At 40.3% G+C, this 72,089-nt stretch overlaps 1 protein-coding gene across 1 annotated transcript; it reads left to right on the forward strand.

Annotated features, from left to right (window-relative positions):
• The first annotated feature begins 30,031 nt into the window (after positions 1–30,031).
• LYPD8 (LY6/PLAUR domain containing 8) lies at positions 30,032–40,756 on the forward strand. Its single transcript, XM_047774303.1, has 6 exons — positions 30,032–30,073; positions 32,900–33,002; positions 33,396–33,515; positions 35,045–35,206; positions 36,721–36,858; positions 39,749–40,756. Exons 2-6 carry the CDS (start codon positions 32,948–32,950, stop codon positions 39,982–39,984), a joined length of 711 nt encoding a protein of 236 aa, XP_047630259.1. The 5' UTR covers positions 30,032–30,073; positions 32,900–32,947; the 3' UTR covers positions 39,985–40,756.
• Positions 40,757–72,089: the final 31,333 nt, after the last annotated feature.

Raw genomic sequence — 72,089 nt, forward strand, 5'->3', positions numbered from 1 at the left:
AAAGACTGTGCGTTCTTACCCTTTGGACTCCCTAAGTGAGTTCTAAATGAGATGGAAAATTTCATAATTTATGTACTCCTACCCCTAGATATCTGGAATTGGAAGGGTGATTGGGGTAATTGGGACAATGACTTCATTTTGTAGATGAGGAGAGTGAAGTCCAAAGGGGATAACAGTGGTGGGTCCAAGGCCACAATGTGAGTCAGAACCTGAGTCTGGGGGAAAATGGCCTTCTAACATTTTCCGTAGTGCCCACAAATTACTGGAGGGTGGGCCACTGTGGGCCTTTGAGTGGAATCTAGATTGTGCAATATGGTGGAGTACAGGAAACCAGGGTTTCCTGGTTTCACTGAAGCCAGTCAGGATGTCATCTTGGCTTTCTGGGACCATGGCTGCTAGCTCCAACCCAGTACTGCCCAGATCTCCCCACTATAGCCTCCACACCTGCCCAGCTTTCTTGCCCTTTGAACTCAGAAGATGCCCTGGGAAGAATACAAATTTATAAAGTTGCTGAGTGGGAACTAGAGTTAGGGGCAAGAAGGAGGGACAGCACCTGGGACCTGTGAACTTCTCCCCACCTGCTCTGCCTAGAGAGAGAAACATAATCCATCCATCTGCCTACCCTACCTCAGGGAAGGACTGATCCTAGTTCTGGGGCTCTCCTCCACCCAGTCACCATTGCCTGGGTGTGGGGCTAAGCACAGATAAGCCTTACACTCTTCCTTTCCCCAACAGAGCTCTGGAAATTACCTTCCTCCCAGCCTCTCTTTTCCCAAGAAGGGAAAAGTAAAGTGCATCACACCTTACCCCTCCTCGAGTTTGTCAGCAGAGAGGATTCTGCTGATGCCCATGTCACTAATCTTATGCTATCAACTATCTCTTCTTCTTCTCCTTCTTCTTTTTAAAGGCCACATCAGTGGCTAGGGGTCAAATCAGAGCTGCAGCTGCCATCTTACACCATAGCCACAGCAGCACCAGATGCGAGACATGTCTGTGAACTACACTGCAGCTCACAGCAATGCTGGATCCTTAACCCACTGAGCAGGCCCAGGGATCAAACCCACATCCATATGGATACTAGTTGGGTTCATTATGGCTGAGCAACAATGGGAACCTCCAGCCTTTTTTTTTTTTTTTTGAACATAGCAAAAAATCAGCATTCATCTAAATGTCTGCACTTGGGTTTAACAACTTATTTCCCTGAATACATAAGCATTAATTGTGAAATGAACAAAACATGTCTATATAATGAATTAGGGTCACAAGCTGATGTGTCAGCTTCTTGTGAAATATTTTAATCCTTTTAGTGTGCTGAGAAGGTAGGCACAGCTGGAATTCCCCTGTGACTCACATCATGACTACTTGACACTGTTTCTGCAGTGGCTCTGGTTCAATCCCTAGCCTGGGAACTTCTATATGCTGCAGGTGCAACCACATGTTTGAAATAAAAGAAAAAAAAGAAAAAGCAACACTTCTTCAGTGTTGGCAAGAAGGTAAATTGGTACAGCCTCTATGGAAAACAGTATGGAGGTACCTCAGAAAACTAAATGTAGAACTACCATATGATCCAGGAATCTCAATCATATATCTGGGCATATATTTGGACAAAACTTTAATTCAAAATGATACTTGCATCCCTGTGTTCATTGCAGCACTATTCACAATAGCCAACACATGAATACAACATAAAAGTCCATCCACAGATGAATGGATTAAGAAGATATGGTACACATACACAAAGGAATACAACTCAGCCATAAAAAGGAAAAACTAAGGCCATTTGCAGCAACATAGATGGAACTAGATTCTTTTTTTAAAATTTTTTTTTTGTCTTTTTTGCTATTTCTTTGGGCCGCTCCCATGGCATATGGAGGTTCCCAGGCTAGGGGTCGAATTGGAGCTGTAGCCACCAGCCTACACCACACCCACAGCAACGCGGGATCTGAGCCGAGTCTGCAACCTACACCACAGCTCACGGCAATGCCGGATCGTTAACCCACTGAGCAAGGGCAGGGACCGAACCTGCAACCTCATGGTTCCTAGTCGGATTCGTTAACCACTGCGCCACTGACGGGAACTCCGGAACTAGATTCTCATACCAGTGAGGTAAGTCAGAAAGAGAAAGGCAAATACCAGATGATATAATTTCTATGTGGAATCTAAAATATGGCACAAATGAACCTATCTACATAACAGAAACAAAGTCATGGACATGCAGAACAAACTTGTGGTTGCCAAGGGGGAGGGAAAGGGAGTGGATGGACTGGCAGTTTGGGGTTAGTAGATGCAAACTCTTTCATTTGGAGAGGACAAGCCATGAGGTTTTGCTGTATAGCACAGGGAACTATATCCAATTCCTTGTGATGGAATAAGATGGAAGATAATAAGAGAAAAAGAATGTGTGTATATATAACTATAACTAACTATAACTGTAACTAACTATAACTGTATCACTTCACTGTACAGCAGAAATTGATAGAACATTGTAAATCAAGTATAATTAAAAAGTTAAAAGAAAGAAGATAGGCACCATTTATAGGATTACAAAGTCTATCAGGATGGGGATACCAGCACTGCTTCTAACCGTTCTAATACCAGGAATTGACTGATAATTGTTTACCTTCCCTTGTCTTCCTTTTAGTCCTACTATTTAATTAATTAACTGATTAATTAATTTTACTTATTAAATTTTTTTTGGCCATGCCCGAGGCAAATGGAAGTTCTTTGGCCAAAGATTTAACCCTCACTGCAGCAGTATCCCAAGCCACTGCAACAACAACACCAGATCTTTAAGCTGTCCTACTCTTAGAATTTGCCTCCCTCAGTTCTCAGGAATACCACTATTCCTACTGCTACCTGTCATGCTATAATCTTACCAGAACTTTTAAAGAAGAAATGATATCCTAACAACCAAGGGAGCAGGTAGCTCTTGTTGGGTCCTGATATAAGTATGTGGTCCCAGGTGATTTTAAGCTGCCCCTTGCTCCCTTTTCGTAGGTGATCACCATTAAACATGCCAGTAAGATTTTAAAGTCCACATTGTTCTCATAAATTTTTTTTGTTTAGTTTTACATAGGCTTTCCCCAGTTGTGTTTCTTGGTGTTGACTTGGTCAGCACTATGTATCCAAGAGCCTGCTCAACACCATATGGAGACTTGACCTGCTAGCAAGGAACATCCTAGAACTTTTCTTAGGATTTTGTTACCATCAGTGAGGGCCCTGGAAGATCCAATTTCCAGGGTATAGGGGTGTCAAAGATAAAGAAATCTGGATACTAAAGTGGTATGGGCAGATTTTTTAATCAGTAATATACAATTGCAAGAGGGAAAAGTCTAGCACAAATTGAACTCAAGTTTGATTTGTATGGAGGTGGCAGGATGTTTTAAAAAGATAATGAGAGAATAGAGAGGGAAAATTGAGAGGTGGGAGGCTTGAGCAGAAGATAGGGAAGTGAAATCCCCAAAAAAAAAATAGTAAAGAGGGAGCTGGTGCATGTGAAGCCCATTTGGGTTTGATAACTGGTGATTATAGCCATTAGGCTCCTACCCTCCTACACAGTTTTGGGTACAGGGAACTTATTTCCAGGTGCTTGCTGAACAGTCGATGCTTTGACAGCCTTGAGTTTTTTTAGGCAGGCATTTTAAGTTTAGGTCATTCTAGGGATGCGATACTGAGATTTTAGACACTATGTTGGTGTTTTGTACAAGTTATGGGCCAAGGTTGAGGTCCACTGGAGAAGAGGAGCCTGGTCAAAATTTGGTCAGGGCATTGTCAGGGACTGAGTCCAAGGGATGAGCTTTCCTTTCAGGTCTTGACTCCTTCCTCCTTGTGGAACACATCTTGAACCCCTTCCTGCCTCATCTTTTTTTATCTGCTTCTGTTTAGCATTAGATCCTACTCTTTTCTCCTCCTGCTTACAAAGAAGATACGTGCATGTAAGTTCCAATAAACTGACTATAAGCAGAAAATGCATTTAATACATCTGACCTACCAAATGTCATAGCTTAGCCTAATTTATATTAAAGGTGCTCAGAACACTGACATTAGCCTAAAATTGGGCATAATCAACTAGTACAAGACCTTTTACAATAAAAAGCTGAATATCTCATGTAATTTATTAAATATGGTACTGAAGTGAAAAACAGAATGGTTGTATGGGTACAGAATGGTTCTAAGTATATTGGTTGTCTACCTTTGTGATTGCCTGGCTGACTGGGAGTTGTGGCTTGCTGCCCTTGCCCAGCATCATGAGAAAGTACACTACCACATATTTCTAGCCCAAGAGAAGATTAAAATTCAAAATTAGAAGTTTGTTTTTCTACTGCGTGTATATTGCTTTTGCATCATTGTAAAATTGAAAAATCATAAGTCAAACCATTGTTAAGTCTATACTTAGCAGAAGTATCAAAAATCCATTTTCTATGAACACTTCCTGGCATCAGCTTTCTGTGACTGCTCTAACAAATTACCATAGACTTGTGTCTAAAGACAATATGGATTTATTCCTTCACAGTTCTGGGGGCCATCAGCCTAGAAATCAGTTTCACTGGGCTGAAATCAAAGTTTTTGCAGCCAACTCCCACTACCCCACCCCCTGAGACCCTGGGGAGAATCTGCTTCCTGCCTCTTTGTCTTTCTTGTGGCTGCTTGTATCCCTTGGCTTGTGGCTGCATTCCTCCAATACCTGCCTCCAGCCACATAGCCTTCTCTTCTCTGTCAAATCTCTTCCTGCCTGTATCTCATCAGGATGTTTGTGACAATTAGGGCCCACCCACATAATCCAGGATCCATAACTTGATCACATTTGCAAAGTCTTTGCTACCTAAATCAACATTCACAGGTTCCAGAGATTAAGAACTATCTTGGGGGGACATTATTCAGGCTAATACATTTCTCTACTTGGTAAAATTGATAGAAATTAAACATATTACCTTCCCACTGTCTGAACATTTTTCTTTTGAGTGTCACTGTGAACTCATGGTCTTTTGGAGTCTTGCTTATGTATTATGTATTAGTATTTGCTGCTCAGATTGTCACCTTATGGCCAGTGGGTCCTTGTAAATTGGCTCCTTAATCCTTTGTATGTGACAGTGACATTTGTGAGAAAATCCATGCTTTCTGGATGACAGAAATTATCCCAGGGCCATTGGGAACATTCCCCCTAACTCACAGAATGGCTGCCCTCCTTGGACTCCTGCTTCCCCTGGGTTGAGCCAACATTAGATTCCAATGCCTGAGCACTGGGGAGGGAGTCTGAATTGAGAGTGTGCCTGGTGCTGCTGCTGAGGTTTCAGGCCTGTCAAAGATGGAAAAGAAGTGACTTTTTAAGGTTCTGTATTCCTACTGGCGCATGCAATGTCACTAATGCCTTACTTTTCTCACAGTGTGAGCCTTCATCAACACCATGACTGGAGTTTCTGCTGTGGCACAATGGGATTACATCTCTGCAGTGCCAATGGCATAGGTTCAATCCCTGGCCTGGCACAGTGGGTTAAATGAAGGCCATGGCATAGGTCAAAACCGCAGCTCAGATCTGATTCCTGCCTTAGTGACTCCATATGCCAGAGGGTGGCCAAAAGAGAAAAAAAGAAAGAAAAAACCCACTACTGCTGATGTTCTCTGATGTCAGCAGTGATTCTTGGCAGCAGCCCCTGTAGAGTGGCTCTCTTTGGCCTCAGGCCATTGTAGTGATAATTAGCACCTCTATCATGCTACATAATTTTCTTTTAAATAGTTGGAATAAATAAGTTCTAGTCCTAGCAAGTTTGATGATTATAATACAATACTGTTGTTTATATTCACTGTATTGTGCATTATATCTCTAGAGCTTATTTACTACTCATAAGTTTGTATCCTTAAACATTTGTCCTGTCTCCTCATCCCCACCCCCTGTGCCATATATGAGTGATATCATACACTACTTGTCTTTCTCTGTCTGACTTCTTTCACTTAACACAATGAGCTCAAGGTCTAGCATGTTGTCATTGTAAATGGCCAGATATCCTCCTTTCTCATGGCTGAATTATATTCCATTATGTATATACAATATCCATTACATATACTATTCCATTATATATAAAATACCCATTTAAATTATATAAATACATATATATATAAATATGTGAAAAGAAGATGTTCTATGTATTATCTGATTATGCATTCATCTTGATAGGTATTTAGGTTTTTTCCATATCTTAGCTTTTGTGACTAATGCTGCAATAAACATGGGGATATAGATATATATTTGACATCTTATTTTCATTTCCTTTGGGTATACATCCAGAATTGGAATTGCTGATCACTTACGGTAGATCTATTTTTAATTTTTTGAAGACCCTTCATATTTTCCATAGTGATTAAACTAATCTGCATTCCTACCAACAGCGTATAAGTTTCCCCTTTTTTTCCCAAACCTGCAACAGCATGTCTCTTTATCTTCTAGCCGTTCTAACAGATACAAGCTGATATCTCATTGTGGTTTTGATTTGCATTTCCCTGATGATCAGTGATGTTGAGCATCTTTTCATGTACTTGTTGGCCATTTGGATATGGAACCACAAAAATTATATTGGTTATGGAACCAGGAAAATTATATGTTTAGTTCTTCTGCCCATTTTTTAATTGGATTTTATTTTTGATTCTGAGTTGTATGAGTTCTTTATGTACCTTGGATATTAACCCCTTATCCAATATATGGTTTGCAAAATTTTTCTCCCATCTGTCAGTTGTCTTTTCATTTTGTTAATTTTTTTTTTTGCTTTGCAAAAGATTTTGTTTGTTGTAATTGTAATTGCTGATTTTTGCTTTTTTTGTGCTTTTGGTGTCATATCCAGAAAAACCATTGCATTGCAAAAACCACTATCTGGGAGCTTCTTCCCTACATTTATTTCTAGGAGTTTTATAGTATCAAGTTGATTTTTAGATTTTGGATCCATTTTGAGTTAATTATTTTGAGTGGTATAAAATAGGGGTCTAATTTCATTGTTTTGTAGGTATTTATCTTGTTTCCCCAACAGCACTTTTTTTTTTTAAATTTATTTATTTATTTTTTTTGTCTTTTTGCTATTTCTTTGGGCTGCTCCCACGGCATATGGAGGTTCCCAGGCTAGGGGTGGAATCGGAGCTGTAGCCACCGGCCTACACCACACCCACAGCAACGGAATCTGAGCCGCATCTGCAACCTACACCACAGCTCACGGCAACGCCAGATCCTTAACCCAGTGAGCAAGGGCAGGGACTGAACCCTCAACCTCATGGTTCCTAGTTGGATTCGTTAACCACTGTGCCACGACGGGAACTCCTGGTTTTTAACATTTGCTAATATGGTATATGCATTGATTGATTCGCATATGTTGAATCATCATTTTGAACTTGGGATGAATCCCACTTGGTCCTGGGGTATGATCTTTTTTATGCATTGTTGAATTTGGTTGGATAAAATTTTGTTGAAGATTGTTGAGTCTTTATTCACCAGGGATATTGGCCTATAATTTTCTTTTTTTGTAGTATTTTTGATTTTGGTATTAGGGTGATGATGACTTCCTAGAATGTCTTTGTGGGTGTTCCCTCTTCTTCAAACTTTTGGAAAATTTTAAGAAGGATGGGTATAACTTCTTCTTTCTGTGTTTGGTAGACTTCACCTGTGATGCCATCTGGTTCTGGACTTTTATTTGTAGGGAGTGTTTTTATTACATATTCAATTTCATTTCTAGTGATCAGTTTGTTCAACTGATCTATTTCTCCTTGATTCAGTTTTGGTGGGCTATATGTCTCTAGAGAGTTGTCCATTTCCTTTAGGTTGTCAAATTTGTTGGCATATAATTGTTTGTAGTGTTCTTTTATGTTTTTATGTATTTATCTGCAGTATCCTTTGAGATTTCTCCTTTTTCATTTCTTATTTTGTTTATTTGGGCTCTTCCTCTCTCTTCTTGGTGAGGTTGACCAGAGGTTTATCAATTTTGTTTACCATTTCAGAAAACCAACTCTTGATTTTATTTTTTTTCTATTGTTTTTTGGATCTCTATTTTATTGATTTCCTCTCTGATCTTTATGATTTCCTTCATTCTGCTAACTTTAGGTTTTGTTTGTTCTTGTTTTTTTTTGTCTTTTGTCTTTTTTGTTGTTGTTGTTGTTGCTATTTCTTGGGCCGCACTCGCGGCATGTGGAGGTTCCCAGGCTAGGGGTTGAATCGGAGCTGTAGCCACCGGCCTACGCCAGAGCCACCGCAACACGGGATCCGAGCCACGTCTGCAACCTACACCATAGCTCACGGCAACGCCGGATTGTTAACCCACTGAACAAGGGCAGGGACCGAACCTGCAACCTCATGGTTCCTAGTCGGATTCGTTAACCACTGCGCCATGACGGGAACTCCTGTTCTTCTTTTTCTAATACCTTTAGGTGGTAGATTATGTTGTTGATTTGAAACTTTTCTTCTTTTTAGAGGAAGGCTTGTATCTCCATGAACTTCCCTCTAACTACTGCTTTTGCAGCATCCCATAGATTTTGAATAGTTGTATTTTCATCATCATTTGTCTGAAGGTATTTTTAATTTCCCTTTGACACATTGGTTTTTTAGTAACATGTTTAGTCTTCATGCAGTCAGTTTTTTCTCATTTCTTTTCCTGTGGTTGACTTGTAGTATTATGCCATATTGGTCAGGGAAGATGCTTGAAATAATTCCTATACTCTTAAATTTGTTGAGGTTGGTTTTGTGCCCTAGTGTATGTTCAATCCTTGAGAATGTTCCATGTGCACTTGAAAAGAATGTATATTCTGATTTTTTTTGGAGGTAATGTCTTGAAAAAATCAATTAAGTCTAACTTTTCTGTTGTGTCATTTAGGATCTCTATTGCCTACTGATTTCCTCTCTAAAGGATATTTCATAGCTTTGAGTGGGGTGTCAAAATCTACTATTTTTGTGTTCCCATCAATTTCTCCTTTTATTTCCGGTAGTATTTGTTGTATGTACCTGGGTGCTCCTATATTATGGGCATGTATATTGACAATTATAAAATCCTCTTCTTGAATGTATCCTTTTTTTTTTGTTAAAAAGTGTCTTTCTTTGTCTTTCTTTATGGCCTTTGCTTTAAAGTCTATTTTGTCTGATAATGAGTACTGCAACTCCTGCTCTCTTGCCTTTCTATTTGCATGAAATATCTTTTTCCATCCTGTCACATTCTTTTTCTCTCTCTCTCTTTTTTTGACTTTTTAGGGCCAAACCTGCAGCATATGGAGGTTCCCAGGCTAGGGGTTGAATCAGAGCTGTAGCTCCTGGCCTATATCACAGTCACAGCATTGTGGGATCCAAGCCTTGTCTGTAAACTACACCACAGCTCACAGCAATGACAGATACTTAATCCCCTGAATGATGCCAGAGATCAAACCTGGGTCTTCATGGATGCTAGTCAGATTCATTTCCAATGAGTCAGGATGGGAACTCCCCATCACTTTCATATTTATATATGTCCTTTGACGTAAGGTGAGTCTATTGTAGGCACCATATTTTAGGCTCCTTTTTTTTTTATCCAGTCTGACAGTCTACATCTTTTGATTGGAGCATTCAGTCCATTGGCATTTAAGAAAATTATTGATGAATGTGTATTTAGAGCCATTTTAAACCTTGTTTTCCAGTTAATTGTACGTTTCTCCTTTGTTCCTTTCTTCTTTTGGTTGGTTGATTTCCTTTTATTTTATGCTTGTGTCCTCTTTTTTATTTCTTTTGAATGTATTGTTTGATTTTGATTTGTGGTTTCCCTGTTTTTCAAGTATGTTAATGCTTTCCTATATCTGCTTGTTTTAGCCTGATAGTCATATAAACTCAAACATATTCTAAAAAAAGAAAAAAGAGTCTAGATTTTCTTACTTTCCTTCCCCACATTTTATGATTTTCATTTCCTTGTTTTACATCTTCATGTTTATCCTTTTGCTGTTGCTTATTGTTTTTGTCACTTTTACAAATAGGTTTTTTTTTTTTTTTGGTCTTTTGTCTTTTTAGGGCCACACATGTGTCATATGGAAGTTCCCAGTCTAGGGGTGGAATTGGAGCTTCAGCTACTGGCCACCTCAACCACAGAAACTCAGGATCCGAACTGCATCTGAGACCCACACCACAGCTCACAGCAGTGCTGGACCCTTAACCCACTGATCAAGGCCAGGGATTGAACCCACCTCCTCAGGTACACTAGCCAAGTTTATTCACCACTAAGCCACTTGGGAATGCCACAAATTGTCTTTTTTATTATTGTTGTTCCCTTTTAAATCTGTATACTGGCTTATTTAAGTGATTACTTTCCAATTGTGATTTCTTCCATCTCCTATCTTCTTACTCCTTTCCCATTTATTTATTTACTTAGGTATTTATTTATTTTTAGGACCACACCCAGGCATATGGAGGTTTCCGGGCTAGGGTTTGAATTGGAGCTGTAGCTGCTGGCCTATGTCATAGCTACAGCAATGTGGGATCTCAACCAGCTCATGGCAACCCCTGATCCTCAACCCATTGAGCAAGGCCAGGGATCAAACCCATGTCTTCATGGATACTAGTTGGGTTCATTAAGCACTGAGCCATGATCAGAACTCTTCCTTTCCCATTTAGAGGAGATCTTTCTGTATTTCTTTTAGGATGGGTTTAGTATTCCTATATTCTATTAGTATTTGTTTGTTAGAGAAATTATTTATTTCTCCTTCTATTTTAAATGATAATCTTGCTAAGTAGAGTATTCTGGGCTGTGAATCTTTCCCTTTTAGAACTTTGAATATATCTTGCTACTCTCTTCTGAACTATACTGTTTCCATAGAGAAATCAGCTGATAGTCTTATGGAGATTCCCTATAATTCACACACTGTTCTTCTCTTGCTGCCTTTAGAATCCTCTTCTTATCTTTAACTTTTGCCATTTATATTATAATATATCTTGTTGTGGGCCTGTTTGGGTTCAATTTGTTTGGGGCCCTTTATGCTTCCTGTATCTTGATATCTGTTTTCTTTAGATTAGGAAAGTTTTCAGCCACAATTTTTCTTTTCTTTTCTTTTCCTTTCTTCTTTTCTTTTCTTTTTTGTCTTTTTGCCATTTCTTGGGCCACTCCCACAGCATATGGAGGTTCCCAGGCTAGGGGTCCAATCAGAGCTGTAGTCACTGGCCTACGCCAGAGCCACAGAAACTTGGAATCTGAGCCGCGTCTGCAGTCTACACCACAGCTCACGGCAATGCTGGATCCCCAACCCACTGAACAAGGCCAGGGATGGAACCTGCCACCTCATGGTTCCTAGTCAGATTTGCTAACCACTGAGCCACGACAGGAACTCCATCAGCCACAATTTCTTTAAATATAATTTGAATCCCCTTTTCTTTTTCTTCACCTTCTGGAATCCCCATTATGTGTACATTGGCCTGCTTTATATTATCCCATAGATCTCTTATATTGTTTTCATTTTTTTCCATTTGGTTTTCTCTCTGCTGTTCTGATTGGGTAATTTCCATTATTCTATCTTCCAAGTTGGTTATTCCTTACTATGCATTATTCATTCTCCTCTTTAATGTCTTTAACTCAGCTTGTGTCTCTGCAAATGAATTTTCTATTTTTTCTTGGCTCCTCCTTATATTTTCCAGTTCCTTTCTAAAGTAATCTGCATTACTGTTCATATCTGCTCTTAATTCCTTCATATTCACTCTCAATTTCACTGTCTTCTTTTTGATCTTTGTGTCTGCAGAAATCTATTTCATTGTTTATGCCTTCAGGTGAATTCTCCTTTTATTTTAACTGGGTATTGTTTCTGAGCTTCCTAATTTTGCTTATACTTGTCTTATTCTGTGAGTTATGGAAGACAACAGTTGTAATCTTAGAAGGCTATTTATATGCAAGAGTGCCCCTGGGTAGTTTGTGAGCCCTTACTTTTTTTTTGAATGGGAGCTGTTTTTGGTTTGGATGTTTCCTGTCTCTTTCCTCAGTGTGTGCCAGTTGTTATCCCCTTGATAGGTGGTGTGCCAGTATATGGCTTACACTTGTTTCCAGGATGATGGAGGCAATGGGAAGGGCTAGTAGCCAGTTCATTGTTGCTGGGCCCTTGAAACTGTCTAGTATCTGTGAGGAGGTGGTGCATGCTGCTCCTGGTTGCAGGGCCCTGGGAAGTGGCAGTAGCCCTTAGGAAGGTATAGGTGGTGCCCAGAGCCTTTGGTAGTGGCAACAGCAGTGCGGGTGCATTTCCAGGGTAGTGAGGATAATGAGTGGCACTTGATTGCAGGGCTTCTCTTCAGCAGTGACCCTAAGGTGACTAGGACTGAAGGTGGTGCCTGTTCATGGACTCCTAGTGGTGGCAGGCCATGCCCACCTCTTGAGTCTGAGGTACCTCTGGAAATTTGTCCCCCTACTGCCCATAGCCTGTGCAAAAGGAGCCCCACCACCCGAGAGTCCACACACGTGCAGAGAAAATATTCCTGTGGTAGTCCCACCTCTCCTCATCTTGCCCTCCCCATCAATGCTTCCTTGCTTCTTCTGGGGGTCCAAGCCTCTTCCTGTAGTCCCATGGCTGTGGCACTCTGCTTCTCAGCCCTAGGAGCACTGCTCCGTAGCCTGACAGGCTGACTTCTCACAACCAACCATAATCCTCTCCCTGGAATTGACCTCCAAAGCCTGAGTCTCATTAGCCAGCCTGAACCAGACACGCATCTGCCTGAGTGTCTCATGCTGTGGTGTCTGAGGGTGGTGGTATGGACAGTCTTTACCACTGTCTTTCTGCTTTGCCATCCTAAGTCCAGCTCTTGCACTTTTCTCTGAGTCCTTGAGGTTCACTCTCTGGGACTGTGGCCTCCTAGGGTGTGGGGTCCTTCTCTATTTTATAGCTTCCTCTCAGGAATGCTGGTCACATTATAATCCCCCCCTTCTCATCTCTCTCCTTCTTTTTCTTTTTTTCCCCTTTTTTCTACCCAATTATTTGGAGCAATTCTTGCCCTTTTTGGAGGTTTAAGTTCTTTTGCCAGTGTTCAAAAGGTGTTCTGTGCCAATACTTCTACATGTAGTTTTGCTTGTTATTTTTGGGCGTGTTTGTGGGAGAAGGTGAGCACCATGCCTTACTCCTCTGCTATATTGATCCCAGCCCCAATGTGCACCATCTTTTTCTATCTTTTGGATGAGTTTCAGAAGGATTGATATTAATTCTTCTGTAAACATTTGGTGAAATTTGCCAGTGAAGCCATTTTGTCTTTTGTTTTTCTGTGTTAGAAATTTTTTTTTATTGGCCCAATTGCTTTCTTTGTTATAGATCTATTTATATTTTCTATTTCTTCTTTCATCAATTTTGGTAGTTTGTGTTTCTAGGAACTTATACTTTTTATTTCAGTCAACAAATTTATTGACATACATTTTTTCATAGTAATCGCTCTCTGAGAGAAATTTTGAGAGAGAGAGAGAAAGAGTGAGAAAGGGAGAGGAAGAGAGAGAGACTTTTAAAGAAATTGGGTTACACAATTGTGGAAGCTTTCAAGTCCAAAATTGGGTGGGTCAGCATGATGGAGACCCAGGGAAGATTAAATGCTCAAATCCAAAGGCATTCTAGTGGCAGAGTTCCCTTGTCTTCAGGAGATAAGTCTTTTTCTAGGTCTCCAACTGATTGGATGAGACCCGCCCATATTATGGAGGGTAGTCTGCCTTACTAAAAGTCTGCTGATGTAAATATTAATTTCACCTAAAAATACTTTCACATAAACATCTAGAATAATGTTAAGCTAAATTCTGGTACCATGGCCTAGCCCAGTTGTCACATAAGATAATCCATGGATATTTAGAATTATATTGTTGAAATTTCTCACATGTATTAGTGTCCCACATTTCTTTGTTATTGATTTCTAAATTCTTTCCTTTGTTTTTGGAAAACACACTTTATATATTTCTAGCATTTAAAAGTTATTGAGACTTGTTTTTTGTCCATATACTCTCTCAGAGAATATTCTGTGTGCACTTAAGCAGAACATACATTCTGCTGTTTTTTGGTGGAGTGTCCATAGATGTCTAGTTGGCCTCCAGCATTAAGTCTTCTGTTTCCTTATTGATCTTATGTCTAGTTTTTCTTTGTTATTTCCACACCTGCAGCATATGGTATTTTCCAGGCTAGGGGTCAAACTGGAGCTGCAGCTGCCAGCTTATGCCACAGCCACAGCAATGCAGGATCCAAGGTGCATCTGTGAACTTTGTGGCACCTTGCAGCAATGCCAGATCCTTAACTTACTGAGTGAGGCCGGGGATTGAATCCACATCCTCATAGACACTTTGTCCTGTTCTTAACCAGCTGAGCAGCAATGGGAACTCCTAGTTTTTCTACCCATTATTGAAAGTGGGATGTTGGAGTTTTAAACTATTATTACTGAATTGTTATTTCTCTCTTTATTTTGTCAGTTTTTGCTTCATGTATTTTTTGAGATAGTGCTCTCTATTTTTTAATTGCCATAGAGTGTTTTTCATATAGTTTAAAAAGCAGATTTTTTAAATTACAGATAATTTATATATGCATTTTGACAAATCATATTTGAGGGAGATAAAGGGGAAAATTTACTAATTCCCAAGATCTATCTTTCTTTCATATATTGTTTATGGATTTTAATTTTTTTTTCTTTTTTTAGGGCCACACCCATGACATATGGAAGTTTCTAGGCTAGGCGTTGAATTGGACCTACAGCTGCCAACCTGCACCACAGCCACAGCAATCAGGGCAATGCCAGATCCCCAACCCACTGAGTGAAGCCAGGGTCAAACCCACATGCTCATGGATACTACTCGGATTCATTTCTGCTGTGCCACAATAGGAACTCCCCATCTTAATTCATTTTATTTAGGAATAAAAACTCTAATATTTTAAATATGCTTATATTATACTTGGTATTTTTATAAATATATGTTAAGTCTTTAGCCTTTTAAAGTTGAAAGTTTTCCCTAGGATTTTTATATAAAATATTATGCATGAATTGTTGCCACATTTAAAGTTAGTAGTAATCTTGGAAGCTTACATAGAATATTGAATGATAACTGTGTGTTCTGTTGTCTTCAGACAACTGGGTGCTTTTTGCTTGAGGTTGACACTGAAGATTCCCGTTCCCCTCCATTTTAGTAGCAGGAGATGCACTCTTTCATGTTTTTGCAGACGGTAAAGAAACAGAAAGAGCTTCAATCCAGATTAAATTGTTATCTACTCTGAATGAATTCCAGCCAGTCTTTAAAATGAAGTCATGTAGTATTTTATTTAGAAATGCTGAAGTCTCAGCATTCTATGGGAGAAGTGTGTGTGTGTAGTTCCCTCCATGCAATCTCAGTGATTTATTTGGAATTTCATCCCCAGTTCTATGCAGATGTTTGGTGGCTGAGTCAAGGCTGTTACCTTTCTTGTTGAATCATTATGACTTGAGCTGACTTGTCAACAGTTCCTCTTTCTATAGCATTTTAGTATTGTTAACAATGCTTATGTGTAAATACTACAACATAGGCTGCAAAGCACTTTCATACATACATGTTATATTTATTGTCTTTTATTTATTTTTAAAATGATTTTTTCTATTATAGTTGATTTACAATATTCTGTCAATTTCCTACTATACAGCAAATTGACCCAGTCACACACACACACACAGACACACACATATAATCTTTTTCTCACATTATCCTCCATCATGCTCCATCACAAGTGGCTAGATATAGTTCCCAGTGCAATACAGCAGGATCTCATTGCTTATCCATTCCAAAAGCAATAGTTTACATCTATTAACCCCAGGTTCCCTGTCCATCTCATTCCCTTTTCCTCCCCCTTGGCAACCACAAGTCTGTTCTCCATGTCCATGAGTTTCTTTTCTGCAGAAGGGTTCATATGTGAAGTATACTAGATTCCAGAAATAAGTGATATAAAATGGTATTTGTCTTTCTCTTTCTGACTTATTTCACTTAGTATGAGAGTCTCTAGTTCCATCCATGTAGCAGAAAATAGCATTATTTTGTTCTTTTTTATGATTGACTGGTATTCCAATGTGTGTGTGTGTATATATATACACATATACCACTTCTTTTTTTAAAATTTAATTTTATTTTTTTTAATTACTTCCTCAATACAATTTTTTTTCTATAGTACAGCATGGTGACCCAGTTACACATACATGTATACATTCTATTTTCTCATATTATCATGCTCCATCGTAAGTGATTAGACATAGTTCCCAATGCTATACAGCAGAATCTCATTGCTAATCCATTACAAAGGCAATAGTTTGCATCCATTAACCCCAAGCTACCAATCCACCCCATTCCCTCCCCCTTCCCCGTGGCAATCACAAGTCTCTTCTCCAAATCCATGATTTTCTTTTCTGTAGAAAGTTTCATTTGTGCCCTATGTTAGACTCCAGATATAAGTGGTATCATATGGTATTTGTCTTTCTCTTTCTGACTTACTTCACTCAGGATGAGAGTCTCTAGTTCCATCCATGTTGCTGCAGATGGCATTATGCCATTTTTTTATGGCTGAGTAGTATTCCATTGTGTATATATACACCACATCTTCCTAATCCAATCATCTGTTGATGGACATTTGGGTTGTTTCCATGTCTTGGCTATTGTGAATAGTGCTGCAATGAACATCAGCTGCATGTGTTTTTTAAGTAGAGTATTGTCTGGATATATGCTCAAGAGTGGGACTGCTGGGTCATATGGTATTTCTATGTACAGTTTTCTAAGATATCCTCCATACTGATCTCCATAGTGGTTGTACCAGCTTACATTCCCACCAACAGTGCAGGAGGGTTCTTTTTTCTCCACACCTCCTCCAGCACTTGTTATTTGTGGACTTATTAATGATGGCCATTTTGACTGTTGTGAGCTGGTATCTCGTGGTAGTTTTGATTTGCATTTTTCTAATAATTAGGGATGTTGAGCATTTTTTCATGTTCTTGTTGGCCATCTGTATATCTTTCTTGGAGAAATGTCTATTCAGGTCTTTGCCCATTTTTCTATTGGGTTATTGGCTTTTTTGCTGTTGAGTTGTATAGCCTAGAGATTAAGCCCTTGTCAGTTGCATCATTTGAAACTATTTTCTCCCATTCCTGTAAGTTGTCTTTTTGGTTTCTTTTGGGTTTCCTTTGCTGTGCAAAAGCTTGTCAGTTTGATTAGGTCCCAGTGGTTTATTTTGGCTTTTCTTTCTGTTGCTTTGGGAGACTGACCTGAGCAAACATTTGTAAGGTTGATGTCAGAGAATGTTTTGCCTATGTTCTCTTCCAGGAGTTTGATGGTTCTTGTCTTATATTTAACTGTTTCAGCCATGTTGAGTTTATTTTTGTGCATGGTATGAAGGTGTGTTCTAGTTTTATTGATTTGCATGCAGCTGTCCAGGTTTCCCTGAAAAGACTGTCTTTTCCCCATTTTATGTTCTTGCCTCCTTTGTCAAAGATTAATTGACCATAGGTGTCTGGGTTTATTTCTGGGTTCTCTATTCTGTTCCATTGGTCTGTCTGTCTGTTTTTGTACAAGTAGCACACTGTTTTGATGGCTGTGGCTTTGTAATATTGCCTGAAGTCTGGGAGAGTTGTGTCTCCTGCTTGGTTTTCATTCTTCAGGATTGCTTTGGCAATTCTGGGTCTTTTGTGGTTCCATATAAATTTTTGGATTGTTTGTTCTAGTTCTGTGAAAAATGTCCTGGGTAATTTGATAGGGATTGCATTGAATCTATAGATTGCTTTGGCCATTTTTACAATATTAATTTTTCCAACCCAGGAGCATGAAATATCTTTCCATTTATTTACATCTTCTTTAATTTCCTTGATTAATATTTTATAGTTCTCACCATATAAGTCCTTTACCTCCTTAGTCTGGTGTATTACCAGGTACTTGATATTTGTGGTGCAATTTTAAAAGGTATTATAATTCTGTATTCCTTTTCTACTATTTCATTTTTAGCATACAGAAAAGTGACTAATTTCTGAATGTTAATCTTATATCCTGCTACTTTGCTGAATTTGTTGATCAGTTCAAGTGGTTTTGGGTTTGAGTCCTTAGGGTTTTCTATGTATCGTATCATGTCATCTTCATACAGTGACAGTTTTACCTCTTCTCTTCCTATTTGGGTGCCTTTGATTTCTTTTGTTTGTCTAATTGTTGTGGCTAGGACTTCCAATACTATGTTGAATCATAGTGGTGAGAGTGGGCATCCCTGTCTTACTCCAGATTTTAGTGGGAGGGCTTTCAGCTTTTCTCCATTGAGTATTATATTTGCTGTGGACTGGTCATAAATCGCTTTTGTTATGTTAAGGAATGTTCCCTCTATACCCACTTTGGTGAGAGTTTTTATCATGAATGGATGTTGGACTTTGTCAAATGCTTTTTCAGCATATGTTGAGATGATCTTGTGGTTTTTGACTTTTCTTTTGTTAATGTGGTGTTTGATGTTGATTGATTTTCGTATGTTGAACCATCCATGTGAACCTGGGATGAATCCCACCTGGACGTGGTGGTGTATGATCTTTTTGATATATTTTTGGATTCAGTTGGCTAAAATTTTTTTGAGAATTTTTGTGTCTATACTCATCAAAGGTATTGGCTGATAGTTTTCTTTTTTGGTAGGTATCTTTGTCTGGTTTTGGTATGAGGGTGATGGTGGCATCATAAAATGTATTTTGGAGTGTTCTTTCCCCTTCAAACATTTGAAAAAGTTTAAGGGTGATGGGTCTAAGTTCCCCTTTGAATGTTTGGCAGATTTCAACTTGCGAAATCATCTGGTCCTGGATTTTTATTTGTAGGGAGTGTTTTTATGACATATTCAATTTCATTTCTATAGATTGGTTGTTCAGTTGGTTTATTTCTTCTTGATTCAGTTTTGGCAGGCTGTAAGTCTCTAGAAAGTTGTCCATTTCCTCTATGTTGTCAAATTTGTTGGCATATAGTTGTTGATAGTATTCTCATTTTTTTTTGTACTTCTGCAGTATCTGTTGTGATTTCTCCTTTTTCATCTTGTTTATTTGGATTTTTTCTCTCCTCTTCTTTGTGAGTCTAGCAAGAGGTCTGTCAGTTTTGTTTACCTTTTCAAAGAAACAGCTCTTGGTTTGATTTTTTTGGTCTATTTTTTAAATCTCTATTTTATTGATTTCCTCTTTGATCTTTATGATTTCCTTCCTTCTGCTGACTTTAGGTTTTGCTTGCTCTTCTTTTTCTAATTCATTTAGGTGGTGGGTTAAGTTGTCATTTTGAGATTTTTCTTCTTTTTTGAGGAAGGCCTGTATTGCTCTGAACTTCCCTCTGAGCACTACTTTTGCAGAGTCCCATAGATTTTGAGTGCTTGTGTCTTCATTATCATTTTCCTCAAGGTATTTTTTTAGTTCCTTCTTGATTTCCTCATTGACCCATTGGTTTTTTAGTAGCATGTTATTTAGTCTCCATGTAGAAAGTTTTTTCTCATTTCTCATTGGTTGATTTTTAGTTTCATGCCTTTGTGATCAGAGAAGGTACTTGAAATAATTTCTATACTGTTAAATTTTTGAGGTTAGCTTTGTGCCCCAATATGTGGTCAACCCTTGAGAATGTTCCATGTGCACTTGAGAATGTGTATTCTGATTTTTTTGGATATAATGTCCTGAAAATACCAATTAAGTCTAATTTTCTATTGTTTCCTTTACGATCTCTGTTGCTTTATTGATTTACTGTCTAGAGGAACTGTCCATTGATGTGAGTGGGGTGTTAAAGTCTCCTACTATGATTGTATTCCAATCAATTTCTCTTTTGTGTGTGTTAGTATTTGTTGGAGGTATGTGGGTGCTCCTATATTATGGGCATATATATTGATGATTGTAAAATCCTCTTCTTGTATGGATCTTTTAACCATTAAATAGTGTCCTTCTTTGTCTTTCTCTGTGACCTACATTTTCAAGTCTATTTTGTCTGCTATGAGTATTGCAACTCCTGCTTTCCTGTCTTGTCTGTTGGCATGAATTATCTTTCCCATCCCCTCACTTTCAATCAATATGTATCATTTGCCCTAAGGTGAGTTTCTTGTAGGCAGCAGATTGAAGTTTTTTGCTTTTTTATCCAATCTGCCACTCTTTTTTTTTTTTATTGGAACATTCAATCCATTGACATTTAAGGTGGTTATTGATAGATATTTATTTATTGCCATTTTAAACCTTGTTATCCAGTTGACTCTATGTTTCTCTTTTCTTCTTCTTCTTCTTTTTTTTTTTTGGTTGTATGGTTTCCTTTTATTTTGTACTTGAGTACTTTTCTTTTCAGTTTTTGTGAATGCAATGTTTGGCTTTGATTTGTGGTTGCCCTGCTTTTTTAAGTATGTTAACCCCTTCCTATATCTGCTTACTTTCACCTGATAATCACATAGGCTCAAACACATCATTAAGATTAAAAAAAAAAAAGAATCTATTTCTTCTTATTTTCCTTACCTTACATTGTATGATTTTGATGTCTTCTTCTTCTTTTTTTATTAACATCTTCATGTTTGGATCTGTATGTTGGCTTATTTGAGTGATTTCTTTCCAATTGTGGTTTCCACCATCACAGTTCTTAATTTTTTTTTTTAATTTAGAGAAGCCCTTTCAGTATTTTTTTTTTTTTAGAATGGGTTTTGTAATACTGTACTCTTTCAGCTTTTGTTTGTTGGTGAAATTCTTTATTTACTCTTCTGTTTTAAATGATATTCTTGCTGGATAGAGTATTCTAGATTGCAGATTTTTTCTTTTCAGTGTTTTAAATATATCTTGCCGCTCCCTTCTGGCCGGTAGTGTTTCTGTAGAGAAATTAGCTGATAGCCTTATTGGGATTCCCTTATAATTAACACTTTGCCTTTCTCTTGCTGACTTTAGAATTCTCTCTTTAACTTTTGCCATTTTTATTATAATATGTCTTGCTGTGGGCCTGTTTGGGTTCAGCTTGTTTGGGGCCCTCTGTGCTTCCTGTATCTTGATATCTGTGTCTTTTAGATTTGGAATGTTTTCAGCCATGATTTCTTCAAATATATTTTCAATCACCTTCTCTTTTTCTTCTCCTTCTGGCATTCCTATTATACATAGATTGGCCTGCTTTATGTTATCCCATAGGTCTCTTACATTGCTTTCATGTTTTTTTTTTCATTTGATTTTGTGTCTGCTGTCCTGTTTGGGTGATTTCCATTACTGTGTCTTCCATGTTACTAATTCATTAATCTGCGTTATTCATTCTGGTCTTTATTGCCTTTAGCTTGGTTTGTATCTCTGCAAATGAATTTTCTAGTTTTTCTTGGCTCCTCCTTATATTTTCTAGTTCCTTTCTGAGGAAATCTGCATTACTGTTCATATCCTCTCTTACTTGATATTCAGCCTTAATTCCTTCAGTATTTTCACTATCTCCCTTTTGAACTCAAAGTCTGTCAGATTGCAGAGGTCTGTTTCATTGTTGATTGCTTTAGGTGAATTCTCCTGTTGCTTTAACTGGGAATGGTTTCTGAGCTTCTTCATCATGCTTGTGTTTTTCTTTTTCTCTGTATTTGGGGAAGCCAAGCTGTAGTTTGGCACAGTCTAGGGTAGTCTGGGAGGACTGGCTCTGTGATAGCAGGGTGCAGGTGCCAACAGGGCCTTATCCACATGGGCTGGCTGTGGGCATCATGGGCATGCAAGGGTGCTGACATGACCAGGTCTGTGTGGGCAGGGTGCAGGCTCCAAGTGCACTTGAGGGTGCTGGCATGGCCAGATCCACACTGGCTGGGCACAGGTGCTATGACTGCATGAGGGTGCCAGCGGGGCAGGATCCATGCTGGCTGGGTGTGGGTGCCAGGAGCACATGAGGGTGCCAGCAGGGCTGGATCTGCATGGGTGAGGTGAAGGTGCTGGGAAGGAGAGCTCAAGCTCCCTGTAATCCAGTGGGCAAGCGTGCACACTGGGGCCCAAGGAATTTTCTATGGCAGCCTTCCTGTCCTTCTCTCCCCTTTCCAACAGTGGCACCTTGCCTCTCTTGTGGGTCCAGACCTTCTCCCAGTTTCCCACTGCTGCAGCTTTCCACTCCCAAGCACTTAGCATACCACTCCCCATGCCAGCAGTGCACTGCTCCCTAGTCCCTTAGGCTGTCTCCACACCACCAACCCCAGCCAGCTCCCTGGGAGCTCCTCCAGAGCCTAAATCTCAGTGCCCAGACCCCACTGAGCATCTAAGTCTGTGGTGTCTGTGCAAGTGGTTCAGATGATCTGTGCATATCTCACTCTGCTTTTTGGATCTCAGACCTGCTGCTGTGCTTTTCTTGGCTTCTTGGAGTTCCCTCTGACTCAGCTGATCTTTCTGTTGTTTAGGTGTCTTCTCAGGATGTAGGTTCCCGTTCTTCTTCACAGCTCCCTCACAGGAGTGTTAGACCCATCCTAATTCCTTTTCTCTCTCTTTTTTTCTTTTGTTCTATGCAGTTCTGTCAAGTTTCTTGCCCTTTTTGTAGGTTTAAGTATTTCTGCCAGCATTATGTGAGAATTGTTTTACATGTAGATTTTTTTTTTTGATGTGTTTGTGGGAGAGGGTGAGCATGTCCTCTTACTCTTCTGCCATCTTGCAAGCTCCCAATAACACTTCTTCTTAATTCATTCATCTGTTGATAGACATCTAGGTTTTTTATATGTCTTGGATCTTGTGAATAGTGCTGCAATGAACGTAAGGGTGCATGTGTCTTTTTCAATGAAAGTTTTGTCCAGATATATGTCCAAGAGTGGGACTGCTGGGTCATATGGTAGTTCTATATTTAGTTTTCTAAGGTAACTCCATACTGATTTCCATAGAGGTTGTACCAATTTACATTCGCCCCAATATTATATAGTTCATTGTAGGCTGATTTCATTGTTATGAATATTTACCTTTGGTGTTCTGAAGAAAAGGCCAATGGCCCTCAGGCTGGTCTGTAATGGAGAATGTAGCTACCTACATTTTCCCTTTTATTTATTTACTTACTGTTACATCAGATGCATCAAAGTTAATTTTGAGTCAAAAAATAATATCCAAAAAGTACTTTGGTATTTTGGGGAAAGAAATTTTAAAAACAGCCTTGAATCACATACCCATGAAATTTAAATTCAACATTCTCCTCTTATCTAAATCTCCATTTCATTTTGAGAAATTAAAATAGTTGAATTTTTGCTTTTATATTAAAAATATTTTAAAAATTAAAAAATAGTTGATATACAACATTATGTGTTACAGGTATACAATATAGTGATTTACAAATTTTAGATGTTATACTCCATTTATAGTTTTATAATATTTTGGCTATATTCCCTGTATTGTACAATATATTCTTGTAGGATTCATGTATTCCTAAGGTACAAATCTAAATAGTTCATAACTATTCATAATAGTTCATAATAGTTCATAACTCTTATATCTTCCTGATGGATTGATACTTATCATTATAAAAGTCCACATATATCTCTAGTAATATTTTTTATTTTAAAGGATTTTTGTCTGATATTAGTATAGCCACATAACAACTTACTTATGGTTGCTATTTGCATTTTATATATATTTCGTAGATTTTTGGTTGTATTTTTAATAATCCTTATCAGTATGCTTATCTCAATGGTGAGGGGGTCCTCCGAGCTCCTAATGTTGTCATTACTGAAGTGGAACCTACTTTTTACAATATGGGTTTTCTTTTGCCAAGGATTTTGTCTTTATTATTCCCTTAAAATCATTTTAAACACATTTTAAGCAATGAGATAGTTTTAAAAGGCTTTGAGTGGTGGGTTTGCACATGCATTAAGGTCAGGTGGCCCAACCTCAATAACCATGTTTGTACTCAGAAAAAAAACTTGAATTCTGAGGACTGAAGCATCAGAGCAATTGGTTCTGTTAAAATTATACACTTTAAACTATGAATTCTGGACTTATCAGTGTCTTTCCTTGAGTACAAAAGCAGGAAGGACTTTGGCCAAAGTCACACAGCCTATGAAAACCAGAAATAGAAACCAATCCTATATTCCATACTTCCTTATTGCCAGCCACCATCAATATAGGCCCTTTACTGTTTCACCATATAATAACTCATTTTTTTATTTCTGAGACAGATGATATTCCCTAAAGGATCATGCCTTTTGAATGAATCACAAAGGCATGGGAAGCTTATCCTTGTGCCAGTGAGCAAATAGACTCAGCCTTGGAAGCAAGATGCAAGAAATAGCCTCATGTGCTCTCTGTCTTCAGCTGCCCCTGCACTTATTTTTTCTTCCTTTAGTCCTTCTTAACTCTTCACCATTCTAGCTTCTCTCTCTCGGACAAGCTGAATAGAAGAATGAAGTATATGGAGTTGCTGTTGTGGCTTGGCAGGTTAAGAACCTGACTAGTATTCATGAGGATGCTGTTTCAATATCTGGCCTCTTGCTCAGTGGGTTAAGGATCGCACATTGCTGCAAGGTGCCATGTAGTTTGCAGATGTGGCTTGCATTCCGTGTTACTGTCTCTGAGGTGTAGGCAGGCAACTGCAGCTCCAATTTGACCCCTAGCCCAGGAACTTTCATATGCTGCAGGTGCAGGCCTCAAAAGAAAAACAACAACAACAACAAAAACAAGAATGTAGTGTATGCCTCAGGGGTTCTGAAGCAAATATTTGGGGCTGCCACAAAATTTCCAGATTTTAGGTTGATGAGGAACAAACCAAAACAGCACTACCATCTGTCACCAGAGTGATGAGAAAGTGACTGTCACACCTCTCTGAAATAGGCAGTCCTGCCCACTGGAAGAGATGCATTCAGTGACAGGTTGGTGGATGCTGTGGACTGAGACATCCAGAAGGTGCCTGAGTCAACTAACTTCTGTCTCGGGTCTCACAGAGAGAAGGAAGGTTCTGGATGATTTTTCTTTTTTCTGGGTCCACCTCTTCTCACTGCATCCCAATTTCCTTTCCTCGTAGTCTTCTCGTACGAAGACTCCAGTGTTGTCTCTTCTTCCCACTCCCCAGGGAAACTCAACTCCACTGCATCCCAAGAGACACACCTGCCCAGCCCATACTCCCTTCTGGATTATCAGAACTGCAATCACCTTCGTCTCTGGCCAGCTGCTAATGGAAGCTGTCCTCTCATGGGGTTGCTGGTTCTGAAGAGAGGAATAATGGGCCTTGGGGTGGGGAAGGGTGTTAGCTGGGTCCAGTTCAGACTCTTTAACAAGGGGGGCACTTGAAGATTACCACACTCATTGCCTAAAAAGCAAAACTGAGTATTAATATTCTTCTCAAGGCAATGTATTCAGTCCTATATTAAGAAAATATAGTCCCCTTGTCAACATGACTTTGACTCCGCTCCAAATGGACACAATAACCCTGGCATGATCTGTAAGGGATATTGGACTTGTTCCTGAACATGTGCTCACTTACTATATTCATTAGGAATTGTGGAACCAATGGCAAATTAGTGGTCTCTCATGCTATCTCATGGATGAAAGGCAGAGAGTCATCATCCATTCTCTCCAAGGTAGCCATTACTAATTTTTTACCATTTTATATGTAAGGAAATCATGACTCATAGAGAAAAGTTAACACATATCTCGTAAATGGTAAAACTAGGTTTTGAACACTCATTTTCCTCCAACAAGCTGGTTGCTTTTTGCACTTTACCTAAGATGCATGTGAGAAGAACGGATATAAAATGTTGAAATAAGCTCAGTTAGGTATGGATATGACCTTGTGATGCTTCAATACACTGGTGTTCTTTTTCTCAATTCCTTTAGAAAGGGATTTTCTTCACTGAAGAGACTTTTTTGCTCATGCATTTGTGTCCCGTTCTGGGAGCCACCTGACCTCCCTCTTCCCCAGCCTAGTTCCTTATTACCTTTCAGAGAGGTCTTCCTGCCTCAGCCGCATTCTTTCCTAACTCAATTACCATTTTATTTCCATCACAAATTTTTAATTTTCAATTATCTTTGTCTGTTTACTTAAAAAAATCAGTTTCCTTGTTTGTAGTGGTCATTAGCTTAAAAAGCTTAGGGAGGACATGGAACTCAACTGTCTCCTTAACTTTATATCCCCACTACCCACTACCTGGCATAGGGTAAAGGCTCAAACACATATTTGTTGAACAAATAAGGACAATTAAGGCTCAGTTGTCAGAGGAATAATGAGGGGAAGGCAGCAGCCATTCTCAATGTTTTTTGTGTGTCGGCCATCGTGTGAATAAGCATCCATGAAAATATCTGCCCCTTTGTTTTGATGGAGATACTGAGAATCTTAAATAAGGTCATATAGCTAGTAACTGGGGTAGACAAGTGTCAAACTAGGCCTGTCATTTTTTTGTCATTTCTCACCAACCCAATGGAGGTTTACATTAGGAGGTCAAGCAGACAAACTTATTTAATGTTGGATGAAATAATTAAAATGTATTGAATTATTGAGCTTTTTGAGAAATGGTTATATTCCTGTGATGACTACTGATTTGGTCTTAGACACATTTCCTGCCACGAAGGAAGCCCAGGAAAACTGCCAGCGACTGAGTTGATGGTAATGATAGCAAAATTTCCCTGGGCCAAATTTATAATAACATATACCCTGTGCACAGAGTGCCATGTGTTTCCTCTTAATCTTTATGGAAAGTTGGATACTGTGGTTGTCCTTTTCTCCCAGGTGAGGAAATGGGGATTTGGAAAGTGTGTAAGTAATTGCCCAAGTTCGATCAACTGGTAGGTAGGAGAAGTGTGCTTTGAGTTTACGCCTCACCTTAGCTCTTGCCCCATGTAACCTCAAATGTTACATACCCCTAGGCTGTGGTGTCATTTTTTTCAAGCTCTTGGAGCAGTGACAGTAATGGGAGTCATTGTTTCCAGAGCCCCTACAACATGATATGTGCATACAAGGTGTTTGCCTGAGTCATCTCCTTTAACCCTCAGAACAACTCTTAAGAAGTGGGTGGCACTGTTTTTCCCATTTGACAGATGAGGAAGTCAAGACTCAGAGAATTATCATCTTACACAGATAGTGGACTACTCCAGAGGCTTATCTTTCAGGGCACACACATTTCCCCTGCATGGTGCCCACAGTTAGGAGAAATAATGTTACTATTTTTAGCCTGTTCTCACATTCCTGAGCTGGAGGAACAAGCCAGTCAATCCCTGAAGCAAACACAGACAGATGGAGCAGGGGTGGAGGTTCTCAACTGGACCCTTTGCCTAGTTCCTTTTTTTATCTTTTGCATTTTAGGGCCACATCCATGGCATAAGGAAGTTCCCAGGCTAGGGGTTGAATTGGAGCTGCAGCTCCCAGGCTACACCACAGCCACAGCAATGCCAGATCCAAGCCACATCTGAGACATACACCACAGCTCAGGGCAATGCTGACTCCTTAACCCACTGAGCGAGGCCAGGGATTGAACTCACATCCTCACAGATACTAGTTGGGTTCATTTCCACTGTGCCACAACAGAAACTCCCTCTTTGCCTACTTATTGGCTTGGACACCTGTTGGAGTTCCTACTCTGACCTGCATACCACTGTGTGTTTATTTCAAAACAGAGTGGACTCCTTTAAGAGCTCACCTCTAAGCTTTGTCTGCTAATGATCCAGGGAAACTCAAGAGAAGCTCATTTCCCACGGTGGTTCCAATTTCATATTCTAGGATGACTCTCAAGCATCCAAGTGAGACCCAGTTTGCCCCATTTAGTGGTCATGAGGACAGCAAGCCTTATCCTTTTCTAAGGGGATAATGGAGGCAAAGTGCCTGAGTTGTGGCAAGTGTCCTTCGTTTAAGAGTAAAAGTTGGGGTGTGTATTAAGACACTGCTTCTCTTGGGTCCTTGAACATTCTAGGCTAGTCAGGAGAGTTTGCTTTAGGGGAGTGCTTTCTTATAATACCTGTGACTTATCCTGGTCCTCCAACATTAATAGCCCCACAGTGATGAGAGAGAGGTGACCCTAGAACAGGGAAGAGGAGAGGTGTGCTGATGTTCTCAACCCCTTGGGCAGAGGCTGGTCCTACATAAGCTGTGGCAGAATGGAAAGATTGCTGTCCATTGTGCCTGAAAGTCTAGAGGAGAGGCCTCTCTGTGACTCAGTCTCCTCATCTGTCAAGGGGATAATGGTAGTCATCTTGCCTGGGGCCTTGGGAAGGGCAGACCCTGGGCTGTTATGAGCGGTGGTGTGCAGCCCAGCTCAGGGGTTGCCTTTACATCACACATGATCAAATGCCCCCCCCCCCCGCAGAATTACTGTTTGATGACACTGGATAAAATGCAGTGGAACAGGGTAAGGATTACAGGTAAAAATGATCAGGGTCTGGTGTTCCCTTTTTACAAATAGTGGAGCTCAGGCCCAGCAAGCCAGGTTAATAAATAAATTTTGGGGCATGAGAAGCAAAGTCAGGATTCAGACCCATACCTTCCTGGGTGTTTAGTATCTTCTGAAGAACTAGCATTGATCAGCCTGATTCTCCTGTCTGTCCTCAGTCTGACACTGGAGTGGCCCAAAGGTCTGTTATCTGAGAGGTAGCATATGTGGGTCCTTCAAGTCCTTTATCCACAGCTTAGGGAGGCTGCATGTGGGGAACCCTCTCCCACTCCATTCCTTCAGCTGCTCCTGCTGCCCCCTGCCCCAAGGGGCCCTGCCAGGTAGCTGGAGTGAAGACTGAATAGGATTCTGTTAGCAGAGGAACTACCTTGTTTAGTAAAATGCTGTTGTAGGAAACCCAAGGGTCAGAGGGGAAGAGAAAAGAAAATAAGAAATGGCCAGAGGATCAGCTTACAAAAATGACCTAAATTTTGCCTTCTCCATGACACCAATGCAGACTTCTCTATTTGAAACTGAGTGGTATCTGCCGTCACCCCTCACCTGGCATTGTTGTTTTCTCACCTTTGCTCTTCTCTTTTTGCCAGAGCAGTCACCACATTCCAATCTATCCTGTAATTTGTTTACATATCACTTTATTTGCGACATGTCTCCTCCTCTAGACTATACTCCGGGAAGGTTAAGTCTCTGTCTCTTTTTTTACATACTTCCCAAACTCCTGGAGTGAGCCTGACCCTGATACATGGTGGGTGTTCCCAAAATGCTTGTTGAATGAATGCATGAGTTTGGGGAAGGGGAGCAGAGCTGAGACATAGATCAGGGCAGGGTGGGCAGCAAATGGACAAAGAATATTTTCAAAAGTGGTGGACTCTAAGTTTTAACTGCTGGCTGGGAGTGTTGGTATTATGCACATTTCCAACCCCTGCATCCTTACACATGCCCTTGTGTGTGTGGTGCACATGTGAGAGAGAATGTGTATTTGCCTGTGTGTGTGTATGTGTATGTGTGTGTGTTTGTGTGTGAGTGAGTGTTAGTGTCTGAAGTGGCAGAAAGATGGGGGGGGGCAAGGAACTCAAGCCCATACTCAAAGCCAGGAGCATAGCACAACGTGGGGGTTCTGGGGGGAGCTTGGGATGACTTGGGCTTTCACCAACAAAGGCTGTCCAGACAGCACTGCCAGGGTTATGGGAGGTGGCAGCAGCGTGGTTGTGGGTCCCTCACTTAGGTTAATATGGCATCCTGCAGGCAGGGACTTCATGGCCCCTCTACCTTGTGAGGTTGTACAGAGGGTTTATCCTCATCTTGGCTGAAAGACCTGTAGTGAACTTGCCAAGGGAACCTGAGCCCCTTTCCTGAGCTGAAAAAACACTTGTGATCTGATTCTCTGATTGTCCCAGCTCTGGGCAAGTCTGTTTCTGTTATGTGCCTTTGTTTCCTCATCTGTAAATGGGCTAATCAAGGTGACTGCTTTACCAGGTTGGGATAAAGTGATGCTTGTGACCCATTAAATGGCCATGTAACCCATTCATTGGGCCTCAGCCATCTTGAGATGATGCCAGGAACACACCTTATTCTCTTGCACATTTTGCCAAAGTCAGGCCTTGACCAAAGTTTCTTCCAATTCCTGGAGATTTCAGAGAGCTGAGTGACATCACAGCTGCCAAGGGTTAAGCTGCCTATGGCCCATGGCAGGGCAGGGCCCATTCTGGCCCAGAAGTCCCTCCCTGTAGGCAGCTGTGCTTTCTGATTGTGCAGCCACCTGCTATATAAGGCCCTTCACACACCTGCTCCAACCTTCTGCCAGGATCCACCTTCTGCAGGGCAATCTCTGGGCTAGACAGAGAAGGTGAGGAGCTGGGCCTGGGCTGTGAGGAGGGGCCCAACCTGGGTGAAGCTGAAAACCGAGGAAGGGCATTCAAGGCTGGCTGGGGTCCACAGCATTCTCATGGCTCTTACTTCTTGGGAGGTGCTTGGGAGAGGGGAAGCTGGGGTGGAGACGTGCTAAGTCTTGCTCTGTGTATGTGTGATACTGCATCCTTCTCCTAGCTTCTGTGACTGCTTGCTCCTCTGTGTAAGAAGAGGGCAATTGTGGAGTTCCCGTTGTGGCTCAGTGGAAATGAATCCAACTAGGAACCAAGAGGTTGCTGGTTCAATCCCTGGCCTTGCTCAGTGGGTTAAGGATCTGGCATTGCTCTGAGCTGTGGTGTAGGTCTCAGATGCAGCTTGGATCTGGCATAGCTGCGTCTGTGGCCTAGGCCGGCAGCTGCAGCTCCAATTCCACCCCCAGCCTGGGAACCTCCATATGCCATGGGTGCTACCCAAAAAAGCAAAAACAGCAGCAACAACAACAACAACAACAACAAAAACAAAAAATGCAAAAGGAAGAGAGCAATTGTGGTAGGATCCTCTCAAATTGTTGAAAAAGTCCAACAATAGAATTAGTGGGAATGACTTTACAAAGGGGTAAGTACAGATGCCATTTGTTCATTCTCATATACCCTACGGGGTGTCTGCTCTGACATCCACATTGCTGGCCCCTGTCTCCCACAGAGGTGGTGAGCAGGGCCCTGGGGCCCACAACCTCCAGGTTCTCCTCTCTGCTGCATGTCCTTGGGCAGGTCCTGATCTCCTTGGGCCTCCATTATTTCCCCTTGAAAATGAGGCTAACTGTCAGGTCTATATCAAAGGGCTGAGGCAATTTGTGCATTTAACTGATGTGTCTGGTGTGGCCTCTTTATCCTCACCTCTTGTCCTCTCATCTCCTCTTCCTCCATAGTTATAAGGCTTAAGAGGCCTTCCCAGGAGCCCCAACTCCTGAACCTCTCTCTCTACTGGGGTTCTGGACTTGGAGTGGTGACTGTACATGTGGGGGGATGCAGGGTGCAACATCTGCCACAAACTACAAAATGGACACACTTTATTTTCCTTCATCGAATCTCTAAATGAGGGGCCATTAGATAACTGATGGGCCATCTGTTTCCAGACTGGGACTAGTTTCTATTCCTTTTCACTGACCCCTAATAAGTTAACTAGGGGATCATAGTTGCAGTGGTGTGTGTGTGTGTGTGTGTGTGTGTGTGTGGTGTGATGTGTATGTGTGGTATGTGTTCATGTAGTGTGGTGTGTATTTAGGGTGTGTGTGTGTGTTTTGTGTTGAGTGTTGTGTGGTATATGTGTTTTTGTGGGGTGTGTATATATGCAGTGTGTGGTTTGTGTGGTGTGGTGTGTATGTGAGGCGTGTGTGTTTGTGGTGTGTGGTGTGTATGTGTTGTGTTGAGGCAGCATATGGAAGTTCCCAGGCTAGGGGTCGAATTGGAGCTGTAGCCGCCGGCCTATGCCAGAACCATAGCAACGTGGGATCCGAGCCATGTCTGTGACCTACACCACAGGTCCCCACAACGCCGGATCCTTAACCCACTGAGTAAGGTCAGGGGTCGAACCCGCAACCTCATGGTTCCTAGTCGGATTCATTAACCACTGAGCCACGACTGGAACTCCAGGTCGGTTGCTCTTTAGTAGCAGCTATCATGGTGCAACTGGGCTTTGGACCTGGAAGGAAGACTTGGAACGGGATCCCAGTAGTGGCCTTATAAGCTAGGTGAGCTTGGCAGCTTTCACTATCCCTCCATCTGCAGGTTTCTTATGTATGGAGTAGTCAACAATCTTTATAGCAGCTCTGCGTGCTGGGACTTTCCACAGTACTGGGAATGTTCCATACTTGCACTGGCCAAAGGAACATGGCTGGTGACCAAGAAACAGAGTGTTTCCTTTGTACTCCTTCAATAAATCCAAATATAGGTAGCCATGTGTGGCTCGTGGCTACTGTTTGTGAGACAAATGAGATAATGATGAGGAAGGGTCAGTGCAGAGCCAGACATTTCCCTTTCATAATACTTTGATACACAGGCAAGTTGAAATTGTGGGAGCACTGATTCGGAATCTTAATAGATACAGCTAAACCTTAGCTATCAGACAATTTACAGGTGCAGAGGGATTAATGACAGACCAGTTGGAGGTGTGCTAAGGCCTCTGATTCAGCCCTGAAGGTAGAGTGTGGAGGTAGTGTGGAGTGGTGGTTAGGATCCTGGGCCAAATCCATCTCTAACCCCTCCCAGGAGTGTGACCTGGACTTTTGCTTAACTTCTCTGGGTTTCTCCTTTGAAATAAGGGTGATGCTAATGATAGTACCTACCTGCTGGGGTGGAGAAATTACATGAATCAATGCATGTAAGTGCACAGAATAGAGGAAATTCTCAATAGGTGTCTACCTATTGGAGCGGTGATGGCAGACAGAGCGCCTAAGTGCCTTATGTGAATGTGGCAAGATACCAACTCCAGGATGGCCATTATGCTCTGGGAGAGGAAAGCCCAAATTTCTTTTGGACCCTCACCCTTCGTGGGGCTGGTGATCAATTTGGTACCTGTAGTGCCCTGGGATGTGTTTCATACCTGTTTGCGAACACCTTTGCAGGTATCTAGCACTGGGAAAACCCAGACAGTTGTAGGCATAAAGGCAGGGTGAAATCTGCATCATGGCTCTGCTCCCTGCTGAGGATACTGTTTCTTTCTTTCACAAGAATGGGCTGTACATTGGGCTTGTTGAAGAATGATTACAACCTTAGGGGATATCACGCCCCACCAGCCCCAGAGTGCCTTCTTTGTGTCTCTTCAGGCATAAGCCTCTGCAGCCACAGTCCTTGTCCTCAGGAGATCCAGCACCATGAAGGGCTTCCTCATTGCTGGCCTCATCACATTGCTCACGGTTGCAGCTGTAGGTGAGAGAAAACATGCGGCCCCCTTTTGGGATGAAGATCCCCTCTTCCAGCTCACCAGAGCCTTCTCGCTCTTGGTGCTCTGGGATCCTCTCATATGACCTCCCGTGTCAAGGTGTGGTCAGTGGAGACTGGGACCCCCTCCGTGTACACTGCCCCCAGTGGTTTCACTCTGTGCTGTGGGTCAAAGTTCGGTCTTCCCAGTGGGGGCTCATGGACCGTGAGAGAAACTTAATGGGGGTGGCTCCATCTCATAGTCTAAAGTTTGGGGACCCCAGAGGGAAAGGATGACATCTTAGCCTATTCTTACCCTGAGGTGAGTGCAGCGCTTTGTCCAGAGCACACTCTATACTTGTCTCCTGAATGTTGAAGATGATGGATATCTTGTCTTCCCAGAGTCCCTGAGCTGTGTGCAGTGTAATTCAATGACAAACACCTGTGTCAACAGCACCACCACTGAGTGTCCTTCAGATGCCAATGCCAGCTGTACCACTTTCTTGACCAACGCTTCTTTAGGTGAGCCTGGGGGTGCTCATCGTCCCAATTTCTAGGGCTTGCACAGGGCTGGCATTGAAGAGGTGGCCCAGGAAAGGAAGGCTGGGCCTCTCAAGGAGAGAGGGTGTTATGAAGGCACCTCCCAGGAAAAGCAATACTCAGGAGTCAGTAACACAGCAGCAGAGCCAAGCAAGCAGCCCTTGTGGCTCCTTGGAATTGCCGCCCTGACTGAAAACTCATTGTAGACTTGCATTAGTGAACATGTGAAGCAGGGGCAACTCTTAGTTAAATTGCAAGGCAGGCAATTTGCGCTAGGGTCTTTCATTCTTCATCTTATGCCCCCTTTCCTTTCTCTCAGTGTCCATTCCTGTTCCAGATCCAACATATTTTCACTCTAACTTCTCTCCAGAGTGTTCTGCTGGCATGATTGTTACCTCTCTCTCAGAGAAATTTGATTTATTTCAACTTTTTATTATAGACATTGAAAACATACACAAAAGCAGGAAGAAGGGTATAATGAACTGCCATGTAACCACCATTCTGTCAACAATTTAACATTTTGCTATTTTTTCCCAATAGCATTTTAAAGCAACCTAGATTGCATGTTATTTCCCCTATAAACACTTCACTATTTATTTCTGCTGACTTTTATTTCCTTTTTGCATAACTACCAGACTATTATTACATCTAAGAAAATTAGCTATAATTTTAAAATTTCTTCTAATACTCAAACCACCTTAAAATATTTCATGTTTCAAAGATGTTTTATACTTGATATAATGGAATTTTCTCACATTGCATTTTGCTGTTAGGTCCATTGTGTCTGATTTTTTAATAAGTGCTAACATCACTTTTCTTGCTCAATCTCATTGATTTACTGGAGAAATGGGGCCATTTATCCTGTAGCTATCTCGTATTCCACCTTTGGTTGATTTCTTCCTTGTTCTGTCATTTCACTTGTTACTCATTCCTGATAGTTCCTATAAACAGCACTCATGCTGTTCAATAGAACTTTCTTCAATGATGTTAATGTCTAGACCAATGCTGTCCTATAGTAGCCACATGTAGCTATTGATCACGTGAAATATGTTTGGGTGTTTGAGGAACTGAACTGTAAATAGCTACATAGAGCTAGTGGCTACCATATTGCATAGATCTGATCTAAAAGCTTGACCAGCTTCAGGTTCAACATCATATGGCACACAGGTCCCATGACATTTGCTTGGCGATGTTTAGAGCTGCTAAGACTGATTAGAGGGCTCTAAGGGTGTCAGCCTGAACAACCCACTTCTAGCATCCCCATCAGCCTTTCACTTGGAGCTTAATCTGCATCTCTGATGCAGATTTTTTTTCCCCATGAGGTAGGAAAGGAACAATCTCATGGGGAAAATTTTTTCTTTTTGCAGGAAACCCTCTTCAGTGTCCCCACAAGTCACATTGAGCTAAGGGTGTGATTTACACCCTTGTCTAAAGCAGTCGCTATTCAGGGTGTCTGCCAGCCTCAAGCCCTCCACATCCAGGACTGACAGTCTGTGTTTGCCTTTGTGCAGGAGGAGACATTACCTTGTACCAGGATAAGGCTTGCTCTGCAGAGAACTGCAGTGAGGGCGTGATTGAGGCCTTCACCATCCGTGTAACTGATGAAGAAAGCTTCCATTTTGCCAGCCAGTGCTGCCTCGGACAGGAGTGTAATGATTCCAATGATACCATAGGTGGGTTCTGGCCATGTACTATCCCTCCTCAGTCCTCCCAGCTCTCTCTTCTTCCTTCACCACTTGTGGTTCTCACTTTTAGGTGGACATCTTAAATGTGGGCATTTCCGTGCATATTTGGGTAATGTGAACAGCTGACAGAAACAATTACTTGAGAAACAAATGAGCCAGCACGAATATCATGCTTTCCTCTTTCTCAATAAAGTCAGAAACCACAGCACTCTGAAATGTGTGGGAGGACACTCTCAAATGTTTTGATCTCGGACCCTCTTTTAAGACTTAAAAATTATTGAGGACCCCAAAGAATGTTTATTTATGTGGACTATATCTGTTGATGTCTACTGTATTAAAAAATAAGGATATTATTAAAAATATATTTATTAGTTCACTAAAAAATAAAACCCATGACACATTAACATCAATAACATTTTTTTCATGGAAGTAATTATTTTCCAAAGTGAAAAATATTTAGTCAGAAGAGTGACACTGTTCCATGTTTTCTCAAAGCTTTTTAATTTCTGGTTGGTGGAATACAGTAGGGTTCTCAGATTTACTTGCATATTTAGTCTGTTGCAATTTCACATGTCACATAGCCTTTGGAAATCTCCAGTGTATTATCATAAGAGAAAGAGAGTAAAAAAGGCAAAGAACATCTTAGTATTATCATGAAAATGATTTTGTCCTAGTGGAGTCTCTGAAAGGGTCTCAGGGATCCTCACAAATTCCTGGACCACAATTTGAGAAATGGTCTAAATCAAACCCATCTTTTTGAAGAGGAGAAAATGTGACCGTAGATACATATAGCACAGTTCATTTACAGCAGATCTGGGTCTCTCTAGATATATATTTATCCACCTCACAATGTTAAATAATGGCCTGTTTTCTTTTGTTCAAAGCAAGATTTTATAATAGTCACACAATTGTTGGCTAATATTCAGAATACCTGGCCAATTTTTCTATTTGGGGGTTGTACCTGTGGCATATGGAAGTTTCCAGGCCAGAGGTCAAATAGGAACTACAGCTGCTGGCCTACACTACAGCCACAGCAAATCGGGATCTGAGCCACCTCTGCAAACCTACACCACAGCTCATGGGGCCAGGGATCAAACCTGCGATCTCTTGGATACTAGTCGGATTCTTTTCCGTGTCACAACAACAGGAACTCCTAGCTGGCTAAAGTTGACACTAGCTATAGATTGGTTTTAGCTCAAAATTTTACCTTTCCTTTCTCTTCCCACTGCACTCATTAACCACAGTTCTTGAAGTCTAGATTGTCTGTAAAGGCAAGACTGTGAGGCTGTGTGCTGTAAATATTTCATTGGGACCTGGGGATGAGATGGCTGGTGTTTTTAAGGCAGGATCTAAGATATCTGAGCACACAGTTTCTCCATTCTCAGAGGAGAACTGCTCATTTCTCTGGCTAGCATCCTTGTCTGCCTATCCCCTTCCACTCCAGCAGTACCATGATCTTTGTGACCACACTGTTCTCAGTTAATACTTCTTACTCTGCCCAGCTCCCCCACAGGAAGAAGTGTTCAGCAACATAGAGTGCCTTGCATGTTATGGACCAAATGAAACGTTCTGTAATGTGACATCCCGGAAATGCTATAAGGAAGAAAGATGTGTCAATCTAATTGCAGAATTTAAGAATGGTATGTCTTGGAGTCCCAATTCCATTTTATGGGACTTGAGTTGAAAGTATGTCATGCCTTGGGTCATAAATTCTGGGTTAACAAAGAAAGGACTGGGGGAGGTTAGTAAATTGAGAGGATAAGGTCAGAGTGCCTTTGAGGTAGAGTGAGGCTGTTGATGGCATTGATCTTGTTACTGTTTCTGTCTTCTCAGTCCAGAGTTGTTCTTCCTGGGCTGTCTTTTGAACCCTGTTCTTTTGTGTCTTGTAATCAAGCCAGCTTCTTTAAGTGCATCATGTCACTCCTGGCATTTACTTCTTTACTAGGTTGAGCTGTTCTATGGATGTGGGTGGGTTTGACTTTTATATCCTTTTATGTGTATACTTTCCTTCTTCACCTGTCACTGAGAGATGTCTTAGGACAGGCTGAGTCATCTGAAAGGAAGAGTCAAATTGGGCTTTAATATCCAACCAATTGTTTTTTCCTACAAAAGTAATTTGATATTAACCACTATGAGATACAAACTAACCATTATACAACACAAAACAACTATATTCTTTAAATAGTCAGGCAGATGTTATGCCCACACATTTAAATAATGATACATTTATTAATTAGGATGAGATAATTATTAATTAAAGGGGAACCTCCAAGTCCTATTGCTCAATGCAACAGATGTTAATTTTTTCCTTGTGGAGCAATTCATTGCAAAGTGCAGGGCCCTGGGTGCCTTCCAAATTTGACAGCTCTCTGCTGTATTCTTTGCATCCTGCCAGCAGGTGGGGAAAGAGAGGGAGTGGAGGGAGGCAAGGCCTAGAATTACATGCATTACTCCCTTCCATATTCCACTGGCTGTGACCCAGACCACACTGGAGGGTGGAAATTTAAACTAGTGGTGGCCCAGCAGGGAAGGAAGAGGCATGAAGCTAAAAGTAACGACCAGCCAGTTGTTACTTTTAGCTCAGAATAATAAGAATTTAAGAGCACTAATGCCCAGATACAACTTGATCTCTGCTTTTGTTAAAAGGCAATTATTGTATTTGAAATTTGTGCTTAATTGTCACTGCAGATTTCTTAGTGTGCCCAAGCATTATACTTATCCTAAACTTCTTTTTACATTAAAAAAATATTTTTAAGAGCAGTTTTATATTCACAGGAAAATTGAGAGGAAAGTACAGAGATTTCCCCTTTATCCCTTACTCTTGCACATGCATAGCCTACCCCACTATCAACAACTCCCCCAAAAAGTTACATTTGTTATTATCCATGAACCCACATTGAAACATCGTTATCATCCAGAGTCCATTAGAGTTGGTTGGTTGTCATGTTTATTCTGTGGGTTTTGACAAATGTATAACGGCGCATATCTACTGTATCATACGTAGCGGTTTTGCTGCCCTAAAAATCTTCTGTGCTCTGTGTATTCATCCCTAACCCCTCACAACCTCTGATTTTTTTTACTCTCTCTATAGTTTTGCCTTTATCAGAATGTCATAGAGTTTGAACCATTTAGTATGTGGCCTTTTCAGAGGGACTTATTTTACTTAGTCATATGCATTTAAGGATCTTTTTATTTTTAAAATCTCTGAGATGTTTACACAGTTCTGATGTTTGATTCTAAATCTTTGTCTGAGGGCAACAATGGCATCAAAAGGACTGGCTCTTTCTGCTAACCCTATTCCCAGGAGTCTGCAAAGTCCTAGGCTTTGACTTCATCTGAAAGTCAGACAAGTCAAAGCCATCATAAATGTAGGATTTTGTTTTTGTTTTTGCACAAAGTCACTTTTTTGCTTTTTAAATAACATTCAGATCAACAAACTTTATTTATTTATTTTGATTGCTTCCCCAGCATGTGGATGTTCCCAGGCCAGGAATCAAACCAAAGCCACAGTAGTGACAACGTCTGATCCTTAACTGTTAGGCCACCAGGGAACCAAGGTCTATTTTTGCTTTTATTTTTAATACTATAGACATGAGCCAAGCAACATATCTTCCTAAACCATTCCAATTCAACTTCCGGCACTGAAACTTGCTCTGAAGTAGCAATGAATTGCTTTTTGCACTGGGATTTGGAGGTTTCTCCCTCTTTCTCAGAGGCAGTTATGGAGTTAGCCTTGAACTCAAATTGCAGCTCAGCTCTGACAAGTGGCCGGTCCCTTCCTCCCCCGTGAACTGACTCTCCTCCAGGGCTATTTGACTTGTAGCCAAAGGAACAATACTGGTACATAGTAAATACTCAATAAAAGATAGCTGCAATCACAATCATATCTTCTTTGCAAATTCCCTTGGTCTTTTCCTAGGACCTGCACATTAAAATAGGGTCACAACATATTGTGACCCTAAACATATCACAACACAGATTTAAAGTAAAGATACAGTGGTCTCTCTGCATCCACTCTGGCTGCTTTCCCCTTTCCTCAGGGAAAACTCAGATAGGGAGAACTCAGGTCGAGAGGGGAATGAGGATGGAAAGCAAAGCCTAGATGAGGGGAGGCCAGGAGCAGCCTGAAGTGCTGACTCCCTTGAGAGAGCAGAGGACTAGGGAGAGTCTGAGACTGTCTTTAGATTTCACCACCTGCCAGCTACTCAGGAAAACATTGAAGATTTGAGTCCAAGGTCCAACTCTGTCCCTAACCTGTGAGCTCAGGCTCACATCCACCATCTGGAGCCTTAGTTTCCTCCAGGATGGTGTGTGTGTGTGGTGGGGCGGGGGTGGATCTAAGCCCTCACCACCATGGCCGCTCTGCCATCACCATTTGGTGTTCTTGATCCTGGGCTCCTTCCCCCAAGCTCCTTTCCCCAAGCTCCTGTATCAGAAACAGACTGGTTTCAGCTCTTGCAGGTCACTGAGAAGACTGAGGAGGAAGGGCGAGGGGCTGAAAAGTTCTTACTGTCTCTTTTGTGTTCACAGAGACAAAGCTCGTGGTGAAAGGCTGCTCCAACATCAGCAACTCCACCTGTCAGTTCCTCTCTACTGAAAACCGGGTAGTTGGAGGAGTCCTTTTCCAAAAGTTTGAGTGTGTAGACAACTTCAGTATCTCTTCAACACCCATTCCTACCGTGACCACCACCACTGACACTGGTTCTAAAGTATCCTTCACCCCACTGGCCCTTGTCAGCTTTCTTCTGCTGGGGCTGGTGCTGTGAGATCTGCACCCTCAAACCCTACCCTACCCTATTTAACTGTTCACTGGGTAGCAGTCACAGATTTCCAGGTCATAGCCTGTGATAGCTACATTGTTCTTTATTATTAAAGCATTGGTTCACTCATTGACCAAAACTGTCCTTGTACATTATGGGCTGGGCTTCCTTCAAGCCACTGTCCAGTACCACTTCCCAGTTCCTTGCCTTTGAAATCCTTGTACCTTTGTGTGAGGGCCCCCAGGACCATCCTGATCCCTGCCCAGTTTGCTTCTGAGAAGCAGACGCTTCCACCTTGCTGGCATCTTTTGCCTACAGTTCTGCATTTCTGGGGACCAACATAACTTATCCCCATCCTCACACTTGGGGGTGCCCCAGTGGTACCTCATAATGCCCTGTGTTGATCCCAGTACTGATATTTGGCTCTTTAGCAATTGTAGGCTGTGACCAGAGGCCTAAAGTGACATTATATAGGGCTGTGTCACCATGGGACCCAAAGAGGGTGCAAAAGGATTGCTGATGGCTGGCAGTTTCTCCTGCCCAACCTCCCAGACAGGAGCATAATGTTGTCAGTGCCTTGTTGACCAGGTGTCTCATAGCCTTGCATGGAATGAAACATGGCTGCAGAGTCCCAGCCCCTCCTCTCAGAGAACTTACAATCAAAGGCAGAGTGCTCAGCTCCAAAGCAGACACCCAGGGAGCAAGAAAACCATTCAATCCAATATGCACAGAAGCCCAGCTTTATCAAATAAAGGGGAACTTGAGCTGGACTCAGAAGAATGGGGTTTTCTGTAATAAAAACTTTTAAAGGTATAAACCAATGTGGCTCTTCATTGTCCAGGCTTGCTGGCGACAATTAAGACCAAGGCCACCAGAAAGGCCATCTGGCAAGAGTTCGTCACCACCTTCATTCTTATTTATTTCTTTAAGTTTTTTATTTTGAAATAATTTTACACTTTCCAAAAAGTTTCAAAAATAGTATAGAAAATTCTAGTACTCCCTCATTCACCTTCCTCTTATGCTCACATCTTACATAACCACACTGCTATTACTGAAACCAAGAAGTTAGCACTAAAACCATAGTGTTAACTGATAGACCTCATTTGGCTTTTGCCAGTTTTCACTAATGTCCTTTCTCCAGCCCAGGACCCAATAATTTTCATTTATTTGTTATGTCTCCTCAGTGCCCCACACTCTGTGACACTTCTGGAGTCTTTATTTTATTGACCAGTCATTTTTTTTCAGAAATCTGAGCTTGTCTGAAGTTTTCTCATGATAACATTGAGGTGATGCATTTTTGGCAAGAATTTACAGAAATGATGTGCCCTTCTTAGTGCATCTTACCAGGAGTTATGTGATGTTGATATCATCTGATATCATTGTGTGTGTTGATATCACTGTATGCATCAACTGGTGATGTTAAACTTGATTATTTGGTTAAGGTGATATCTGCCAGATTTCTCCACTGTAAAGTTTTTGTCTTTTCCCTTTGCAATTAATAACAGGCTAAGTTGTGCTGCTGTAACAAATAGATCTTATTAAAAAAAAAAACACCTAGGGCTTTAATTACAAGGAAAGTTCAGTTCTCATTTACTTAAACCCATGTAGATGCTCCTGACTGGGCAGATATCCTGGGCAGCTCTCCCATTTGAGAGTGAGGAAGTGGCTAGCCTCCTTCTATCCCATGGTTCTCCCATCCCTGGGGTTCTTGGGCTTTTAGTTGAGTATTCCACATCCAGCTGGCTTACAAGTAAAGAGAGAGCCCAGAGGACCATGTGGCATGCTCTAGGGGCGAGGCCTCAATTATGTGTCCTGGGAGGGAGTGGTTTATATGCATGCACCTAGCAGAATATACCTCAGAGGCAGTATGGCTTGGTGGTCAGGGATAGGGCCCATAAAACCAGAGGAGTGTGGCTTCAAATTCCAGTCCTGGACACCCGCATGTTCATTGCAGCTCTATTCACAATAGTCAAGACAAGGAAACAACCCAAATGTCCATCAACAGATGATTGGATTAGGAAGATGTGGTATACATACACAATGGAATACTACTCAGCCATAAAAAGAACAAAATAATGCTATTTGCAGCAACATGGATGGAACTAGAGACTCTCATCCTGAGTGAAGTAAGTCAGAAAGAGAAAGACAAATACCATATGATATCATTTACATCTGGAGTCTAATATAAGGCACAAACGAATCTTTCCTTTGAAAAGAAAACCATGGACTTGGAGAACAGACTTGTGGTTGCCAAGGGGGAGGGGGAGGGGGAGGGAGTGGGATGGATTGAGAGCTTGGGGTTAATGGATGCAAATTATTGCTTTTGGAATGGATTAGCAATGAGATCCTGCTGTGTAGTGCTGGGAACTATGTCTAGTCACTTATGATGGAGCATGAAAATGTGAAAGAAAATAATGTATACTTGTATGTGTAATTGGGTCACCATGCTGTACAGTAGAAAAAAATGTATTGGGGAAATAAAAATTGATTATAGTTAAGACTAAAAAAAATTAAAATCAACCAATCAATCAATCATCTACTGGAAAAACAAAACAAAACAAAACCAATTCCAGTCCTGAAAAGTTGGGCAACTGATGTCATCTCTGTGCCTCAGTTTCCCACCTATTCTAGAGGTATAGTGATGATACCTGCTGCAAGGGGTTGTATGAGTTGCCAACATAGTTCTCTTTGGCAAAGGATTAATATAAGCCATTAGCAGATGACTCCAGTTTGAAAACAGCTTTCCCCATGCTCTAGGAAGAAGGGAGACCACCAAAAAGAGTGATATGGAATGCACAACACTGGCGCACTTCCCTCAGACCATGCTGATCTCACTGAGGCTGCTTCCGTGTCTCAGGATCACTTATCCTTTTTCATCCTCCCCAGACTCTCCATGGCTACTGCCCCCATGACTGCACAGGCCACAGAACAGCTGGTTTACATCTTCGCATGGCTGCTGACTCCAGGCAGCCAAGGGCACTGACAGAGCTAAACTGTTCTTAGAACCTCCTGGAAGTTCCCTTGCTAAGGGTTGATTTGAAGAACAAATGGTACTTTGGGGGAATTGTGAAGTGTCACACAGGAATGGAATTCAGGGTGCTGAATTTTTTTTTTGAAGAAAATTGTTTTTATTTTTAAAATTGAAGTATAGTTAATGTATAACATTATATATGTTACAACATAGTGATTCACAATTTTTAAAGGTTATGCTTCATTTATAGTTATTATACAATATTTGGTATTTTTCCCAGGTTGTACAATATATCCTTGTAGCTTATTTTATACATAGTAGTTTTAAAGGTAAACAGGATAGCATTTTGGGTAGGCTTGATCCTTGAAATGCAAACACATGTGCATGTGTGTGTGTATGTACACTATTTCAGGTTAGGGTGCTGAGTTTTGAGAAGGCAGCTGGAGGCTGAGCAGGGACAGATCCTAGGAGGTCCCATATGTTGGAAGGCCTTGGGCTTTAGACTGAGGGCTGAAGAGGGCCATAGCACAAGTAAACAGAGAGGGAGGAGTAGGATTAGGTTTCCATTCCGGGAGGCTCTCCCAGACTTAGGGTGTAGATAGAAAGACAGTGTAGGGAGTTTAAAGACAGAAGTCATAGGGACCTGCCCAGGGCAGATGCTCTGTCATCTTGCTGTAATTGAGAGTAGTTTATACTGTAGAAATGCACTTCTACTGACACTGTTGTGTCCTGCCTTGTCACCCAGAGAAGGGAAGAGGGCAAAGCACCACTCCTGCTCAATGTCTACATTCCTCTCCTTGGCTGTCCACACTTAACTCTGGATTACCGTCCTCTGGACTGGTCTAGAACTTCCCACCTGTATAAAGCCCTTTGCTGCCAATTCTTCTTTAGCATCAGCCTGGGCTCCAGAATAAGCCCCATATCTGAGGAGCTCCACACACTGCTATATTCACATTGTACAGCTGGACAAATCACGAATCACTCTTTCTACAGCACTTTATAGTTTGTCAAGCTCTTTGGCCCAGGTTATTTTATTCTCTTTAGAATCAACTTTATTCAGGTGTAATTTAAATAGAATAAAATATTTGTATTCTGACTAATGATTTTTTTTTCTTTTTAGGGGTGCCCTTGTGGCATATGGAGGTACCTGGGTTAGAGGTCAAATTGCAGCTGCTACTGAGGCCTATGCCATAGCCATGGCAACATTGGATCTGAGTCGCATCTGCGACCTACATCAGATCTTTAACCCACTGATTGAGGCCAAGGATTGAACTTGCCTCCTCAGAGAGACAAACTCGGTCCTTAACCTGCTGAGCCACAGTGGGAACTCAGACATTTTTTTTAATTGGTGTGTTTTATTGGACAATAAATTATATTATCCTGCTTATATATATTCAAAAAGGACATTAAATTTATGTGATTAAATATAAACGAGGAAAAACAATAATGGATTTGGTATTTTGTGTGGTGCTTATTCATTCTAATATGTGAAACTGGAGAAAGATATAGAAAGGTTCTAAATGCCTTTCCTAGTGCAGGAGAAGAAATCACAAAGTGAAGGGTAGAACTAGGGAAGTCATTTGACAAATGAGTTTTTTTATTGTTATTTTTTAATAGTTATTTCCGCAATACACTTTTTTTTCTACTGTACAGCAAGGCGACCCAGTTACACATACATGTATAGATTCATCATAAGTGACTAGACATAGTTCCCAGCACTACACAGCAGGATCTCATTGCTAATCCATTCCAAGGGCAATAGTCTGAATCTCTTAACCCCAGACTCCCAGTCCATTCCACTCCCTCCCCCTCCCCCTTGGCAACCACTAGTCTCTTCTCCAAGTCCATGGTTTTCTTTTCAAAGGAAAGATTCGTTTGTGCCTTATATCAGATTCCAGATGTAAATGATATCATATGGTATTTGTCTTTCTCTTTCTGACTTACTTCACTCAGGATGAGAGTCTCTAGTTCCATCCATGTTGCTGCAAATGGCATTATTTTGTTCTTTTTATGGCTGAGTAGTATTCCATTGTCTATGTATACCACGTCTTCCTAATCCAATCATCTGTTGATGGACATTTGGGTTGTTTCCTTGTCTTGGCTATTGTGAATAGAGCTGCAATGAACATGTGGGTGCATGTGTTTTTTAAGGAAAGTTTTGTCTGGATATAGGCCTAAGAGTGGGACTGCTGGGTCATATGGTAGTTCTATGTATAGGTTTCTAAGATACCTCCATACTGTCTCCATAGAGGTTGTACCAGCTTACATTCCCACCAACAGTGCAGGAGTGTTCCCTTTTCTCCACACCCCCTCCAGCATTTGTTATTTGTGGACTTATTAATGATGGCCATTCTCACTGGTGTGAGGTGGTATCTCGTGGTAGTTTTGATTTGCATTTCTCTAATAATTAGGGATGTTCAGCATTTTTTCATGTGCTTGTTGGCCATTTGTCTCTCTTCCTTGGAGAAATGTCTCTTCAGGTCCTTTGCCCATTTTTCCATTGGGTTGTTGGTTTTTTTGCTATTGAATTGTATAAGTTGCTTGTATATTCTAGAGATTAAGCCCTTTTCAGTTACATCATTTGAAACTATTTTCTCCCATTCCTGTAAGTTGTCTTTTTGTTTTCTTTTTGGTTTCCTTTGCTGTGCAAAAGCTTGTCAGTTTGATTAGATCCCACTGATTTAATTTTGCTATTATTTCTTTTGCTTTGGGAGACTAACCTGAGAAAATATTCATAAGGTTGATGTCAGAGAATGTTTTGCCTATGCTCTCTTCCAGGAGTTTGATGGTGTCTTGTCTTATATTTAAGTCTTATGATTTTTAATGAGTGTGCCCATGTAACGACTTCTCCAGTCAGGATAATAGAAACCCTCTCCCTGCACACCCCCAAACCCCTTAGTATCCTATGAGTCCACCCAACTCCAACTCCAACTCCAGACTTCCACCTTTATCTCCTGTCCCATCCTGGAAGTGACAGGCAGCAATTCTGCTCACATTTCACTGAGTTGAGCTTATATTAGGCATCATCTGCATACAAGGCTATGGATAGCATAGGCCCTGGGGAAGGGGTGTCAGCTCTTACCCGCAACAGCTCTGCCGTTGGAAGGAGGAGGTCACCAGACTCCAAGCCCTTCCACTCTTCCCTCCCACCCCTCCATCACTTCCTGGGCCAGGAGGACATAAGAAGATTGTCGGGTTCTCTGCTTCGTAGACTGTGTATGGCACCCGTAAATTGAAAAACATACACAACTTAAAAAGATACCCTCTTCCACTCTTGGTGGGAATTTAAATTGGTACAGACACTGTGGAAAACAGTATGGAGGTACCTCAGTAAACTAAATATAGAGCTACTGTATGATCCAGCAATGCCACTGCTAGTCATATATCCAGACAAAACTTTCATTGAAAAAGATACTTGCATCCCTGTGTTCACAGTGGCACTATTCACAATAGCCAAGACATGGAAACAACCTAAATGTCCATTGACAGATTAAGATGATGTGGTACATATATACCATGGAATGTTACTCATTCATAAAAAAAGACAAACTAATGCCATTTGCAGGAATGTGGATGGATCCTGAGACTCTCATACTAAGTGAAGTAAACCAGAAGAGAAAGACAAATACCATATGATATCACTTATTTGTGGAATCTAAAATATGGAACAGATGATCCTATCTAAAAATAACCAACAAATAAGCAAAAAAAACCCAGAAACAGATCATGGCCAAGAAGGGCAGGCTTGGGGTTCCTGCAGGAAAAAGGGGAGGGAGTGGGATGGGTGGACATTTTAGGGGTTTTGGGGATGAAAATTGTTATATTTGGAATGGATGGGCAATGGGATCCTACTGTACAGAACAGGGAAATGTGTGTGACTGGGTCACTTTGTTGTACAACAGAACTTGAAGAAACATTGTAAATCAACTAATCTTTGATAATAACAATTAAAAAAGAAAAAAATTATGGAATGGTAGCATTTCTACTTACAAAGCTTTTAGTGAAACTCTGTACATACAATGAAAAGGACACAATTTAAACTGCCGCCAAATGTGCCAATAGACATGGAGGAACTTCCCAAATCTGTGAGCCTCTTGGCCTTGCCTTTGCCTTTCCTGTAATGGCCTTCTTTTTTCATGCCATTATCTAATATGTACAGGTGGCAAGGAAGGGGCTGGCATCATCTGTGATGTTTGCAGCAAAATGCCTCAGTGCTTCACTTACTGTACAGAACTTTGGAATCTGCTTTAGGAGACATCTTTTCTTCTATATTATTTTCTTATACCTCTAAATATAAAAAGTAATAGTCTTTTTAAAAGAGTTTTATTGAGGTGTAATTCATGCAATTCACCCAATTCAAAGTTATAAAATTCAATGGTTTTTAGTATATTCTCAGAGTTGTACTATCAAGTTGTACTATCACTGCTATCAATTTTAGAACATTTTTACTGCACCAAAAGAACTGTGCACCTCTAGCCACCAACACCCTGTCCCTCTGGCCCCATGCCACCAGCCCTAGACAAAGATATCTACTTTGTCTCTCTCTATATTTACCTGTTCTTGACATTTCACATAAATGGGATTATACAATATATGATCTTTACATCTGACGTTTTTGACATAGCATAAAGTTTTCAAACGTTTTAACACTTATCAGTACTTCATTTCTTTTTGAAACTGAAAACTATTCCAATATTTGAATAGACAAGGTTTTATGTATCCATTGATTGATGGACTTGGGTTATTTCCACTTTTTGACAACTATGAATGTTTTTATACTGTTACTTTATGAATGTTATGTTGTTATGCCATTACGAACATTTTTTTTTGTCTTTTTGCTATTTCTTTGGGCCGCTCCCGCGGCATATGGAAGTTCCCAGGCTAGGGGTCCAATCGGAGCTGTAGCCATTGGCCTACGCCAGAGCCACAGCAACGTGGGATCCGAGCCACACCTACACCACAGCTCACGGCTACGCCGGATCGTTAACCCACTGAGCAAGGGCAGGGACTGAACCCGCAACCTCATGGTTCCTAGTCAGATTCGTTAACCACTGTGCCACGACGGGAACTCCCCCATTACGAACATTTTTGTGTAAGTTTTTGTGTGAGCACATGTTTTCAAATTTTTTGAGTATGTATGTAGAAATAGAATTGCTGGGTCATGTTGTAACTTTATATTTAACTGTTTATGAGACTGCAGGCTGTCTTCCAAAGTGGCTTTACCATTTTATATTCCCACAGCAGTGTATGAGTGTTCATATATCTCCACGACATCACTGAGACTTGTTATTATCTGTTTTTTTATTATAGCCATCCAGGTAGGTATGAAGTGGGTATCTCATTATGGTTTTTATTTGCATTTGCATGTTGGTTAATAATGTTTAACATCTTTTCATGGGCTTATTGGTCATTTGTGTATCTTTTTGGAAAAGACTTTTGTTAAGTAATTTTCTTTTTTTTCTTTTGGTAGTTAATTATTATTTTAAAGACTTATTGGAGAAAAGCAATGCCTTAAAATTACATATCAGTAATGAAATGAGAAGTTTCCTGATGGCACAGCTAGTTAAGAATCCAATGTTGTCACTGCTGTGGCTCAAGTGGCTGCTGTGGCACAGGTTTGATCCCCGGCCCAGCAACTTCTGTATGCCGTAGCCAAAATAAACTTCTGCATGCATGGCCAAAAAGAATTTTTGGCTTAATCTCTAAAATATACAAGCAACTTATACAATTCAATAGCAAAAAAACCAACAACCCAATGGAAAAATGGGCAAAGGACCTGAAGAGACATTTCTCCAAGGAAGAGAGACAAATGGCCAACAAGCACATGAAAAAATGCTGAACATCCCTAATTATTAGAGAAATGCAAATCAAAACTACCACGAGATACCACCTCACACCAGTGAGAATGGCCATCATTAATAAGTCCACAAATAACAAATGCTGGAGGGGGTGTGGAGAAAAGGGAACACTCCTGCACTGTTGGTGGGAATGTAAGCTGGTACAACCTCTATGGAGAACAGTATGGAGGTATCTTAGAAACCTATACATAGAACTACCATATGACCCAGCAGTCCCACTCTTAGGCCTATATCCAGACAAAACTTTCCTTAAAAAACACATGCACCCACATGTTCATTGCAGCTCTATTCACAATAGCCAAGACAAGGAAACAACCCAAATGTCCATCAACAGATGATTGGATTAGGAAGACGTGGTATACATAGACAATGGAATACTACTCAGCCATAAAAAGAACAAAATAATGCCATTTGCAGCAACATGGATGGAACTAGAGACTCTCATCCTGAGTGAAGTAAGTCAGAAAGAGAAAGACAAATACCATATGATATCATTTACATCTGGAATCTGATATAAGGCACAAACGAATCTTTCCTTTGAAAAGAAAACCATGGACTTGGAGAAGAGACTAGTGGTTGCCAAGGGGGAGGGGGAGGGAGTGGAATGGACTGGGAGTCTGGGGTTAAGAGATTCAGACTATTGCCCTTGGAATGGATTAGCAATGAGATCCTGCTGTGTAGTGCTGGGAACTATGTCTAGTCACTTATGATGAATCTATACATGTATGTGTAACTGGGTCGCCTTGCTGTACAGTAGAAAATTGACAGAACACTGTAAAACAGCTATAATGAAAAAAAAATTAAAAAAATTTCTTTTAAAAGTAATGAATGAAACAATGCTCCAAATAAATTTTCTTTATTGATATTGCTATTTGCACTCAGAAGCAGCAGTGTTCTGTGAAGATCTTTAGGCAGTACACAGTGAAGTTCAGAAAACATAGGAATAATGTGTTTAAGGTCACATTGTACATTGACTTTTGTGTTTAGTGACAAAAACTTAATTTTTTATCTTTGGGGAAGTTTAAAACAAAAGATATATCAGCCTACCAATAGAGCTGCAAGTTAAATTTGCTTCATTTTCCAGGTTTCCTGCAGGACTTTCACAGTAGATTATAAGGAAATAGTTTTGAAACCAGCAAAAGCAACAATACCCACAGTATTTTTTGGATGGAATTTTAAAGGCTTTCCTTTTGGGGCCATCAATTTTTAAAACTGAATTAGTTATATTACATGCATTTCAAAAAAAGAGGCTAGCTATAGTTAGAGCAGTGAATGAAAAGCTGGAAAAAGGAAACAAGTAAACTTGAACAACCAAAGCAATCTCTAGCAGGTCTTTGTTTTGGTAATTATTTTCTTTTTAGGGCTGCATCTGCAGGTATATGGAAGTTTCCAGGCTAGGGTTTGAAACAGAGCTACAGCGTCAGCCTGAACAACCACAGCAACTCAGAATCTGAGTCATGCCTGTAACCTACAACACAGCTCATGGCAATGCTTGATCCTTTAAGCCACTGAGTGAGGCCAGGGATCAAACCCATGTCCTCATGGATACTAGTTGGATTTCTGGCTGCTGAGCCAAAATGAGAACTCCCTGGTAATATACTTTATGAGGAAACAAATATCCAGAGGATCATAAATGTATGTAATTGAGTGAAATCAAGCATGAGAAATAGAATTTTTTTAACGTGTGTAGCTTTTCAGTTTGAGATGATGAAAAACTGTGGAGATGAGCAGTGCTGACCACTGAATTGTTCACTTCAAAATGGTTAAAATGATAAGTTCTGTGTTACGTATGTTTTGCCACAATAAGAAATTTAAAGAGGAAGTCTTTTTGTGGTGCAGCAGGTTAAGAATCCAGCTTCCTGTGGTGTAATCTCTGGCCTGAAAACTTCCACCTGTTGTGGGTATGGCCCCCCAAAATTAAAGAAATAACATAATTCATTTTAAAAGACAGTATTACTACTTAAAATTTAAGCTAAAGGGAGAGCTGAAATATAGCCAAAGATGAAGGAATGCAGAATATCCCCCGATGGAGATGCCTGCCATGAACACTAAGCATGAATAAGATAGTCATAGTCATCTGTGAGTGTCAAATCCTTGACCAAAAGCTTTGTATGTTGTAAACAGGAGGAAACAGTGCAACCCCAGTCAATTCAGCAACAGCGAAACCGTTTCAATGGATGCATTTGTTTTAAAAAGAGAACTTGTGTTTTACCTTCATCTGCAGTTCTAAGTGAGGACTTACAAATAAGCTATGATATTTTTATTAGTAAAATCTACTTGGATATCTTGAATACATGCATTTATATATGAAACCACAACTTAACTCTCTCAAAGAAATTGGAACACTGAGGATACTGAGAGTAAAAGAGCTGGAAGACTTGAAAAAATTTTTATATATATAATTTTTATTTTTTCCATTATATCTGATTTGTAGTGTACTGTCAATTTCCACTGTATAGCAAAGTGAACCAGCTGTACCTACATATATATGTATACATATATAATATATGTAATATATAATATATATATACTTTTTCTCACATCATCTTCTATCATGCTCCATCACAAGTGACTAGATATAATTCCCTGTGCTATACAGCAGGATGTCATTGCTTATCCATTCTAAATGCAACAGTTTGTATCTATTAACTCCAGACTCCCATTCCATCCCACTCCCATCCCTTCCCCCTTGGCAAGTATAAGTCTGTTTGTAAGTCCATGAGTTTCTTTTCTGTGGAAGGGTTCTTTTGTGAAGAATACTGGATTCCAGATATGTGATATTGTATGGTATTTGTCTTTCTCTTTCTGACTTACTTCACTCAGGATGAGAGTCTCTAGTTCCATCCATGTTGCTGCAAATGGCATTATTTTGTTCTTTTTTTTTTTTTTGTCTTTTGTCTTTGTTGTTGTTGTTGTTGTTGCTATTTCTTGGGCCGCTCCCGCGGCATATGGAGGTTCCCAGGCTAGGGGTTGAATCAGAGCTGTAGCCATCGGCCTACGCCAGAGCCACAGCAACACGGGATCCGAGCCGCGTCTGCAACCTACACCATAGCTCACGGCAACGCCGGATCGTTAACCCACTGAGCAAGGGCAGGGACTGAACCCGCAACCTCATGGTTCCTAGTCGGATTCGTTAACCACTGCGCCATGACGGGAACTCCTATTTTGTTCTTTTTTATGGCTGAGTAGTATTCCATTGTGTATATATACCACATCTTCTTAATCCATTCATCTGTTGATGGACATTCAGGTTGTTTTCATGTCTTGGGTGATTGTGAATAGTGCTGTGATGAACATACGGAGTGCATGTATAATCGTCAATGAAAGTTTTTTTCCAGATATATGCCCAAGAGTAGGGTTGCTAAGTCATATGGTAGTTTTATACATAGTTTTCTAAGGCAAATCCATACCATTTTCCATAGTGATTGTACCAATTTACCTTTCTACCAACAGTTTAGGAGGGTAAAATTTTCTCCACATCCTCTCCAGCATTTGTTATTTGTTGACTTGATAATGATAGCCATTCTGACAGCTGTGAGGTGGCTTTTACATTTCTCTAATAATCAGGGATGTTGAGCATTTTTTCATGTGCTTGTTGGCCAACTGTATGTATATCTTCTTTGGAGAAATGTCCATTCGGGTCTTTTGCTCATTTTTCCATTAGTTTTTTTTTTTTTTTTTTTTTTTTTGCTGTTGAGTTCTACAAGTTGTTTGTATATTTTAGAGATTAAACCCTTGTCAGTTTCATCATTTGAAACAATTTTCTCCCATTCCATATGTTTTTTTAATTGTTTCCTTTACTGTGCAAGAGCTTGTCAGTTTGATTAGGTCCCATTGGTTTATTTTTGCTTTTATTTCTGTTGCTTTGGGAGACTGACTTAAGAAAACATGTGTAAGGTTGATGTCAGAGAATGTTTTGCCTATGTTCTCTTCCAGGAGTTTGATGGTGTCTTGTCTTATATTTAGCTGTTTCAGCCATCTTGAGTTTATTTTGGTGCATGGTATGAGGGTGTATTCTAGTTTCATTGATTTGCATGCAGCTGTCCAGGTTTTCCAGCAATATTTGGTGAAAAGACTGTCTTTTCCCAATGTTATATTCTTGCCTCCTTTGTCAAAGATTAATTGATTGTAGGTGTCTGGGTTTATTTTCACATTCTCTAATCTGTTCCATTGGTCTATCTGTCTGTTTTGGTACCAGTACCACACTGTCTTTATGACTGTGGCTTTGTAATATTGCCTGAGGTCTGGGAGAGTTATGCTTCCTGCTTGGTTTTTGTTCCTCAGAATTACTTTGGCAATTCTGGGTCTTTTGTTGTTCACATAAATTTTTGGATTGTTTGCTCTAGATCTGTGAAAAATGTCATTGGTAATTTGATAGGGATTGCATTGAACCTGTAGATTGCTTTGGGTAGTATGGCCGTAACTGGATGGAGGGCCGAGATGTGAGCAGAAACCCAAGGATGGGGTTGGAAAAACAGGGGGAAACATTCATACCCAACCAAGCAAAGGCCTGCAGATTTAAACCATGTACTACTTTATTTCAGCAAATGAGTGAGGCTTGATGGTGTTGCTGTTGAACTGTTACTCTACTAGGAGCCCTATACTGTTTCTGGGGTTTCCAGACTCTAGTGAGTGTAGAAATTGAACAGAGGGTCAGCCTATAAGTCAAGAGCCTTAAAAGGTTTCTATGTTCTAATTAAATAATACCACTTCATGAAATCTATTCTATGCAGAGAATGCTTGTGCACACCTGTTTATCCTATACCTGCATAGTTGTCACCCAAGACCCCAAGGGTCACAGAAGGAAAGCTATGATCATGGTTGAAGGAAGCAACATGTCCTTAACAGCAAAAGTAGCAGGATATCTGGGGAAAGTTACAGAAAGCATTAGTCAAGAGTTCCTTAATTCAAGCAGAGATCCCCATGCCAGGGTCTCTAGAGCACCCCAGTTCAGATGCTGAACATATGGCCCATGTCTTCACAGCCCAGCAGGAGAAGAGGTCTTGGAAAATAGAGCTTGTGCCTGCCTCCTAGCCAGGTGCAAATACCTAGCACCAAACTACCCTGCCAGATGCTTAAGACTTACTTGAGGAAGGGAAATATGCTGCTCCCCAGCAGTCCAGCTCCCAGACCTGTTTGGAGTCTACTCTAATAAGCATCCCTGTCATGACTAGTAATTAGGAGCAATCAACATTTCTGACAAGAAGGAAAATAAGGATTGTGTTAAGGTACTAATAAGTATGCAGCAATGCTCATTGGACATAATGTTAGTAATCTAGATACAAAACTTTTTACAACAATTAATGTTAACTGATCTGAAAATAAGTAGAAGAGACTGTAAAGAAAATATACTAAAATTTTAGGAGTGATTATCTGAGTTTATGGTACTTATTTCCTTGTTTTCTTTGCTTTTATTTTTATTTATTTTTAATTTTATTAGAATATAGTTGAATTACAATGTTGTATTAGTTTCATGTGTATAGCAACATGTATTGGTTATACATATACATATATTCATTCTTTTTTTACCATTTCCCTATAGACTATTGGGTAGATTTCCCTGCGCCATACAGTAGGCTCTTATTAATTGTCTATGTTACATACTCTAGTGTGTACATGTTATTTCCATCCTGCTAATTTATCCCTCTTCCCCATGGTTTTCCTTATGGTAACCCTAAGTTTAATTTCAAAACTTGTGGTTTTCTTTCTGTTTTATGAATATATTATTTTGTATCATTTTATTAGATTCCATGTATAGTTGATATCATATAGTAAATTTCTTCTTTTAATTTCCCGTATCATTTTTAATGTTTAAAAGAACTTTGAAGAACTTACAAAGCTGGATAAAGCAACTTATTCTTAAAATATTTGTAAATAATTCATGATTTTAGGAAGTAAAGGCTACTTCGAAAGAAAGCATTCTCAATGATGACAAATGTCAAGGTGCCCTCCAGGGTTGGTTGTGGAGGGTGAGACCGGGATCACCTATACAAACACAGGGTGGAGTTCCTGGGCACAGGACACCCTCATCATGTGCAGCAGTTGTGCTGACTGTTATAGGGGAAAACTGATGTTCAGTGGAGACTGGAAGATGAGAAGGTTTAGAAGGCCAGCAGGGTGCAGATTGGGGGATAAGTCTCTGCCCCACAGTAGCAAGGGTTTAGCCACATGCATAGGAAGGGCATTTGCACAGGACGTAGAAAGAGGCTGGGTAGGGCTCACCCCCCTAAAGGCTGCTGAGGCAAAAAAAGGAGCAGGGGCCAGAGTGGGGACCTGGATCTGGTGCCTATCTCAGAGTATGAAAGGCAGCCCAGAGCAGACTACTCCAGTGAGAACACAAGGAAGTGCCCAGAATGAGGGCAGACATGGGAGGAGATCCAGGTCAGCTGGGTGGACAGAGGGCCATGAACAGTTGGGGAGGACAGCTAGAAAGGGCCCCTCTCCTAGTCTGGAAGTGTACACTGGCCAGGCTGGAATCCAGGTGGAGGAGAAGAAAAGGGAGAAAGGCAAACGGGCAACCACACCAGGCATCCATGAGCTGCAGCAGGCCTCCGTCTAGTGTTCTCTCTTCTCCTATCCCCTTCATCACTGTTGTCAGAAAACCAGTTCCTAGTGCCTATGGATAAAAATACTGAATTGGGAGTTCCCATCGTGGCGCAGTGGTTAACGAATCCGACGTAGGAACCATGAGGTTGCGGGTTCGGTCCCTGCCCTTGCTCAGTGGGTTAACGATCCGGCATTGCCATGAGCTGTGGTGTAGGTTGCAGACGAGGCTGGGCTTGGATCGCGCGTTGCTGTGGCTCTGGCGTAGGCCGGCGGCTACAGCTCCGATTCGACCCCTAGCCTGGGAACCTCCATAAGCCACAGAAGCGGCCCAAAGAAATAGCAAAAAAAAAATATATATATATATACTGAATTGTATTTTGTAACACTTGCTAAGAGCATAGACTGCAAGTTGTGTGTGTATGTTGTAAAAACAATAATAATAAAGGGGGCAGGAAGAAACTTTTGGAGGTGATGGTTATGTTTATGACTTTGATGGTACTGATGAAACCTAAACTCACATATTTGTATGCATTAAATACATGTAGCTTTTTACATGTCAATTAAACCTCAATAAGATGGTTTGCCCAGAAGAAGGTAAAGAAGAAGAAATAGAAGGAGAAGAGGAGGAGGAGGAAGGGGAAGAAGGAGGAGAAGTAGAAGGGGAAGGAAAAGGAGAAGGAGGAGAAGAATAAGGGAGAAGGAAGAAGATGGAGGAGGAGGAGAAGGAGATGGGAGGAGGAGAGGGAAGGAAAGAAGGAGGGAGAGAGAAAGAAAACCAGATAATCAAGAATCCACAGTGTGGCACCCACCCAGAGACACCTCTCTTACCTTTTTCACTAGCAAAATTCCTAGACTCTTGAAATAGTTTAATATTTTGTTCAAGTTTAAGGTAAATTGTTCTTATTAAATTGAGTGAGTATCACATAGGTTTTAAGCTCTTTAACTTTTTAAATATAAATACAAATCTAGCCAAAAGAAATCTCTTTTTTTTCAATTTATGCTGAAAAGCATAAGATGTTAGAAAACAAAGGGATACTGATTAGCATTGGCTGTGACCAGTTCACCACTGACATATTCCTGAGTTAGAAGTCACTTTTTTAAATCCAACCAGCTATAACCAGACCATGACCCTTTTTTAAAAAATATAGCTTTCCCATTCTTTTCTAGAGGTGATGACTGCACAGCATTTTGCATGTACTAAATGCTACAGAATTGTACACTTGAAAATGGTGACTTTATGTTACATGACTTTTACCTCAATAAAAACAAAATCGGAGTTCCTGTCATGGCACAGTGGTTAACGAATCCGACTAGGAACCATGAAGTTGTGGGTTCCATCCCTGGCCTTGCTCAGTGGGTTGGGGATCTGGCGTGAGCTGTGGTGTAAGTTGCAGACGCGGCTCGGATCCTGCGTTGCTGTGGCTCTGGCGCAGGCTGGTGGCTACAGCTCTGATTGGACCTCCCTAGCCTGGGAACCTCCATATGCTGTGCAAGCGGCCCTATAAAAGGCAAAAAGACCAAAAAATAAATAAATAAATAAAAAAATAAAAACGAAATCACTTCCAAAAAAATAAAAGAATCCACAGGCCTGATGGGAGCCTGCAATTCTTTGTGTCCACTCACCATTTCGTGTGTTTCAGACACTGCCTCCCCTTTTCCACACCACCTGCCACCCCCATCAGAGTGGCTGTCTTCCTTTCCATTCCAGCCTCACCTCTTTCTGCTTCCTATCTCTCACCATCCTAGTCCAGCAGCCCCGGACCTCCATTTCCAAAATTACTTTTCTTTACATCTGGGTCCAGAACTGAGCTCAGGAGCCTTCAAACTCTCTGAAATTGTGTGTATAATTGTGTGTATGAGAACATCAGCCAGTGAATGAGATTGCCTTGCCAAAACATTAGCTGATTTCTTCTAGACCCTAGACCCCTAACCTCCATTTTCTCAGAGCATTTACTTTAGAAAACTTGCAAGTGTAAATATTTTCTCTTTTTAAGAGATGTAAATCTTTCCTTTTTTTTTTTTTTTCCTGTGCCTGTGACACATGGAAGTTCCCAGGCCAGGGATAAAAACTGCCCATGCCACAGAAGCGACACAAGCCACTGCAGTGAAAAATGCCATATCCTTAACCTACTGCACCATAAGGGAAATCCAGAGATGTATATCTTTTAAAAAGCCTCTTTTCAGCTTTACAACCCAAGAAAATTTTTCTCAAGGATATGGAGTCTTGCCTCTGTATTAGGTGGGTTCTACTGTGACTCTACATTCTACAAATAAGGAAACTGAGGCTAGAGAAGTTAAAAAGCCATGAAGAGCATTCATGGTAGAGTTTCTAACAAATGGTAGAGTTTAGTTCACAGAAGATGAACTAAATACACATTTATGAATAAACACCACTGGGGAAGGCAGAAGTGATTCAGAGAAGGGAGAGTCTCTGATAAAGCATGGCCCACTTGAGAGTTAGGCTCACTCAGGGGCACTTATCTACCAGTTCTCACCCAACACTAATGGAGGCTGGTGCCAATATATTCTCTAGCACTTCCAGCCATCCCTGACTCTGTATGAGATGGGCCTGCTAGCCCTCAGATAAAGAGACACATGGAGGGTGTGGGTAGCTACCCTTGAAGATCCAGCACCAGAGCCTCACTCTTTATTCATTTTTCCCTATAGATCTTCCTCAAAGTTCTATTTACTGGTCTGTAAAACCAAGAATTTGGAACCTCCTCTCCACTGCTGGGTCCCATCTCCTTTCTTAGTTTCTGTCTGCCTCAGCTTTCACTAATCTTAGAAGCAAAATGTCCAGGTTATCTCCACAGAAGGTGATGACTATATCTCTTGTGTCTCACTGGACAAATCTCTGAAGACATGGAGAACAAAGTCAACAAGTAAGAGCACCTGAGTGCTTGATGATGTGTCATAGTGAGCCAAAGATAGACTTATTGGCTCCTAGGATGTTTATTTCTTCTCAGAAGGTGGAGACCCTTAGTATAAAAGCCTGTCATCACCAAACTCAAAATTTGTAATTATTTATTTTTATCAAAGTATAGCCAATTCACAATGTTCTGTTAATTTCAGGTGTACAGCAATGTGATTCAGTTTTTCACATTGTAATAGTCTATAAGGGAAAGAGTTTCAAAAAGAATGTATATTATATTATATATATTCTTTTTCATACTTGTTTTCCCTTATAGGTTATTATAAAATATTGAGTTTAATTCCCTGTGCTACATAGTAGGTCTTTGTTGGTTATCAATTTTGTATATAGTAGTGTGTATACGTTAATCCCAAACTCCTTAATTATTTTTAAAATAGCTCAAACAACCAAAATTTTAGACATTCAGAGATGGCCTTTTTTGCTTCCATGAAACCTCACCCAACAGTATTTAGATAGGACCTTGCAGTTATAAGGCCCCAATCTATTAAGCCCCTTTGGGGAGTCTGACCTCAAAACTCTTCATAATGTTGCTGCTCAACATCACCTAAACACTTAAGTCTCTTCCCTGATCCCCTTTCCCCCAGGGGTTCCCTTTCCTTCCTTCCCTTCTGGATAGGGTCCCCTGTGCCACAAGGCTCTAGACAATCTCATGCTGGGAGTGATTTCCCCTCCCTTGCAGCTTTATTCATACATTGTCAATAAAGCCCATTATGTGTTACTATAGTCATCTTTTTCCTTGATCAGCCTCCAATCCTTCGAATGCTCTACAATATGGGTAGCAGAAAGGATACAGGAGGAGAAGTGGGGAGAGAAGACCTACAAGTTCCCTATCCTCCTCCATTCCCCTTGCATCTATCCACCATAGCAAGGGATGGAAGCCCCTCACAGGTGGAAACAGAGGCAGGGTTGGAGTCTGGTCCCTTTTCAGACCCTCTGTTCCAAGAAGGAGAGAAAAGCAAAGAGCTCAGACTCCACTCAAATATCTTACTGACTTTCACTGATGGTATATGATGAGATAAGTTACTGAGCAATCAGTGTTTCCTAGACAATGCCCCTGAGTGTGGGCCAAAGTTGAATGACCTGGAAGTGACATGGTAACAAGGTAGATAGCTCCGAAGTATGGAAATGTGGGTAAGAGAATCCTCACTTCAGCAGACCCTTGATCAAGAAGTTGTCATGCCCAGTAGTGTTGTCCCAGGGAAATCTGGAGCAGAACACCCCCCAAAATCCAGGTGTATTGACTATTGATCAAAAGTCAGAATTCATATAACGCAAAAAAATAGTGGTGGTATCTCCATGTATAATTAAATGAATGAAACTCTGATACATGTAGCAATATGAATGAATCCTAAAAACATCATATTGAGACAAAGAAGCCAGGTGCAAAACAGTACATGCTGCATGATGTCATTTATAATAAAGCCCCCAAACAGGCCAACCTATTTAATCTAGTTGTTTTCTACTGGGACAACTGAGTCCCCCTCCCTGGGGGGATATGTGACACTGTCTAGAGACATTATGGGTTATTATAACTGGGGATGCTATTGGCTGCCAGTGGTAAGAGGTCATGGATGCTCCTAAAACACACTAGACAACAGGACAGCCTCTGTACCATGGAGACTCATCTAGTGTCAAATGTCAGTAGTGTAAGAGTGAGACCTCAGATCTTATCTATCGTGTCAAAAAGTGGATCAGGGTTGTATGAGCGGGTGATTGACTGGAAATATTTTGCATCTTGATTGTTGTGGTCATTACACAGTTATTCACACTTGTCAAAATTCACTGAAGTGTTTGTCTCATTTTATTATATTTGAAGTATAACTTAATAACATTGACTTTCAAAAAATAATATAGACATTTATGTAACTAAAGACAATGGGGCCACCTAGCTACCTGTCTTCTAGTATATCTTCCCAAACTACTACAAAATGAGAAAAAAATTAAATCTACACAAAATCATGCTATCAGCATGACTTGAAAGCAGATAATGGCAAAAATTCAAAGGACTATAAACCAAAACAGAAAAATACTAGGGCTAATAAATGAATTCAGCAAAATTGCAGGAGTCTAGATCAACCCAAAAAATCAATTTTATTTCTATATACTTGCAAAAAACTATCCATGAAAAAAATGGAAATTTCATTTACAATAGCATTAAAAAGATTTAAAAAAAAACCCTATGAATAGCCAAAGCAATCTTGAGAAAGAAAAACAGAGCTGGAGATGTCATGGCCCCTGACTTAAGACTGTTATTTCAAAGCTACAATAATCAAAACTGTATGATACATGTACAAAAACAGACACATAGATTAATGGAAGAGAATAGAGAGCTCAGAGATAAATTCACACATTTATGGTCAATTAATCAAAGGAGGCAAGAATATTCAATCTGTAAAAACAGGCTATTTAATAACTGTTATTAAGAAAACTGGACAGTTGTATGTAAAATAATGAAATTAGAACATTTTTTCATACCATATACAAAAATAATCTCAAGATGGATTAAAGGTCTAAATGTAAGATATGACACTATAAAACTCCTGGAAGAAAACATAGGCAGAACACTCTCTGACATAAATTGTACAAATATTTTCTTGGATCCATCTCCTAAGGCAAAGGAAACAAAAGCAAAAATAAACAAATGGTACCTAAATAAATGCCCATGGGTTTCACTGAAACATTTTTTAAGACAAAGTGAGGGAGGGGAATTACAGAGATTAACATTATAAATTCTCAGGCTCCAATCAGTCTGGGTCTATGTGTTCTTAGTCATCATGTAGTTAACTTCTTCCAGTTGATGGGGGCTTTAGTACTTGTAAAACAATCCAGGAATGTACATTAGATACTATTATATATGTAGTTCAGGGAGGAACTAAAGATTCTGTGACTGCTGATTTACTGTTTAAATTGTCACCAATTCTCCTAGCCCAGCCGCTATTTTTGTCACTATGTGTTCACATCCTTTCAAGCATTAATTCTTGAGCCAGGCTTTTGTAACTCAGGGAGTCCTGGAAGACTATAGCTTTTCTGCAAACAAGAGTCAGGCAGAGAACATTGAATGGGGAAGGAGTCTGTCCCAGGGAGGCATCTTAGGGTCCTTCTCAATTGCAAAAGGTGGAAAAACCCCAAATGTCTATTAACAAATGAATGGATAGACAAAATGTGTTATATCCAGGGAACGGAATATTTTTCAGCCATTAAAAAGGAAGACAAGGAGTCCCCATTGTGGTTCATTGTGTTAAGAACACAGCTAGTGTCCATGAGGATGCAGGTTTGATCCCTGACCTTACTCAGTGGGTTAAAGATCTGGTTTTTCCACAAGATGCAGTGCACATCACAGATGCAGCTCAGATCCTGCATTGCTGTGGCTGTGGCATAGGCAAGGAGCTGCAGCTCTGATTCAACCCCTAGCCTGGGAACTTCCATATGCCATCCATATACCCTGGTGCAGCCCTAAAAAGACAAAAGAAGACGGAGAATAAGAAGAAGAAGAGGAGGAGGAGGAGGAGGAAGAAAGAAAGAAGATAAAAATATTAGAACATTCACTAACAACATACACAAAAATAAACTCAAAATGGATTAAAGACAAATGTAAGATCGAATACTATCAAACTCCTAGAGAAAAATACAGTACACTTTGATGTAAATTGCAGCACTGTCTTTATAGATCCAACTCCTAAAGTAATAAAAATAAAAACAAAAATATATAAATTGGACCTAATTAAACTTAAGCGTTTTTGCACACCAAAGGAAACCATAAACAAAACAAAAAGAAATCCATAGAATGAGGAGAAAATCTTTGCAAATGAAGTGACCAACAAGGGATTAATCTCCAAAATATACAAATAGCTCATGCAGCTCAATATAAAAAAAAAAAACAATTAAAAATGGGCAGAAGATCTAAATAGACATTTCCACAAAGAAGACACACAAATGGCCAAAAAGCACATGAAAAAACACACAAAATCACTAATTATCAGAGAAATGCAAATCAAAACTACCTCACACCAGTCAGAATAGCCATCATCAAAAAAATCTATAAACAATAAATGCTGTAGAGAGGATGGGATTAAGATGGTGGAATAGAAGGACTGGAGCTCAACTTCTTCCCTAAAAACAACAAAATTCACAACTAAAGGCTGAGCAATCTTCAACCAAATGGACCAGAAACCTTAAAAAAGATATCCTACTCCAGAAGACAAAGATGAGGCCACATCAAGAGGTAGGAGGGGCTATTACATGATATAAACCACTCCATACCTCCCGGATGGGAAGCCCCACAGATTGGAAAGTAACTGGTTCAAAGACTTACCTACTGGTTCACAGACTTACTCTCCTCTACAGGAGTGAGAGTTCTGAGCCTCACATCAAACTCCCACATGTGGGGATCTGGCAGTGGAAGAAAGAGCCCCCAGAGCATCTGGCATTGAAGGCCAGTGAGGCTTGTGAGCAGGAGCTCCATGGCACTTGGGGAAACAGAGACCCCATTCTTAAAAGGCACACACATATTTTCATGAGCACTGAGTCCCAGGGAAGAGTGAGGTCTCCACAGGAATCTGGGTCAAACCTGACTGCAGTTCTTGGAGGCCATCCTGGGAAAACAGGGGTGAATGTGGCTTGTTGTGGGGGAAGGGCATTTGAAGCAAAGCTCTCGGGAATATTCATCAGCGTGCATTTCTCTGGAGGTGTCCATTTTGGGAAAATCTGGCTCCACCCATCAGCAGTGAGAAGCCCAAGGGCAAACAACAATCCAGGTGGGATCACAGCCCCACCCATCAGTAAACAGGCTGCCTAAAGACCCCCTAGGAACACAGATGCTGCTAATTCCATCCAGAGACAAAGCCCTACCCACCAGAGGGATAGGAATCAGCTCCATCTACCAATGGGCAGGAATAAGTCCCTCCCATCAGGAAGCCTACAGCAACTTCAGCCACAAGGGGGGCAGACACCAGAAGTAAGAGGTTTAACTCTATTATCTGTAAAAAGGTCACCACACCAAAAACCTATAAAAATGAAAAGACAGAGAACTATAACTCAGATGAGGGAGAAAGAAAAAAACCCAGAAAATCAGCTAAGTGATCATGAGATACTCAGCCTCCAGGAAAAAGACATTAGAGTGTTGATAATGAAGATGATGCAGGACATTGGAAACAAACTGGAGGCAAAGATGGATAATTCACAGGAAACACTGAGCAAAGAGATACGAGATATAAAACTTAAGCAAGAAGAGATGCAAAATACAATAACTGAAATAAAAAATTCACTAGAATCAGCTAACAACAGAATAGAGGATTCAGAAGAATGAATAAGCAAGGTAAAAAACAAAAAACAAAAAACAAAGAAAAGGAGTTCCCATCATGGCTCAGTGGTTAATGAATCTGACTAGGAAAAATGAGGTTGCGGGTTTGATCCCTGGCCTTGCTCAGTGGGTTAAGGATCTGGTGTTGCTGTGAGCTGTGGTGTAGGTTGCAGATGTGGCTTGGATCCCATGATGCTGTGGCTATGGCATAGGCCAGTGGCTACAGCTGCAATTAGACCCCTAGCCTGGGAACCTCCATATGCCATGGGAGTGGCCCTAGAAAAGACAAAAAGGCAAAAAGACAAAAAAAAAAAAAGCAAGGTGGAGAACAGCTTAGTAGAAATCATGGATGTGGAACAGAAAAGAGAAAAAAGATTGAAAACAAATGAAGAGAGTCTCAGAGAACTCTGGGACAACATTAAATTCACCAACATCTGTATTTTAGGGGTGCCAGAAGGAGAAGAGAGAGAGAAGGGGACAGAAAAATTATTCAAAGAGATAATAGCTGAAAACTTCCCTAACATGGGAAAGGAACCACTCACCCAAATCCAGGAAGTGCAATGAGTACCATATAAAATACCCAAGGAGGAACACCCCAAGACACATATTAATCAAACTAACCAAAATTAAAGACAAAGAGAAAATATTGAAAGCAGCTAGGGAAAAGAAACAATAACATACAAGGGAATCCTGATAAGGTTATCAGCAGATTTTTTAGCAGAAATTGTGCAGGCCAGAAGGGACTGGCATGATATACTTAAAGTGGTGAAAGGAAAAAAACCTCCAACCAAGATTACTCTTCCCAGGAAGGCTCTTATTCACATTTGAAGGAGAAATCAAAAGCTTTACAAATAAGCAAAAGCTGAGAGAATTCAGCACCACTAAACGATCTTTACAACAAATATTAAAGGAATCTCTCTAGGCAGAAAGGAAAAGGCCAAAATTAGAAACAAAAATAGCACAAATGACAAGGCTCACCAGTAAAGGCATATATACAGTAAAGATACAAAATCATCCACACACAATTATGCCACCAAAATCAGAAATCATGAAAAGAGGAGGGTACAAATGCAGAACACTGGAGATGAGCTTGCAATTAAGAGACCAACAACTTAAAACAATCTCATTTAAATATAGACTCATATCAAAACTTCAGAATACCTGCAAACAAAAAATCTACAAAATACACAAACAAATAAGAAAAATCACCTCAAATACAACACTAAAGATAGTTATCAAACCACAAGAGGAGAGAACAAGAAAGAAGGGAAGAAAAAAGAGCAACAAAAACAAATCCAGGAGTTCCCGTCATGGCGCAGTGGTTAATGAATCCGACAGGAACCATGAGGTTGCGGGTTCGGTCCCTGCCCTTGCTCAGTGGGTTAATGATCCAGTGTTGCCGTGAGCTGTGGTGTAGGTTGCAGACGTGGCTCGGATCCCACGTTGCTGTGGCTCTGGCGTAGGCTGGTGGCTACAGCTCCGATTCAACCCCTAGCCTGGGAACCTCAATATGCCTCAGGAGCGGCCCAAGAAATGGCAACAACAACAACAACAACAACAACAACAACAAAAGAAAAAGACAAAAAACAAATAAACAAAAAAACAAATCCAAAGCAACTAATATTATGCCAATAAGAATATACATATCAATAATTACCTTAAATATTAATGGACTAAATGCCCCAACCAAAAGACATACAATGGCTGAATGGACACAAAAACAGGACCCATATATATGCTGTCTTCAAGAGACCCACTTTGCTTCTAGGGACACATACAAATTGAAAGTGAGAGGATAGAAGAAAATATTCCATGCAAACAGGAATCAAAAGAAAGCTGGAGTAGCAATACTCATATCAGACAAAATAGACTTCAAAATGAAGAAGATTTTAAGGGACAAGAAGGTCACTACATAATGATCAAAGGATCAATCCAAGAAGAAGATATAACAGTTTTAAATATCTACACACCCAACATAGGTTCACCACAATATATAAGGAAACTGCTAACAACCTTAAAAGGACAAATTGACAATAACACAATCATAGTGTGGGACGTTAACACCCCACTTACAGCAATGGACAGATCACCTGACAGAAAATCAATAAGGAAACACAGGCCCTGAATGAAGCATTAGACCAGATGGACTCAGTAGATATTTATAGGACATTCCATCCAAAAGCAACAGAATACACATTCTTCTCAAGTGCACATGGAACATTCTCTAAGATGGATCACATCCTGGCCTGCAAATCGAACCTCGGTAACTTCAAGACAATTGAAATCATATAAAGCATCTCTTCTGAACACAAAGTTAAACAACTGGAAATCAACAACAAGAAAAAAGCTAAACAACCAATGGATCACTGAGGAAATCCAAGAGGAAATTAAAAAATACCTAGAAGCAAATGACAACAAAGATATGACACTCCAAAACCTATGGGATACAGCAAAAGCCGTTCTAAGAGGAAAGTTTATAGCATTCAAGCACACCTCAGGAAACAGGAAAAACTTCATAAGTTTACATTTAAGCATCTAGAGAGAGAACAGACAAGACCTAAAATTAGTAGAAGGAAAGAAATCATAAAGATCAGAGCAGAAATCAATGAAATAGAAACAAAGAAAACCATAGAAAAGATCAATGAAACAAAAAGCTGGTTCTTCGAAAAGATCAACAAAATTGATAACCCTTAGTCAGAGCTATCAAGAAAAAAACAGAGAGGACTCAAATCAATAAAATTAGAAATGAAAAAGGAGAAGTAACAACAGATACCACAGAAATACAAAGAGGCATAAGAGACTACTAAATGCAGCTATATACCAATAAAATGGAAAACCTAGAAGAAATGGTCAAATTCTTAGTAAGGTACAATCTTCTAAGACTAAACCAAGATGAAATAGAAAAGATGAATGGACCAATCAGAAGAACTGAAATTGAAACTGTGATTAAATAACTTCCAACAAACAAAAGTCCAGGACCAGATGGCTTCACAGGCGAACTCTATCAAACATTTAGAGAAGACCTAACACCTACCACCCTGAAACTATTTCAAAAAATTGCAGAGGAAGAAAAACTCCCAAACTCATTCTATGAGGCCACCATCACCCTGATACCAAAACCAGACAAAGATACCACAAAAAAAAGAAAACTACAGGCCAATTTCACTGATGAACATCAATGCAAAAATCCACAACAAAATACTAGCAAACTGCATCCAACAATCCATTAAAAGGATTGTACATCATGATCAAGTGATATTTATCCCAGGGATGCAAGAGTTCTTCAATATCCACAAATCAACCAGTGTCATACACCACATAACAAACTGAAGAATAGAAACCACAGGATCCTCTCAATAGATGCAGAAAAAGCCTTTGACAAAATCCAGCACCCATTTCTGATAAAAACCCTTCAGAAGTGGGCCTAGAAGGAACCTACCTCAACATGATATAGGCCATATATGACAAACCCAGAGCTAACATCATTTTCAATGGAGAAACGCTGAATGAATTCCTGCTGAGATCAGGAACAAGACAAGGATGTTCGCTCTCGCCACTACTCTTCAACATAGTTCTGGAAGACCTAGCCACAGCAATCAGAGAAGTAAAAGAGATAAAAGGAATCCAAATTGGAAAGGAAGAAGTAAAACTATCCCTATCTGCTGATGACATGATACTATACCTACCTAGAGAATCCTAAAGACTCGACCAGAAAACTGTTAGAGCACATCCATGAATTTGGCGAAGTTGCAGAATACAAAATTAATACACAGAAATCAATGGCATTTCTATATACCAACAATGAAAGATCAGAAAGGGAAATCAAGGAAGCAATCCCATTTACCACTGCATCCAAAGAATAAAATACCTAGGAGTAAACCTATCCAAAGAGACAAAAGACCTGTGCTCTGAAAACTCTAAGACACTGATGAAAGAAATCAAAGATGACACAAATAGATGGAAAGACATACCATGCTCCTGGACTGGAAGAGTCAATATTATCAAAATGACTATACTACCCAAGGCAATCTACAGATTCAATGCAATCCCTATCAAATTACCAAGGACATTTTTCACAGAACTCGAACAAAATAGTTTAAAGTTTGTTTGGAAGCACAAAAGACCCAGAATAGCCAAAGACATCCTGAGAAAGAAAAATGGAGCTGGGGGCATCAGGCTCCTGGACTTCAGACTATACTACAAAGCAACAACCATCAAAACCATATGGTACTGGCACAAAGACAGAAATATAGATCAGTGGAACAGGATAGAAAGCCCAGAATTAAACCCATGCACCTACAGCCAACTCATCGATGACAAAGGAGGCAAGAATATACAATGCAGAAAAGACAGTCCCTTCAATAAGTAAATGGTGCTGGGAAAACTGGATAGCCACATGGGAAAGAATGAAATTAGAACACTCCCAAACACCATACACAAAAATAAACTCAGAATGGATTGAAGACCTAGATATAAGACAGACGTTATAAAACTCTTAGGAAAACATAGGCCAAACACTCTGCAACATAAACAACAGCAACATCTCAGATCCACCTCTTAAGAGTAATGACAGTAGAAACAATAAGAAGAAAATGGGACCTAATCAAACCTAAAAGGTTCTGCACAGCAAAGGAAATCCTAAACAAAACGAAAAGACAACCCACAGAGTGGGAGCAAATCTTTGCAAATGAATCGACTGACAAGGCATTCATCTCCAAAATTTATGAAAACCTCCTACCACTCAATACCAAAAAAAAAAAACCACCCCATAAAAAATGGGCAGAAGATCTAAACAGACAATTCTCCAAAGATGACAAACGGATGGCCAAAAAACACATGAAAAGATGTTCAACATCACTCATTATTAGAGAAATGCCAATCAAAACCACTATGAGGTACCACCTTACACTAGCCAGAATGGCCATCATCCAAGAGTCTACAAACAGTAAGTGCTGGAGAGGGTGTGGAGAAAAAGGAACTCTATTACGCTGTTGGTGGGATTGTAAATTGGTGCAAACACTGTGGAAAACAGTATGGCGAGTCCTCAGAAGACTAAACATAGAACTACCATTTGATCCAGCAATCCCTCTCCTGGGCATCTATTCAGAGGAAACCATGACTCGAAAAGGCACATGTACTCCGATGTTCATTGCAGCTTGATTTTCAATAGCCAAGATGTGGAAACAACCTAAATGTCCACTGACAGAGGAGTGCATAAAGAAGAGGTGGTACATATACACAATGGAATCAAAAAGAACGAAACAAGGGCAATTTTAGCAACATGGTTGGACCTAGAAATTATCATGCTAGGTGAAGTCAGCCATACAATGAGACACCAAGATCCAATGCTTTCACTGACATGTGGAATCTGAAAAAGGGACACAATGGACTTCTTTGCAGAGGAGATAGTGACTCACAGACTTTGAGAAACTTATGGTTTCCAAAGGAGACAGTTTTGGGGGTGGGGGGTATGCGCTGGGGTTGTGGGATGGAAATGCTATAAGATTGGATTGTGATGATCATTGTACAACTATAAAGGTAATAAATTCATTGAGTAATAAAAAAATTAAGAAATTCTGTAGAGAGTATAGATAAATTGGTATCTTCCTACACTGTTGGTGTGAATGTAAATTGGTATAAGCACTCTGGAGAACAGTATGGAGGTCCTTTAAAAAACTAAATATAGAACTAGCATATGATTTAGTAATCCTACTCCTGGGCATTTATCCAGAGAGAGCCATAATGCAAAAATATACATGCATCCCAGTGTTTATTGCAATGCTATTTATAATAATTAAGACATGGAAGCAACCTAAATTCTCATCAACAGAGGAATGGGTAAAGAAGATGTGGCACATACATACAATGAAATATTACTCAGACAGAAAAAAGAATGAAATAATTTCATTAGCAACAACATAGATGGACCTAGAAATTATCATAGCAAGTGAAGAAAATCAAAGACAAGAATCATATATTACTTATAAGTGGAATCTAAAGAAATGATGAAAGTGAACTTATTTACAAAACAGAAATAGACACACAGATTTTGAAAACAAACTTATGGTTACCAAAGTGGAAATGTTTGTGTGAAAGAGGGATAAATTAGGAATTTGGGATTGATATTACACATTGCTATATAAAAAATAATCAACAAGGACCTGCTGTATAGCACAGGGAACTCTACTGAGTGTTCTGTACTAGTCTATATGGGGAAAGAATCTGAAAAATGATGGATATATGTATATTTATAACTGAATCACTTTACTATCTAGTATACCTGAAACTAACACAACATTGTAAAATCAACTGTACTACAATGTAAAATAAAAATCAAATAAAAAAACAAAAAATTTAAAAAAAAATTTGTAAATGCAGAGTTCTTGTCTATAGGATTTATTCCATATACCTATGCCTACATGAGTTGTAGAAAGAGAACTATAGTTTTCATTTACTTGATTAGGAAAATAAAGTATTTCAAAAAACAGAAACAAATTTACTCTACTCACATAACATGAGATGTTAAAAAGACAATTATCCTATATTTCCCAAAGTTTTTCCTTTAGCTAAAAGATTATTAGAAATATTCAGTATTATAATAATATTAAATTGACCATTATTGGCATTTATTTAATGTTTAGTATCGTGTTAGGCTGTGCAGTTTAGTAACCAATTGTGTATTATTTCATTTCATCCTCAGAAATCCCAACAATGTAGATTTTTAAATTACCTTTAGATTACCATCATTTTAAGAAGATTGTATGAGATAAAATATGTATTGTGTTTTTGTGAACTTAGAAGTGAAAGACATATTCCTGATGTGGTTATAAAGTTTGTTTCTGTACTTACTAAATATTAAAAGGCAAAAAACCAAAATTTCTTTAAAAAGTAGGAAAAAGACATGAACAGACAAAATATGTAAGATCTATATAAAATCTTAGTGGTCTTTAAATATTTGAAAAATGTTCAAACTCCATAATCAGAAAAATGAAAACTAAAACAGCACTAATACCATTTCTCACCTGTAGATTAGCAAATATTAAAATATAAGATGACACATTCTTTGGCAAGACTGTGGGAAAATAGTTACCCTCATATACTGCTAGTGAGAATTCAGAACAAATTCTTTGGCAGGGGAATTTGGTAAACCTAACAAAACTACATATGCACTTACATTTCTTTAACTCATTTCCAGGAATCTACCCTAAAGACATTCCTGCAGTGATATGAAAATGTATATGCATAAAGGTATTCACTGAAGCATTGTTTGTGATTGCAAAATATCAGAGCAACCTAAATGCCCATACAGCATGGAGAGGTTAAAAATACATGCTCTGGAGGGCTGAGCAGCCCTAGAACAGAATGGAAAGACTAGGTGAACAGATGCGGAGAGATTTCCAGGATATATTGTGAGGTTAGGAAATCAAAGTTGCAGAAAAGTACATTAAAATACTTCATGCTGTGTGGGCTGCTCTTAACTGGTTGGTGTCTACAAAGCCTAGATGAGCAGGCCTGGACAAAAGGCAGGTTCAAGAGAGGCCTCAGTCCCCCAGGGGCATCCTTCACCAGAGGGACTCTGCCCCCTTCCAAGTGCAGACAGGCTTCTTTTGGAAGGGCACCCTGGCCCCTTAAACAGAACATAAACCCTCTGCTGCCCAGCCTGAACCATTTCTGAGCTTCCTGGGATTGTCGGGCCTCAAAAGTGGTGGATTTGGGAGGCAGGGAAACAATTCTTTTTCCAAGAAGTCCTCTGACCCTCAGGAGGAAAATAAATAAATAAACAAGGAAACAACAAACAATATAAAATCTTAATTCATCCAGAAAAAAAGTGGCTAATTAACAGAGAAACCATAGAAACTATTTAGTGCAAGAAATTAAAAGAGAGAAACTTTAGTTCTATTTTGTGTCCAGTTAGGGGGAAAGGAAAAGCAGAAGCAGGTAAGATGGGCTTGGGGAACACAAATGACACAGGGGACTCCAAGAAAAAAGATCAAAAGTGAGATAAAGAGCTGGAGACAGGAAGAAAGACAGTGCGAGGATGCTCTCAGCAGACACCAGGACTGAGTACTGCAGGGCAGGGTCACTGGTTAAGCCCGCCCCTCAGTTGAGGAAGAAGCTTGGCCATCTCCGGGTCCCCAGGCCACTGTGCTCACTTGAGACCTAGAGTTCTAAGTTTTGTGTTGCCCCTTCACACCTGCCTTGAAGCCTGAAGAGGATGATGCCTGAGCCTGAGTCCTCACCATGTCTACAAATTCCTAAATGGATACAGAAGGGAAGGAATCTGAGGGATCCTGAAGCCAGGGAAGCTGACTTATTCAGGCACCCAGTAGTCCCAGTCAATGAGAGAACAGCGACCACTCACCTTGACTCTTTTTTTTTTGTTGTTTGTTTTTGCTAGGGCTGCACCTGTGGCATATGGAGGTTCCAAGGCTAGGGGTCTAATCAGAGCTACAGCTGCCGGCCTACACCATAGCCGCAGCAATGCCAGATCCAAGCCGTGTCTGC

The sequence above is a fragment of the Phacochoerus africanus genome, chromosome 4, assembly GCF_016906955.1.
Source record: "Phacochoerus africanus isolate WHEZ1 chromosome 4, ROS_Pafr_v1, whole genome shotgun sequence".
NCBI lineage: Eukaryota > Metazoa > Chordata > Mammalia > Artiodactyla > Suidae > Phacochoerus > Phacochoerus africanus.

Bases quoted from the DNA above. Each gene is read 5' to 3' on its own strand.
- LYPD8 (XM_047774303.1), top strand. From the start codon at position 32,948: ATGAAGGGCTTCCTCATTGCTGGCCTCATCACATTGCTCACGGTTGCA. The intron at 33,516-35,044 runs GTGAGCCTGGGG...GCCTTTGTGCAG, and splicing joins CTTGACCAACGCTTCTTTAG to GAGGAGACATTACCTTGTAC. The intron at 35,207-36,720 runs GTGGGTTCTGGC...TACTCTGCCCAG, and splicing joins TGATTCCAATGATACCATAG to CTCCCCCACAGGAAGAAGTG.